This window comes from Triturus cristatus, chromosome 4_1, assembly GCF_964204655.1.
Source record: "Triturus cristatus chromosome 4_1, aTriCri1.1, whole genome shotgun sequence".
Classification (NCBI taxonomy): Eukaryota; Metazoa; Chordata; class Amphibia; order Caudata; family Salamandridae; genus Triturus; species Triturus cristatus.
This window is the reverse complement of record NC_140585.1, coordinates 164571974-164644062: the sequence shown is the minus strand read 5'-3', so window position 1 is coordinate 164644062 and position 72089 is coordinate 164571974.

Here is a 72089-nt window from a genome sequence, read left to right as displayed (position 1 = left end):
AAAAAAAAGAGCAGTAAGTGTGCTTTCAAATTGGCAAAGAAATTTCGTTTTGTGACTAATGTGAAAACATGCCTCTGTGTGCAAATAGGAATTACAGGCAGAGATTTATTGCGTATTGCTCTGGTGATTTCACAGTTGCATTAGATGGAAAGGGGGAGCCATTTTTTGGTGCAGAAGCAGACTCTTAACACACAGCCAGCTGCTTACCATGTGGAATCATGCACAGTATTCACAAGCGAGTGGGGTTTGAGGTTTCAGTCAGTAATGCAAACACATTCAGCATCACTAAGGCTGTTTGCCCTTGCTGGAGTGTAGGCAGTCACCCAGGTTACAAATGGTGCTGGTCTGAAAAAGCAGTTTGGACATGTGCTTTTTAAAAAATCTGAAAAGTGGATTCATAATGTGTCAGTCTGTAAAAGTGTTTATCACTTGCCAAAAAAAAGAGCAGTAAGTGTGCTTTCAAATTGGCAAAGAAATTTCGTTTAAGGGCCTAATGTGAAAACATGACTCTGTGTGCAAATAGGAATTACAGGCAGAGATTTATTGCGTATTGCTCTGGTGATTTCACAGTTGCATTAGATGGAAAGGGGGAGCCATTTTTTGGTGCAGAAGCAGACTCTTAGCACACACCCAGGTGCTTACCATGTGGAATCATGGACAGTATTCACAAGCGAGTGGGGTTTGAGGTTTCAGTCAGTAATGCAAATACATTCAGCATCACTAAGGCTGGTTGCCCTTGCTGGAGTGTAGGCAGTCAGCCAGGTTACAAATGGTGCTGGTCTGAAAAAGCAGTTTGGACATGTGCTTTTTAAAAAATCTGAAAAGTGGATTCATAATGTGTCAGTCTGTAAAAGTGTTTATCACTTGCCAAAAAAAAGAGCAGTAAGTGTGCTTTTAAATTGGCAAAGAAATTTCGTTTAAGGGCCTAATGTGAAAACGTGACTCTGTGTGCAAAGAGGAATTATAGGCAGAGATTTATTGCGTATTGCTCTGGTGATTTCACAGTTGCATTAGATGGAAAGGGGGAGCCATTTTTTGGTGCAGAAGCAGACTCTTAGCACACAGCCAGCTGCTTACCATGTGGAATCATGCACAGTATTCACAAGCGAGTGGGGTTTGAGGTTTCAGTCAGTAATTCAAATACATTCAGCATCACTAAGGCTGGTTGCCCTTGCTGGAGTGTAGGCAGTCACCCAGGTTACAAATGGTGCTGGTCTGAAAAAGCAGTTTGGACATGTGCTTTTTAAAAAATCTGAAAAGTGGATTCATAATGTGTCAGTCTGTAAAATTGTTTATCACTTGCCAAAAAAAGAGCAGTAAGTGTGCTTTCAAATTGGCAAAGAAATTTCTTTTTGTGACTAATGTGAAAACATGACTCTGTGTGCAAATAGGAATTACAGGCAGAGATTTATTGCGTATTGCTCTGGTGATTTCACAGTTGCATAAGATGGAAAGGGGGAGCCATTTTTTGGTGCAGAAGCAGACTCTTAGCACACAGCCAGATGCTTACCATGTGGAATCATGCACAGTATTCACAAGCGAGTGGGGTTTGAGGTTTCAGTCAGTAATGCAAATACATTCAGCATCACTAAGGCTGGTTGCCCTTGCTGGAGTGTAGGCAGTCACCCAGGTTACAAATGGTGCTGGTCTGAAAAAGCAGTTTGGACATGTGCTTTTTAAAAAATCTGAAAAGTGGATTCATAATGTGTCAGTCTGTAAAAGTGATTATCACTTGCCAAAAAAAAGAGCAGTAAGTGTGCTTTCAAATTGGCAAAGAAATTTCGTTTTGTGACTAATGTGAAAACATGACTCTGTGTGCAAATAGGAATTACAGGCAGAGATTTATTGCGTATTGCTCTGGTGATTTCACAGTTGCATTAGAAGGAAAGGGGGAGCAATTTTTTGGTGCAGAAGCAGACTCTTAGCACACACCCAGCTGCTTACCATGTGGAATCATGCACAGTATTCACAAGCGAGTGGGGTTTGAGGTTTCAGTCAGTAATGCAAATACATTCAGCATCACTGAGGCTGGTTGCCCTTGCTGGAGTGTAGGCAGTCACCCAGGTTACAAATGGTGCTGGTCTGAAAAAGCAGTTTGGACATGTGCTTTTTAAAAAATCTGAAAAGTGGATTCATAATGTGTCAGTCTGTAAAAGTGATTATCACTTGCCAAAAAAAAGAGCAGTAAGTGTGCTTTCAAATTGGCAAAGAAATTTCGTTTTGTGACTAATGTGAAAACAAATGTAGTAATATATTTAAATAAAATAAAGGAATTTTTTTTTAGTTTTTTTCAGGTATTGCTGAAGAGCAGTGAACAAAATTTAAGATGCCTACAAAATCCAGAGTAAAAAAAGACCACAAAAAAAACCTATATTTGAAGACAACTGGAGGACCTAAGTTAGTTGAAGATGCTCATGTTGGGAAAAAGAAAAAATCTTCTGGTAAGCAGACAAAAAGTTTTCTAAAAAACATATTCAAAAAAAGGAAAAATGTACAAAATGTCTGTACTGGAAAGAATGATTTCAATCGAAAAGCACGGGAAAAAATTGAGAATTTAGTTAATGCAAATATACCTTCTGCAACTAAAAAGATTAACTTAAACAGAAAAACAGCGTTTAAAGAGATACGTAGAAAAATGTTTCAGAGAAGAGTTATGTCCAATTTGATAAAGGATGTGAAGAAATATAAGCAAAAGGCTAAGTTTTATAAGAGAAAAAAAGAAATTGAAACCATTGCAGCAAAGGCATTAGAATTAAAAAGGAAACTATTCATTTTAATTTTGAATAGGATGCGTACATTAGACAAAATGGTTAATGTACTGAAATCACATAGCAAAAGGAAAAGAGTAGTGAACAGAACAAACTTTTCTAAAGTGTTTTTAGGAAAATGGATGCATAGTTCAAGTAGTGAACCTTTTTTTAATGAAGAGAGTTATTTTCAAAGTAATAGTTTGCTGCATGCAGTTGACACCAGAGGTCGTGCTCATGAAGTGAAAAATGGTTGCATATTGGAGAAGGAGATAATGGTTCCAAGAGATGAGGTACAAGTGATGGCGGATGAGGCTATGGGGAGATGTCCTAAAGCCCCAGTGTACACTTGGAATTGTAGTAGTATTTGCACTGTGCGTCAGGAATCTATTGATAAATTTCGTGAGTTTCAAAGAGAATATAGCAAAAAAAGTGTAAAACAGAAGATTAAGGTGCTTCAAAGTTTGGATCCATGCAGAGTGAGAGAGAATACTGGTTTGCAGGGTCATTCTCTGGCTTGTCTATCTAGAAAAGTGTGTAATAGTGTTTTCCATCATTTTAGGATGCTGGCTGTTCATCATACTGAAATGAGAAAGTTTGTGAGACGGTTGTATTTTGCTAAAAGTCCAGCAATAAAGTTAGATGAATTGAATAGGGCTCTGTTCCGTGGAACGGTATCAGATGTAGAGAAGGTTGTTGATGAAATTCAGTTTTGTTACTTTGGTCCTGAACAAAACAGTGCAGAGAAGGACACAGTAAATGAGGAAGAAGTGGAAGAGAATGTAGAACCCTTTGTAAGTAAGACATTTAATGATCACATAACAAAATTTGCAATAATCTCTAATGAAAGACCAAATATCACTTGTATTTGTTGCCGCAGAACTCATTATAGAAAACAAACCAGGTATGTTGATCTCTGCAGAAAGAGTGAAAATGAAGATAATTATAAGTGGAAGGATTTTGCCACATATATATTTCTTGAAAATTGTTTTGAATTGGGTGAAGTTCAGCGTATTTGTAAATACTGTTACAACAAGTTAGAGGAAAATAGAATGCCGACCAGAGCTGTACATAATAATTTAGAATTGGATGCTATTCCTGCTGAACTTTCTGAATTAAATACATATGAGTCTATACTCATTCAATGTGTTCATCCGTTCCAGACCATAGTACGTATGGAGCCCAAAACTGGTAAATTACCTCCTTCAGATTTACTGAGAGGTTTAAAAGGTAGAGTGGTGTATTTGCCCTTGGATTTGAAAAAAAATATGGAAACGATTGATGCGGATACTTTGGAAACTGAACCATTAATTATTCTGGTTAATGGTGTACCTACAAAGAATAAGAAGATTTGGCAGGAGCTGGTAGATGTACGGAAAGTACAAAGAGCAAATTTGTATTTGAAAAGGAATAACAAATGGTATGAATCAATTTATATAGAAGAAGAAGATTTACAAGAAGACACAGAAACACCAACTGGACAAATTGAAAAAGTGGACAAGTCAGAGGAAGAAGAAATTTATGAACATTTTAGCATACATCCTCTTCATTCAAAAGAAGTTATGTCAGACAATATTGATCTATTTCAGATGAAGAAAGCAAAAGGAACTCCCGTGAGTGTATGGGAGGAGAGCTTGGAAGCTCGATGTTTTCCCCAGCTGTTTCCTAAAGGAAAAGGAGGACGATACGATGAACGTCCGGAACAGATTCCAGCTTCTGAGTATCGGACTACAAGACTATATGCTGAAGATCCCAGATTTCGACAAAGTATTCCTTATTTGTTCCATCTTTTATTTGAAAGCGACTTGTCTGCATTGTCTTATGCAGTAAATCACATTTTAAAAAGTGGAGTACATTTGCAAAATGTGTCTGCTAAGGATTTTATGGAGAAAGTGCAGCACCGAGATGATCATTTGGAAACACAACTGATCAATCTGATGGCTTGTCAGCGTGGGACAAATGAATATTGGTACCGACGCCATGGTGAATTAAAATGCATGTTACGGAATTTAGGAACACCAACACGGTTCGTTACCCTAAGCTGTGCGGAGTACGCTTGGGATGATTTACTGGATTTTCTACGAGAGGCAAATTCAAACATTAAAAACATCGAATACAAGACAGCAGGAGAACTGTGCTCATTGGATCCGGTTAATGTTTTTAGATATTTCAATCATAGATTTGAGGCTATGATGTCCTTCATCTGCAATAAAAAAAATCCACCTCTAGGAGAAGTAGTGGATTTCTTTTGGAGAAAAGAGTACCAGGCAAGAGATGCTCCTCATATTCATATGCTGTTGTGGATCAAGGATGCCTCAAAGTTTGGAACAGATACTGATGAAGCAGTGTTATCTTACATTGAAGAATATGCAACATGTGCTATACCAAAAAGCACAGAAGAGAAAAAGTTAAAGGAGCAAGTTTTACGTTTCCAAAGTCATCGGTGTGGAAAATACTGTCGACGGAAATACAAGAGCAAAGATAAATACTACACTAAATGTCGATTTGGATTTCCTAGACCTGTTCTTTCAAATGGAAGAGTTAACAGTTTTATGTCATCTGTGAGACATACTATCACAAGAAAATCACCTAAGAATACCTACAACCTTAAAAGAAAAGAAGAATCAAAAAATATAAATGACTACAACCCAGTGATTTTATCCATGTGGAACGCTAACATGGATATACAGTATGTAGCTGACAATTCCATTGCTGTTGCTCGATATGTAACGTCTTACATTACGAAATCAGAAAAAACAGAATTGAAGGAAATGTGGGAAGAGATTTCTCACGAGAAAACTGTCAGTAAGAAGTTGTACAGTTTCAGTTTGAAGATGTTATCGCATCGAGAAATTGGATCCTACGAATGTTCAGATAGGTTATCTTCTGCAAGTCTCTACTCGAAATCAAGAAGAATAATTTGGGCAAGTTTAGGCCTTGCAGCAATGAGAAATCGGGTACTGAAATCTGTTGGAGAAATTGAATATTTGGCCGAGAATGACCCAGAAAGTACAGATATTTTGAAATCAAACATGTTGGACACATATTTTCCCAAGAGAAGTCATCATCTGGAGAACATGTGTCTCTATGAAGTGCTGCAGAACTACATTTATTCACGGAAAGCCGCAGAAGACATCAACAATGGAAAATATAAAGTCATTGGTGAGGAAGGATGTTTGGTGAAGCAAAGAAAAGGAAGTTTGATAAATCACCGGAAGCTGAGTTGCGACACTACTGACCAAAAGGAATTTTACTACTTGGCACTTTTACAGCTGTTTAAACCATGGCGTACAGAGGATGAACTACTGGGAGAATTTCAAAGCTATGAAGATTCTTTTAATGCTTGCAAAGACAGCATACAATGCAATACATTCACAACTTATCTGCAAATGTTAAATGAAGAAATTGAACAGGAAACTACAATTGCAGCAGAAATAGCTAGAGACAGTTCTCAGGACAGCCAAAGTTCAGGAACACTCAGTCAAGATCCCCTAGGACAACCAATCGTTGAAAATGAAGCATCAATAGCCATGAATGAAGTGGAAACGGCTATGAATCAAGCTCAAGGAGAATTTATAGACTTATAAAATTTGGAAAGACAACTGAACGAAGAGCAGCAACAAATTTATGAAGAGATCAGAAAAAAAATTGATCACGGATTTCTACATGAAAAAAAAGAGTGCTCATGCACATCATTTCATCCAATCAGGATGTATGTAAGCGGACAAGCTGGAACTGGAAAAAGTTTCCTAATAAAAGTCATCAGAAGCTACCTACCGCAAAAAACGGATTCTACTTTGTCTTGTGTGGTTACTGCTCCAACTGGGTTAGCAGCATATAACATAAAAGGAATCACTTTACATCGTTTGCTAATGTTACCAGTGGAGCATGAGAACAAAATACAATACAACAAGCTAACTGGAGAAGCATGCTTGGAAGTTTCAAGAGTATTGAAGAAGATGCAAGTTCTCATTATTGATGAGGTGAGCATGGTATCGAACTTAATGCTTGCCTTTGTGCATTTAAGAATGCAGCAAATTCTGAAGACAGACTATGACGTGTTATTTGGAGGAAAACACGTCATAGTTTTTGGAGATCTTTTGCAACTTACTCCAGTTAAAGGACAACCAGTGTTTAATACTGTGACACATGAAGACACGAAGAAGTCATTGGGAAGCATCGGTAATACAAATATTTGGTCCTTCTTTGAGTACAAGGAACTTACAACTAATATGAGGCAAGCAAACGATGAAGAATATGGAAGTATTCTGAAAGATATCAGGATTGGACTACTCACAGAAGCTGGCAAAAAAGCATTACAGAGTCGGCTGCTACATAATTTATTTCCAAAGGAAGAAATAGTTGCAGAGAAGATATACAAGAACATTGCAGAAAACAAAAGTGTCATCTGCTTAATGCCAACTCTACGTGAATGCTCAATATTCAATGAGGAGCTTTTGAAATTGGAAAAGGAAGATATCAGGAAATTGGAAGCAGTGGACAAAATTGAGGATGGAAGAATTACTGTCACATTAACAGGCACACTGAAAAATAAATTGGATTCACTAGAGAAAAACATTTCCAAAACAGCTGGATTAGAAAAAAATCTATATGTTTGCATGAACTGTAGAGTATTTTTAAGGAGAAATTTGGATGTTGAAAAAGGTTTAGTTAATGGAGCTATGGGAAGAGTTGTGGGTTTAATTAATTATCAGAAAAAAGATGGAATTGAATGTTTAAAAATAAAATTTGATCAGATAGAAGAAGTTAAAGACATTTGTCGTTGTTCAATTCGTTTCATGCTTGTGAAAGACTTATATGTACGTAGGAAGCAGTTTCCGTTTTCGCTAGCATATGCTGTAACTATTCACAAGTCTCAAGGATTGACTGTAGATTGTGCATTTGTGAACATTGGTTCAACTGTGTTCAAAGAAGGTATGGCATATGTTGCTTTGTCACGAGTGAAAACATTATCAGGTTTATTCATGATAGACTTTGATGATTCAAAAGTTAGTGCTGATACTAATTGTGTAAAGGAGTATAATAGATTAAGAAGAAGATATGCTCCTCATTTAGGTCAGTATCCTGTGTTGGAGAAACGTGTAGTTTCTCGTAAAAGGAGAAATGAGAATATCTGTAATGAAGATGTAGAGAGGAGGAAAAAAAAGAGGAGTGATGTAATTGCAAGCAAAAAGAATAAGGAAAATGAAGAACAGGTTGTAGGATGTTATTTTGAAAATAGCTCTGGTGTCAACTGCTACGCTAATGTAGTGCTGAATGTTGCATTTTATCTGGAAAGTTTGCAAGAGCAGATAATAGTAAATCAGGGAAAAAGATTCTGTTCTGTGCTGAGTCTCCTTTTTGAAAAGCTGAGTAATGATAAAACTCAAATAGAAAGTGCTACTGAAATTAGAAAAGTTTTAGATGTATGTTCAGGACGAACACAGTTTTCTCAAAATGTACAGCAAGACGCACAGGAATTCTTGATTTATTTTCTTCAGGTACTAGAAGAAGAAGGGGTTCCCATTGAAAATGTATTTGGTCTCTCTTATAAATGGGAACATAGTTGTGAAAACTGTTATAATATATGTGGCTCTAATGTTGATTCTGAAAGGTTTATTTATTTAACATTGCCAGAGAGTAAAACAGTCACTTTTGCTAAATTAGTTAAAGATGCTAATCATAGCATGCAATGCGGTGAGTGTAAATCTGACATGTTTTCAACATTAATTTTAAAGGAATACAGACAGTATGTAATTTTAATGATGCAACGATGTAGAGCTGATGGTTCAAAATTGGATACTTTAATAAAGAAGATTACAGGACAGCAATTATCAATTTCAGGAAAAACTTTTGTAACAGTTGCAATAATTTTCCATGATGGACCTACTGTAACTTCTGGTCATTACACAGTTTATCTTAAATGTGAAAAAGGCTGGACACTGTGTAATGATTCCCAATTGATTTTTAAGCAACGTTTGCCTTTTGATTTAGCAAATTCCTATCTAATCTTCCTGAAACCTAAATTTTAGAGAGATTTGGCAAGATCTGGACAAAACAATTTTACCATTTTATTGGATTACCATTTGGAATTTACAAATAAAAAGATTTAACAAATTATCATTTGGCCTAATGGAAAGGTAACCAATTGTAATGTGGAATTTTTCAATTTTTTAAGGAAACTTTGGAAAACCAAAAATTTAGAAAAAATCGGTAACATCTGCACAATTTAAATTTTGGAATGTTATTGGATTGCCATTGGAAATTTTTTCAAAAAAGATTTTTAAAATTACTATTTGGCCATGCGGAAAAGTAAACAATTCTATTGTGGACTTATTTAATTATTAATTAATCTTTCGGAAACCAAAATGTTACAGAGAATCGGTGACATCTGTACAATTTAAACTTTTGTTTTTTATTGGATTACCATTGGAAATTTAACAAAAAAAGAATTTTAAAATTACTATTTGGCCTAAAGGAAATGGAACCAGATGTATTGTGGAGTTATTTGACATATATTATTGTGATTATACTTCTGAAACAAAAATATCAGACGGTATTTTAAAGAAATAAGTATTGATATTAGATGATATTTTTTAAGAATATTATGCATTTCTGTAAAGTTATGTTTATGCAAAAAGAGATTGTGGGCTTTTTTAAAAACAATCTTTGAGATTGTTAATTTTTTTTTTGCCTGCTGTTAAATGATGAATGCAATTGCTTTCACAATTTATAGTGAAATGCAATATTTTCTGAAAACAGCAAAAAAAAGGCAAAAATATTTTTTGAAAAATATGTAAATATGTGTACTGTATTATTAAATGTTTTATTAAATATTAATACTTTTTTCTTTTTTTTCAGATTGAGATAGAAAATTTTCGAAAACTAGAACCATTTTTAAAGCAATTAAAAAAAAATTTAAATGAATAAATATTTTTTTGAGTGGGTATGGTAAGTCAATAGTATCATGGTCCCTTTTTTCCACTTCTCTACAATCACATTTTCAGTTTTTAATTGTAGTCTCTCAAGGACCTTGTAATGTGATAATTGATTTTTAGTGTTTTTAAAAAAAAAAAAAAAAAAATACGCGTACCGTATGCGTACGGTAAAAAAAAAAAAAAAAAGTTTTTAAAAACATATATAAAAAAAAGATGAAAGGTAAGGTTGGCTCTTAAAAGAGCCGTTGTGTTCATGCAGGGACAGAGGAGAGAAAGATTGGGAATATTAGACGGTACGACAAGTGTGCTGATCTATTTTATTGTTCACTAGGGAAATACTGGTCTCCCTATAAGTAATTAGATCATGACAATTGGCGCACCGTACTTCAACCCTCGCAAACCGAGGGTTAATTTCCAGAGGACCAGAAAAAGGAGATGCTCCCCCCACAGATGAAGGGCTCACCTGACCTGCAGAAGAAGGACTCGGCCCTGCAGATGATGGTCCAGGCTGAGCTGCTGTGGATGTGCTTGGTTGATTTACTGAAGGGTTACCTTCAGTAAGTCGAGCATGTGTCCTTCTGTGTACATCCTTAAGGTGTCTCATCATGGTGTGATTCCCAAAGGAATACTTCCTGTCAGGATTACCTCTTGAAAGTACACGCTTACACAGCTTGCAAGTCACTAAGGGTGCATTTACCTTTTGCTGGCCTTCTGGAAAAGTAAAATACTCCCATACGTAAGAGGTCTTTTGTTTCCTCGCTCTCTGCCTCAAGGTAGTGCTGCTAGCCTCACTCTCAGAAGAGCTCTGCTGTTCTGCCATCGTATCACAAAGACAACCCAGCTCCTTCTCCTAAGGGATCACAAGCAGAAATGAGGGGAATGGGTGTGGTGTAGGAGAGTTCTAGAACTGAAAGTAGTTTCAACCAATCAAAAGTTGTGTTTCATGATCACATGACCTACCGTACGCTTACGGTACGCTTACGGCAAAAGTACGCATGCACGTAAAAAAGACACGCGCTTGCGCGCATGCGCATAACAGTCACTCCCCGACACTTCCGCGTAACGTGCGCGTGTAGCGTACACGCGTACGCGCCCCACGCGGAGTACGCGCGGCTACGCTAATATACGCAAACAGCGTAGATAAATTACGGACATTGCGTAAACCGTACGCTTACCGTAAGCTTACCGTACGCGCACTAAAAAAAAATAAAAAAAAAAGGAAAAAATGTATTGCTAATAAATTTTACCTGTTTATTTTATAAAAAATGTTTAAAAAAAACATATTGTAGAATTTTAAAAATTTAACCATAGTCTTTAAAAAAGGATAGAAAATTAAAATAAAAATATGTAAAAAAAAAAAGAAGAAAAAAAAAAAATTAGCATTTAAAAAACCTTGCAAATTCACTGAAAAAACCATGGGTTTCACACACATTATAGTTAGGAATTAGCATTTAAAAAACCTTTGAAATTCACTGAAAAAACCATGGGTTTCACACACGTTATAGTTAGAAATTAGCATTTAAAAAACCTTAGAAATTCAATGAAAAAACCAAAGGTTTCACGCATGTTATAGTTAGCTGGACATTTCACTCGTAAAAAACCAATGAAATTCCCCCGTTATAGTTAGTTCAGCTAACTATAACTCGCGCGCCCGCAATGCACTACTGATGACGTCACATATTACATCACTCATGACATGGTCAGTGACATCACTCATGACATCACTGATGACATCTCAAATGACATCACTGATGACATCATCCAGTGAATGTGTGTTTTTCTGACAATTAAATATGTTTTATATATGTATATCTCAAGGTCGATGGAAGAATAAATGAGTATATAAGTGTCTAAATTGATGATTTGTTTCTGAAAAATTGATTGTATAACTGACTGATTAAGTGTATCTGATTGAAAGAGTTCCTGTATGAATAAGTATGTGTTTCTATAAGTGATTGTTTAAAAGACAAAGTATGTGTAAGTTCCCGTAGAAGTAAGTGTGGTGGTGTGTGTATAACTGTATATGCAAGTAAATGTATGTTTGTTTCTTTATTTTCATGAGTGACTATGTGTGTCAGTAACTCTGTGGATGAGAGGCATTGTATAACAGGATGTATAGGTGTATGAGTACATATGATGAGTGAGTACATGTATGAGTGACTGTACAGGACTGTTGGTGAATGAGTGGATGTGTATGTGGATCTTAGAATTACTGAAGAGGTTGTTGTAACTGGTATTGGTATGTCCATTGTTTTGAAAATTTTAGTCTCTATTTTTGAATGTGTGTTTCAAAGGTTATATTAGGGTGAGAGGAGGTCTGCCACTCTATCACAAGGATGATGTCATCAGTGATGTCATCAGTGATGTCATTTGAGATGTCATCAGTGATGTCATGAGTGATGTCACTGACCATGTCATGAGTGATGTAATATGTGACGTCATCAGCAGTGCATTGTGGGCGCGCGAGTTATAGTTAGCTGAACTAACTATAACGGGGGAATTTCATTGGTTTTGTATGAGAGAAATGTCCAGCTAACTATAACATGTGTTCAAACAAATTGCCCCAGCATTTTGAAAAGGTCACTCAACAGCGCCCCATACCAACGGTATTGTCATGCCTCGCTGCAGCTTGCCTTAAACCAGCCATTCGTTCTCCTCATGTTGCCGACGCGTTTCGAGGCTCACACGCCTCTTCTTCCTGGGCTTTGAGAAAACAGGCATCACGCATTTACTTCATACAGGTGTGATTTTTATTAGACTTCCTGAGTGGGTTGGGCTTAGTGCCATCGTCAGTTCCTGTGCATTATGGGACTTGCGGTCCTATGAAGTAAATAAAATAATTATCCTTTAGTAGGTTGATGTCCTGTTCATTATTAAAAGCATATTTTATCCTTAGTAGGTAGGCAGGTTCAAGGCGGGCTTTATCTGCAAAGAGACGCTGTGCCTGGTAGAAAGAGACAGTTCCTCCCCACAGCCTTTCACTTGATACAAGAAATGGTGCTCCTTTTCCCACGGCGGGCCGCCGCGTAAGTAAGTGTTCAAACAAATTGCCCCAGCATTTTGAAAAGGTCACTCAACAGCGCCCCATACCAACGGTATTGTCATGCCTCGCTGCAGCTTGCCTTGAACCAGCCATTCGTTCTCCTCATGTTGCCGACGCGTTTCGAGGCTCACACGCCTCTTCTTCCTGGGCTTTGAGAAAACAGGCATCACGCATTTACTTCATACAGGTGTGATTTTTATTAGACTTCCTGAGTAGGTTGGGCTTAGTGCCATCGTCAGTTCCTGTGCATTATGGGACTTGCGGTCCTATGAAGTAAATAAAATAATTATCCTTTAGTAGGTTGATGTCCTGTTCATTATTAAAAGCATATTTTATCCTTAGTAGGTAGGCAGGTTCAAGGCGGGCTTTATCTGCAAAGAGACGCTGTGCCTGGTAGAAAGAGACAGTTCCTCCCCACAGCCTTTCACTTGATACAAGAAATGGTGCTCCTTTTCCCACGGCGTGCCGCCGCGTAAGTAAGTGTTCAAACAAATTGCCCCAGCATTTTGAAAAGGTCACTCAACAGCGCCCCATACCAACGGTATTGTCATGCCTCGCTGCAGCTTGCCTTGAACCAGCCATTCGTTCTCCTCATGTTGCCGACCCACTCAGGAAGTCTAATAAAAATCACACCTGTATGAAGTAAATGCGTGATGCCTGTTTTCTCAAAGCCCAGGAAGAAGAGGCGTGTGAGCCTCGAAACGCGTCGGCAACATGAGGAGAACGAATATATATATATATATATATATATATATATATATATATATATATTACCTACTGGCGGTCGCCAGTAGGTAGTTATAGTTAGGACCACGTTTCCATAGGAAATCCGCAACATTCTATTTTGAATAACTTTGGCGCCGGTCGACGAATCCTCGCGAATTTCTCAAAATAGGTGGGGCGCTACGCTCCGCTCCTACCCTGAAAGTCTCGGGGGGATCCGTCAAGCGGGGGCTGAGATAAAAGGGGGGTCCCAAAACGCGTTTTTCCCATGCATTTTTCCATAGGACCTTTAGAACGAGCTACAGCCCGAACGGCTGAACAGAATTACTCAAAATTTGGCAGAGAGGTAGTCCCTAGGTCAAGGAAGTGCCTTTTGTAGGTTTGGTGTAAATCTGTTCAGTAGATTCTGAGAAAATAGCCTTTAAATCAATATATATATCTGAGCCCGCTTACGGTACGCTTACCGTACGCTTACGGTAAGCGTACGGTGGCGAGCGCGATTCTGATTGGCTCTTAGATCTTAGTAAACATTCGAATCGGCCGAAACCAGGAAGCGGCGGCCGCCATTTTGTGTATTTCACTCTGAAAAAAAAGAGTGAAAACAAGGAAAGGGGGCAATGAGGAGAGTTACAGACCCCCTAACAATTGTAAGGGGGTCAAAGAAGGACAGAAAAGTACAAAAAAAACATTTATTGATTTTAAAAAAAATCACGGGGTACGCGTACGGTAAGCTTACGGTAAGCGTACGGTAAAAAAAATAAAAATAAATAAATGAAAAGCAGATTTAAGAGTTTAGAAATTAGGGAGCTCTAAAAAGAGCTGTTGTGTTTATGGAGTCATTTTTTTAGTGGTACCTACAAGTAAGTACCGATGCAGAGTCTAAGGTTCAAGAGGAAGACTCTGTTCCCTTCATCATTGAAGTGCACACCATCTCCTCTATAAATGTCTTGCATGTCGTAACGCAAGTTGTTGTGGTAAATGGCACCCATACCATAGTCACGGAGGAAAGCAGAAACAGATTTGTTGACGTGCTTTCTTGCTTTGTCAATCTGTGGACAGAAATGATTGGACCAGTTCCATTTTTGCCTTTGGCATATGTTGGAAAACACAAAGGCAGTTTTAGGGAAAAGTGTAAACAGTTGTGCAAAGGTGTCCTTCATAAGCATTTCCAGACCTACCCCAGTCAAAGTGCCTAGGTCATTGCCACCACAGTGCACTATTATGAGGTCAGGGTGTTGGATTTGAATGAAGGATTTCACCAATGGCATCAATTGGTGCCACTTTAACCCTCTCTGACCAATCCATTTAATGTCTACATTTGGCAAAGCAAGGTCTCTCACCATATCTGTTTTCTCTGCAAACTTTTCACTCCAGAAGACATAGCTGTGCCCTACAATCCACACTGTGAACATCTTCAAAGGAGAACTGGATGCACTCAGGAGGTGTCTTTCAGTAGAATGGCAATATGAAAAGAAAGACAGTTTGGAAATGGAGGCATACATATTTTTTACAAAACAAAAAGAACTGATTGGCTGTTTCATACCATTCTAGAAAAAAAACTAGGCTGTATGTGAAAATTAATAGAAGCATGTTTTGTATTGGTACAAAAAAATGTGTAACCAAAGAACAGTACTATGGATTTGCTGTTAGGTTTGAAAAGTCAAGCACTCTTGCTCTGTGGAATTGAAACATTGTGTGTCGAACTTCTGACCTAACTGCACACAGCAGTGTTCCATGAGCTGTTGCTATGGTAGCAGGCAGAAGTCAAGTTGGGGGAAGGGTACTAGGCAGAAGTCAAGTTGGGGGAAGGGTACTTTTGGAAAAGGGTTGGTTTTCAACCAATAGAAATGTGTCATTACATTTGAAAAAAAGGGGGAAGCACTGAGATTTGAAACTTACATGTATATGTGTGGAAAAATAGAGGGAAAGTTTGCCATTATCTGGTTCTGCTGAGAGGAGAGAGGTGAACACAACAGAGATCCTGGCTCTGATAATCTGCTGTTTGAGTGTCACATTTCTTTCACAACTACCTAATTTTAAAGGTGAGTTTACAGTTTGAGAGGGGATGTATGTGGTAACTTAAGAAATGAATAATAGAAATGGGAATTGTTTTTGTTGTAGGTACACATGGTGGTTTCATAATGTGTCAGTCTGTAAAAGTGATTTTCACTTGGCCCGAAAAAAAAAGAGCAGTAAGTGTGCTTTCAAATTGGCAAAGAAATTTCGTTTTGGCACTAATGTGAAAACATGACTCTGTGTGCATAGAAGAATTATAGGCAGAGATTTATTGCGTCTTGCTCTGGTGATTTCACAGTTGCAGTAGATGGAAAAGAGGAGCGAATTTTTGGGGGAAGAAGCAGAGGCTTAGCACACACCCATGTGCTTGCCATGTATAGTCATGCACAGTAATTAGAAGCGAGTGGGGTTTTCAGGTTTAAGTCTGTAATGCAAATACATTCAGCATCACTAAGGCTGGTTGCCCCTGCTGGAGTGTAGGCAGTCACAGAGAATACACACGGTGGTGGTCTGAAAAAAAAACAGCTTGGACATGTGCATTTAAATAAATTTAAAAAAAAGGTTTCAGAATGTGTCAGTCTGTAAAAGTGATTTCAAATTGTAAAAAGAGATTTTCACTTGGCCCGAAAAAAAAAGAGCAGTAAGTGTGCTTTCAAATTGGCAAAGAAATTTCGTTTTGGCACTAATGTGAAAACATGACTCTGTGTGCATAGAAGAATTATAGGCAGAGATTTATTGCGTCTTGCTCTGGTGATTTCACAGTTGCAGTAGATGGAAAGGGGGAGCGAATTTTTGGGGGAAGAAGCAGAGGCTTAGCACACACCCATGTGCTTGCCATGTATAGTCATGCACAGTAATTAGAAGCGAGTGGGGTTTTCAGGTTTAAGTCTGTAATGCAAATACATTCAGCATCACTAAGGCTGGTTGCCCCTGCTGGAGTGTAGGCAGTCACAGAGAATACACACGGTGGTGGTCTGAAAAAAAAACAGCTTGGACATGTGCATTTAAATAAAATTAAAAAAAAGGTTTCAGAATGTGTCAGTCTGTAAAAGTGATTTCAAATTGTAAAAAGAGATTTTCACTTGGCCCGAAAAAAAAAGAGCAGTAAGTGTGCTTTCAAATTGGCAAAGAAATTTCGTTTTGGCACTAATGTGAAAACATGACTCTGTGTGCATGGAAGAATTATAGGCAGAGATTTATTGCGTCTTGCTCTGGTGATTTCACAGTTGCAGTAGATGGAAAGGGGGAGCGAATTTTTGGGGGAAGAAGCAGAGGCTTAGCACACACCCATGTGCTTGCCATGTATAGTCATGCACAGTAATTAGAAGCGAGTGGGGTTTTCAGGTTTAAGTCTGTAATGCAAATACATTCAGCATCACTAAGGCTGGTTGCCCCTGCTGGAGTGTAGGCAGTCACAGAGAATACACACGGTGGTGGTCTGAAAAAAAAACAACTTGGACATGTGCATTTAAATAAATGTAAAAAAAAGGTTTCAGAATGTGTCAGTCTGTAAAAGTGATTTCAAATTGTAAAAAGAGATTTTCACTTGGCCCGAAAAAAAAAGAGCAGTAAGTGTGCTTTCAAATTGGCAAAGAAATTTCGTTTTGGCACTAATGTGAAAACATGACTCTGTGTGCATAGAAGAATTATAGGCAGAGATTTATTGCGTCTTGCTCTGGTGATTTCACAGTTGCAGTAGATGGAAAAGAGGAGCGAATTTTTGAGGGAAGAAGCAGAGGCTTAGCACACACCCATGTGCTTGCCATGTATAGTCATGCACAGTAATTAGAAGCGAGTGGGGTTTTCAGGTTTAAGTCTGTAATGCAAATACATTCAGCATCACTAAGGCTGGTTGCCCCTGCTGGAGTGTAGGCAGTCACAGAGAATACACACGGTGGTGGTCTGAAAAAAAAACAGCTTGGACATGTGCATTTAAATAAATTTATAAAAAAGGTTTCAGAATGTGTCAGTCTGTAAAAGTGATTTCAAATTGTAAAAAGAGATTTTCACTTGGCCCGAAAAAAAAAGAGCAGTAAGTGTGCTTTCAAATTGGCAAAGAAATTTCGTTTTGGCACTAATGTGAAAACATGACTCTGTGTGCATAGAAGAATTATAGGCAGAGATTTATTGCGTCTTGCTCTGGTGATTTCACAGTTGCAGTAGATGGAAAAGAGGAGCGAATTTTTGGGGGAAGAAGCAGAGGCTTAGCACACACCCATGTGCTTGCCATGTATAGTCATGCACAGTAATTAGAAGCGAGTGGGGTTTTCAGGTTTAAGTCTGTAATGCAAATACATTCAGCATCACTAAGGCTGGTTGCCCCTGCTGGAGTGTAGGCAGTCACAGAGAATACACACGGTGGTGGTCTGAAAAAAAAACAGCTTGGACATGTGCATTTATTTAAAAAAAAGGTTTCAGAATGTGTCAGTCTGTAAAAGTGATTTCAAATTGTAAAAAGAGATTTTCACTTGGCCCGAAAAAAAAAGAGCAGTAAGTGTGCTTTCAAATTGGCAAAGAAATTTCGTTTTGGCACTAATGTGAAAACATGACTCTGTGTGCATAGAAGAATTATAGGCAGAGATTTATTGCGTCTTGCTCTGGTGATTTCACAGTTGCAGTAGATGGAAAGGGGGAGCGAATTTTTGGGGGAAGAAGCAGAGGCTTAGCACACACCCATGTGCTTGCCATGTATAGTCATGCACAGTAATTAGAAGCGAGTGGGGTTTTCAGGTTTAAGTCTGTAATGCAAATACATTCAGCATCACTAAGGCTGGTTGCCCCTGCTGGAGTGTAGGCAGTCACAGAGAATACACACGGTGGTGGTCTGAAAAAAAAACAGCTTGGACATGTGCATTTAAATAAATTTAAAAAAAAGGTTTCAGAATGTGTCAGTCTGTAAAAGTGATTTCAAATTGTAAAAAGAGATTTTCACTTGGCCCGAAAAAAAAAGAGCAGTAAGTGTGCTTTCAAATTGGCAAAGAAATTTCGTTTTGGCACTAATGTGAAAACATGACTCTGTGTGCATAGAAGAATTATAGGCAGAGATTTATTGCGTCTTGCTCTGGTGATTTCACAGTTGCAGTAGATGGAAAAGAGGAGCGAATTTTTGGGGGAAGAAGCAGAGGCTTAGCACACACCCATGTGCTTGCCATGTATAGTCATGCACAGTAATTAGAAGCGAGTGGGGTTTTCAGGTTTAAGTCTGTAATGCAAATACATTCAGCATCACTAAGGCTGGTTGCCCCTGCTGGAGTGTAGGCAGTCACAGAGAATACACACGGTGGTGGTCTGAAAAAAAAACAGCTTGGACATGTGCATTTAAATAAATTTAAAAAAAAGGTTTCAGAATGTGTCAGTCTGTAAAAGTGATTTCAAATTGTAAAAAGAGATTTTCACTTGGCCCGAAAAAAAAAGAGCAGTAAGTGTGCTTTCAAATTGGCAAAGAAATTTCGTTTTGGCACTAATGTGAAAACATGACTCTGTGTGCATAGAAGAATTATAGGCAGAGATTTATTGCGTCTTGCTTTGGTGATTTCACAGTTGCAGTAGATGGAAAGGGGGAGCGAATTTTTGGGGGAAGAAGCAGAGGCTTAGCACACACCCATGTGCTTGCCATGTATAGTCATGCACAGTAATTAGAAGCGAGTGGGGTTTTCAGGTTTAAGTCTGTAATGCAAATACATTCAGCATCACTAAGGCTGGTTGCCCCTGCTGGAGTGTAGGCAGTCACAGAGAATACACATGGTGGTGGTCTGAAAAAACAGCTTGGTTTCATAATGTGACAGTTTGTAAAAGAGATTTCCACTTGCCCAAAAAAAAGAGCAGTTTGTGTGCATTCAAATTGGCAAAGAAATTTCGTTTTGTGACTATTGTGAAAAGAAATGTAGTAATATATTTAAATACAATAAAGGATTTTTTTTTTAGTTTTTTTCAGGTATTACTGAAGAACAGTGAACAAAATTTAAGATGCCTACAAAATCTCGAGTTCAAAAAACGCTAAAAAAAAAACTATATTTGAAGACAACTGGAGGACCAAAGTTAGTAGAAGATGCTGATGTTGGGAAAAAGAAAAAATCTTCTGGTAAGCAAAAAAAACAATTTCTAAACAAAATATTCAAAACAAAGAAAAATGTACAAAATGTCTGTTCTCGGAAAAATGTAACAAAACATAGAGAACAGCAAAAAAATGAGAATTTAGTTAATGCAAATATACCTTCTGCAATTGAAAAGTTTAACATAAACAGAAAAACAGCATTTAAAGAGATACGTAGAAAAATGTTTCAGAGAAGAGTTATGTCCAATTTGATAAAGGATATAAAGAAATATAAGCAAAAGGCTAAATATTACAAGAGAAAAAAAGAAATTGAAGCCATTGCAGCAAAAGCATTAGAATTAAAAAGGAAACTATTCATATTAATTTTGAATAGGATGCGTACATTAGATAAAATGGTTAATGTACTGAAATCACAAAGCAAAAGCAAAAGAGTAGTGAACAGAACAAACTTTTGTAAAGTGTTTTTAGGAAAGTGGATGCATAGTTCAAGTAGTGAACCTTTTTTTAATGAAGAGAGCTATTTTCAAAGTAATAGTTTGCTGCATGCAGTTGACACCAGAGGTCGTTCATACGAAGTAAAAAATGGTTGCATAATGGAGAAGGAGATAATGGTTCCAAGAGATGAGGTACAAGTGATGGCAGATGAGGCAATGGGGAGACGTCCTAAAGCCCCAGTGTACACTTGGAATTGTAGTAGTATTTGCACTCTGCGTCAGGAATCTATTGACAGATTTCGAGAGTTTCTAAGAGAATATAGTAAAAAAAGTGTAAAACAAAAGATTAAGGTGCTTCAAAGTCTGGATCCATGCAGAGTGAGAGAGAATACTGGTTTGCAGGGTCATTCTCTTGCTTGTCTATCTAGAAAAGTGTGCAATAGTGTTTTCCATCATTTTAGGATGCTGGCTGTTCATCATACTGAAATGAGAAAGTTTGTGAGACGGTTGTATTTTGCCAAAAGTCCAGCAATAAAGTTAAATGAATTGAATAGGGCTCTGTTCCGAGGAACGGTATCAGATGTAGAGAAGGTTGTTGATGAAATTCAGTTTTGTTACTTTGGTCCTGAACAAAACAGTGCAGAGAAGGACACAGTAAATGAGGCAGAAGTGGAAGAGAATGTAGAACCTTGTGTAAGTAAGACATTTAATGATCACATAACAAAATTTGCAATAATCTCTAATGAAAGACCAAATGTTACTTGTATTTGTTGCCGCAGAACTCAATATAGAAAACAAACTAGGAATGTTGATCTCTACAGAAAGAGTGAAAATGAAGATAATTATAAGTGGATGGATTTTGCCACATATATATTTCTTGAAAATTGTTTTGAATTGGGTGAAGATCAGCGTATTTGTAAATACTGCTACAACAAGTTAGAGGAAAATAGAATGCCGACCAGAGCTGTACATAATAATTTAGAATTGGATGCTATTCCTGCTGAACTTTCTGAATTAAATACATATGAGTCTATACTCATTCAATGTGTTCATCCGTTCCAGACCATAGTACGTATGGAGCCCAAAACTGGTAAATTACCTCCTTCAGATTTACTGAGAGGTTTAAAAGGTAGAGTGGTGTATTTGCCCTTGGATTTGAAAAAAAATATGGAAACTATTGATGCGGATACTTTGGAAACTGAACCATTAATTATTCTGGTTAATGGTGTACCTACAAAGAATAAGAAGATTTGGCAGGAGCTGGTAGATGTGCGGAAAGTACAAAGAGCAAATTTGTATTTGAAAAAAAATAACAAATGGTATGAATCAATTTATATAGAAGAAGAAGAAGAAGAAGAAGATTTACAAGGAGACACAGAAACACCAACTGGACAAATTGAAAAAGTGGACAAGTCAAAGGAAGAAGAAATTTATGAACATTTTAGCATACATCCTCTCCATTCGAAAGAAGTTATGGGAGACAATATTGATCTCTTTCAGATGAAGAAAGCAAAAGGAAATCCCGTGAGTGTATGGGAGGAGAGCTTGGAAGCTCGATGTTTTCCCCAGCTGTTTCCTAAAGGAAAAGGAGGACGATACGATGAACGTCCAGAACAGATTCCAGCTTCAGAGTATCGAACTACAAGACTATATGCTGAAGATCCCAGATTTCGACAAAGTATTCCTTATTTGTTCCATCTTTTATTTGAAAGCGACTTGTCTGCACTGTCTTATGCAGTAAATCACATTTTAAAAAGTGGAGTACATTTACAAAATGTGTCTGCTAAGGATTTTATGGAGAAAGTGCAGCACCGAGATGATCATTTGGAAACACAACTGATCAATCTGATGGCTTGTCAGCGTGGGACAAATGAATATTGGTACCGACGCCATGGTGAACTAAAATGCATGTTACGCAATTTAGGAACACCAACATGGTTCCTTACCCTAAGCTGTGCCGAGTACGCATGGGATGATTTACTGGATTTTCTACGAGAGGCCAATTCAAACATTAAAAACATCGAATACAAGACAGCAGGAGAACTGTGCTCATTGGATCCGGTTAATGTTTGCAGATATTTCAATCATAGATTTGAGGCTATGATATCCTTCATCTGCAATAAAAAAAATCCACCCCTTGGAGAAGTAGTGGATTTCTTTTGGAGAAAAGAGTACCAGGCAAGAGGTGCTCCTCATATTCATATGCTGCTGTGGATCAAGGATGCCCCAAAGTTTGGAACAGATACTGATGAAGCAGTGTTATCTTACATTGAAGAATATGCAACATGTGCTATACCTAAAAGCACAGAAGAGAACAAGTTAAAGGAGCAAGTTCTACGTTTCCAAAGTCATCGGTGTGGAAAATACTGTCGACGGAAATACAAGAGCAAAGAAAAATACTACACTAAATGTCGATTTGGATTTCCTAGACCTGTTCTTACAAATGGAAGAGTCAACAGTTTTATGTCAGCTGTGAGACATACTATCACAAGAAAATCACCTAAGAATACCTACAACCTTAAAAGAAAAGAAGAATCAAAAAATATAAATGACTACAACCCAGTCATTTTATCCATGTGGAACGCTAACATGGATATACAGTATGTTGCTGACAATTCCATTGCTGTTGCTCGATATGTAACGTCTTACATTACGAAATCAGAAAAAACAGAATTGAAGGAAATGTGGGAAGAGATTTCTCACGAGAAGACTGTCAGTAAGAAGCTGTACAGTTTCAGTTTGAAGATATTATCGCATCGAGAAATTGGATCCTACGAATGTTCAGATAGGTTATCTTCTGCAAGTCTCTACTCGAAGTCAAGAAGAATAATTTGGGCAAGTTTAGGCCTTGCAGCAATGAGAAATCGGGTACTGAAATCTGTTGGAGAAATTGAATATTTGGCTGAGAATGACCCAGAAAGTACAGACATATTGAAAACAAACATGTTGGACACATATTATCCCAAGAGAAGTCATCATCTGGAGAACATGTGTCTCTATGAAGTGTTACAGAACTACATTTATTCACGGAAAGCTGCAGAAGACATCAACAGTGGAAAATATAAAGTTGTTGGTGAAGAAGGATGTTTGGTGAAGCAAACCAAAGGAAGTTTGATAAATCACCGGAAGCTGAGTTGCGACACTACCGACAAGAAAGAATTTTACTACTTGGCTCTTTTACAGTTGTTTAAACCATGGCGTACAGAGGATGAACTACTGGGAGAATTCCAGAGCTATGAAGATTCTTTTAATGCTTGCAAAGACAGCATACAATGCAGTACATTCTCAACTTATCTGCAAATGTTAAATGAAGAAATTGAACAGGAAACTACAATTGCAGCAGAAATAGCTAGAGACAGTTCTCAGGACAGCCAAAGTTCAGGAACACACAGTCAAGATCCCCTAGGACAACCAATCGTTGAAAATGAAGCATCAATAGCCATGAATGAAGTGGAAACGGCTATGAATCAAGCTCAAGAAGAATTTATAGACTTAGAAAATTTGGAAAGACAACTGAATCAAGAGCAGCAACAAATTTATGAAGAGATCAAAAACAAAATTGATCACGGATTTCTACATATCAAAAAAGAGTGCTCATGCACATCATTTCATCCAATCAGGATGTATGTAAGCGGACAAGCTGGCACTGGAAAAAGTTTCCTAATTAAAGTCATCAGAAGCTACCTAAAGCAAAAAACGGATTCTACTTTGTCTTGTGTGGTTACTGCTCCAACTGGGTTAGCAGCATATAACATAAAAGGAATCACCTTACATCGTTTGCTAATGTTACCAGTGGAGCATGAGAACAAAATACAATTCAACAAGCTAACTGGAGAAGCATCCTTGGAAGTTTCACGAGTATTGAAGAAGATGCAAGTTCTCATTATTGATGAGGTGAGCATGGTATCAAACTTAATGCTTGCCTTTGTGCATTTAAGAATGCAGCAAATTTTGAAGACAGACTATGACGTGTTATTTGGTGGAAAACACGTCATAGTTTTTGGGGATCTTTTGCAACTTACTCCAGTTAAAGGACAACCAGTGTTTAATACTGTGACACATGAAGACACGAAGAAGTCATTGGGAAGCATTGGAAATACAAATATTTGGTCCTTCTTTGAGTACAAGGAACTTACAACTAATATGAGGCAAGCAAACGATGAAGAATATGGAAGTATTCTGAAAGATATCAGGATTGGACTACTCACAGAAGTTGGGAAAAAAGCATTACAGAGTCGGCTGCTACATAATTTATTTCCAAAGGAAGAAATAGTTGCAGAGAAAATATACAAGAATATTGCAGAAAACAAAAGTGTCATCTGCTTAATGCCAACTCTACGTGAATGCTCAATATTTAATGAGGAGCTTTTGAAATTGGAAAAGGAAGACATCAGGAAATTGGAAGCAGTGGACAAAATTGAGGATGGAAGAATTACTGTCACAGTAACAGGCAAACTGAAAAATAAATTGGACTCACTAGAGAAGAACATCTCCAAAACAGCAGGATTAGAAAAAAATCTATATGTTTGCATGAACTGTAGAGTGTTTTTAAGGAGAAATTTGGATGTTGAGAAAGGCTTAGTGAATGGAGCGATGGGAAGAGTTGTGGGTTTTATTAATTATCAGAAAAAAGATGGAATTGAATGTTTAAAAATAAAATTTGATCAGATAGAGGAAGTTAAAGACATTTGTCGTTGTTCAGTTCGTTTCATGCTTGTGAAAGACTTATATGTACGTAGGAAGCAGTTTCCGTTTTCACTAGCATATGCTGTAACTATCCACAAGTCTCAAGGATTGACTGTAGATTGTGCATTTGTGAACATTGGTTCAACTGTGTTCAAAGAAGGTATGGCATATGTAGCTTTGTCACGAGTCAAAACATTATCAGGTTTATTCATGATAGACTTTGATGACTCAAAAGTTAGTGCTGATACAAACTGTGTAAAGGAGTATAATAGATTAAGAAGAAGCTATGCTCCTCATTTAGGTCAGTATCCTGTGTTGGAGAAACGTGTAGTTTCTCGTAAAAGGAGAAATGAGAATATCTGTAATGAAGATATAGAGAAGAGGAAAAAAAAGAGGAGTGATGTAATTGCAAACAAAAAGAAAAAGGACAATGAAGAACAGGTTGTAGGATGTCATTTTGAAAATAGCTCTGGTGTCAACTGCTACGCTAATGTAGTGCTGAATGTTGCATTTTATCTGGAAAGTTTGCAAGAGCAGATAATAGTAAATCAGGGAAAAAGATTCTGTTCAGAGCTCAGTCTCCTTTTTCAAAAGCTGAGTAAAGATAAAACTCAAATAGAAAGTGCTACTGATATTAGAAAACTTTTAGATGTATGTTCAGGACGAACACAGTTTTCTCAAAATGAACAGCAAGATGCACACGAATTTTTGATGTATTTTCTTCAGGTAGTGGAAGAAGAAGGAGTTCCCATTGACATTTTTTTTGGTCTCTCTTATAAATGGGAACATAGTTGTGATAATTGTTATAATATATGTGGCTCTATTGTTGATAATGAAAGGTTTATTTATTTGACATTGCCAGAGAGTAAAACAGTCACTTTTGCAAAATTAGTTAAAGATGCTAATCATAGCATGAAATGTGGTGAGTGTAATTCTGACATGTTATCAACATTAATTTTAAGGGAATACGGACAGTATGTAATTTTAATGATGCAACGATGTAGAGCTGATGGATCAAAATTTGATACTTTAATAAAGAAGTTTACAGGACAGCAATTATCAATTTCAGGAAAAACTTTTGTAACTGTTGCAATAATTTTCCATGATGGACCTACTGTTACTTCTGGACATTACACAGTTTATCTAAAATGTGAAAAAGGCTGGACACTGTGTAATGATTCCCAATTGATTTTCAAACAACGTTTGCCTTTTGATTTAGCAAATTCCTATCTAATCTTCCTGAAACCTAAATTTTAGAGAGATTTGGCAAGATCTGGACAAAATAATTTTACCATTTTACTGGATTACCATTGCAATTTTGTAGAAAAAAGATTTTTAAAATTATCATTTGGCCTAAAGGAAAGATAACCAATTGTAATGTGGACTTTTTTTAATTTTTAATGCAATTTTGAAAAACCAATAATTTAGAGATAATCGGTAACTTCTGCACATTTTAAATTTTGGAATGCTATTGGACTGCCATTGGAAATTTTTTCAAAAATGATTTAAAAAATTACTATTTGGCCATGTGGAAAAGTAAGCAATTCTATTGTGGACTAAATAAATTATTCAAAAAATTTTCGTGAACCAAAATGTTACAGAGAATTGGTGAGATCTGGACAGATTAAACTTTAGAATTTTAATGGTTTTCCCTTGGAAATTTATTCCAGGAAAAAAAAAAAAATACTATTTGGCCTAAAGGAAATAAAATCAGATGTATTTTGGAGTTATTTGAGATATAATTTTGTGATTATACTTCTGAAACAAACATATCAGACGGTATTTTAAAGAAAAAAGTATTGTTTTTAGATGATATTTTTTTAGAATAATATGCATTTCTGTAATGATAAGTTTAAGTGAGAAGAGATTCTGGGCTTTTTTAATACAATCTTTGAGATTGTTATTTTTTTTTGCCCGCTGTAAAATGATGAATGCAATTGCTTTCACAATTTATAGTGAAATGCAATATATTCTGAAAACAGCAAAAATAAGGCAAAAATATTTTTTGGTAAAAAATGTAAATATGTGTACTGTATTATAAAATGGTTTAAAAATATTAATACTTTTTTCTTTTTTTTCAGATCGATATAGAAAATTTTCGGAAACTACAACCATTTTAAAAACTATTTTTTAAAAAAACAAATGAATAAATATTTTTTTGAGTGAGTATGGTAAGTCAATAATAATAATTGTAGTCTCTCAAGGACCTTCTAATGTGATAAATGATTTTTAGTGTTTTTTTTAAAAAATAAAAAAAAAGGTACGCTTACCGTACGCGTACGGTAAAAAAAAATAAAAAAAAGTTTTTAAAAACATATGTAAAAAAAAGATGAAAGATAAGGTTGGCTCTTAAAAGAACCGTTGTGTTCATGCAGGGACAGAGGAAAGAAAGATTGGGAATATTAGACGGTACGACAAGTGTGCTGATCTATTTTACTGTTCACCAGGGAAACACTGGTCTCCCTATAAGTAATTAGATCGTGACAAGTGGCGCACCGTACTTCAACCCTCGCAAACCGAGGGTTAATTTCCAGAGGGCCAGCAAAAGGAGATTCTCCCCCCACAGATGAAGGGCTCACCTGACCTGCAGGAGAAGGAGTCTGCCCTGCAGGTGATGGTCCAGGCTGAGCTGCTGTGGATGTACTGGCTCGTCTTTCTGAAGAGTTACCTCCAAAAAGATGACCATGTGTCCTTCTGTGTACATCCTGGAGGTGTCTCTTCATGGTGTGATTCCCAAAGGAATACTTCCTGTTAGGATTACCTCTAGAAAGTACACGCTTACACAGCTTGCAAGTAACTAAGGGTGCATTCACCTTTTGCTGGCCTTCTGGAAAAGTAAAATAATCCCAAACATAAGAAGGCTTTACTTTCCTCGCTCTCTGCCTCAAGACAGTGCTGCTGGTGCTAGCCTCACTCTCAGAAGAGCTCTGCTGTTCTGCCATCGTATCCCAAAGACAAACCAGCTCCTTCTCCCAAGGGATCACAAGCAGAAATGAGGGGAATGGGTGTGGTGTAGGAGAGTTCTAGAACTGAAAGTAGTTTCAACCAATCAAAAGTTGTGTTTCATGATCACATGACCAACCGTACGCTTACGGTACGCTTACGGCAAAAAGTACGCGTGCGCGTAAAAAAGACACGCGCTTGCGCGCATGCGCATAACAGTCACTCCCCGGCACTTCCGCGTAACGTGCGCGTGTTGCGTAAGCGCGCACGCGTCCCACGCGCAGTACGCGCGGCTACGCAAAGTACGTAACTATACGCAAGCAGCGTAGATAGATTACGGACGTTGCGTAAACCGTACGCTTACCGTGAGCTTACGGTACGCGTACTATAAAAAAAAAAAAAAAAAAAAAAAAAAAAATCTGGAAATAAATTTTACATGTTTATTTTAAAAAATATATATAAAAAAAATATTTAAGGATTTTAAAAATTTAAGCATAGTCTTTATAAAAGATAAGAAAATTAAATTAAAAATATGTTTGAAAAAAATGAAGAATAAAAAAAAAAAATAGCATTTAAAAAACCTTGCAAATTCACTGAAAAAACCATGGGTTTCACACACGTTATAGTTAGGAATTAGCATTTAAAAAACCTTGCAAATTCACTGAAAAAACCATGGGTTTCACACACGTTATAGTTAGGAATTAGCATTTAAAAAACCTTAGAAATTCACTGAAAAAACCATAGGTTTCACACACGTTATAGTTAGGAATTAGCATTTAAAAAACCTTAGAAATTCAGTGAAAAAACCATAGGTTTCACACATGTTATAGTTAGCTGGACATTTTACTCGTAAAAAACCAATGAAATTGCCCCGTTATAGTTAGTTCAGCTAACTATAACTCGCGCGCCCGCAATGCACTGCTGATGACGTCACATATTACATCACTCATGACATGGTCAGTGACATCACTCATGACATCACTGATGACATCTCAAATGACATCACTGATGACATCACTGATGACATCATCCTTGTGATAGAGTGGCAGACCTCCTCTCACCTTAATATAAGCTTTGATACACACATTCAAAAATAGAGACTAAAAATTTCAAAACAATGGACATACCAATACCAGTTACAACAACCTCTTCAGTAATTCTAAGATCCACATACACATCCACTCATTCACCAACAGTCCTATACAGTCACTCATACATGTACTCACTCATCATATGTACTCATACATCTATACATCCTGTTACACAATGCCACTCATCCATAGAGTTACTCACACACATAGTCACTCATGCTAATAAAGAATAAAACATACATTTACTTGCATATACAGTAATACACACACCACCATACTTACTTCTACGGAAACTTACACATACTTAGTCTTTTAAACAATCACTTATAGAAACACATACTTATTCATACAGGAACTCTTTCAATCTCTCCCTCTCACATATACTCACATATATACACCAATAGTCACATATACTAGTTTAAAACATATGTAGTTACTCCTGAAGACACTATTGAGACAGTCATTCACTCACTAACACACCCATACACACACTCATCCACCCATACAGTCCTGCACACATGCTGTCTTCAACACATACAAACAGTGAGTCACTCATTCATGCATCTATGCACTACGTAATACCCCCCACCGTACCATACAGACACTCAGACTGATACTCAAAAAAACAACTAATAACCTATATAGACACCCATGTAGCTACTCACCAACCCATGCAGCCACTTATACACAAAGTGAGAGATACACTTAATCAGTCAGTTACACAATCAATTTTTCAAAAACAAATCATCCATTTAGACACTTATATACCCATTTATTCTTCCATCGACCTTGAGATATACATATATAAAACATATTTAATTTTCAGAAAAACACACATTCACTGGATGATGTCATCAGTGATGTCATCAGTGATGTCATTTGAGATGTCATCAGTGATGTCATGAGTGATGTCACTGACCATGTCATGAGTGATGTAATATGTGACGTCATCAGCAGTGCATTGCGGGCGCGCGAGTTATAGTTAGCTGAACTAACTATAACGGGGCAATTTCATTGGTTTTTTACGAGTAAAATGTCCAGCTAACTATAACATGTGTGAAACCTATGGTTTTTTCACTGAATATATATATATATATATATATATATATATATATATATATATATATATTTGATATTATGCACTTTTGATAACAAAATCTGTAATTTTTTATTAATATTTATTTTTGTCCCAACACAAAAACACTTGATGTATGGCAAACTACTTTAGAAATTAACTAATGGATTCCTTTTAATTATTACAGGGCATCTGATTGAAAATGAGTCCTGTGGACAACTGTGCATATATTATAACAGTTACCCTAGTCCCTGGGCGACTATTGGGTTGTTCTTATTTTTGTTTATACTTTTAGGAAGTTGTCATTTGTCTACCTTAACCAAATGTGCCTTTCTGCCAGTGTCCAGGGTCACATGATCATGAATAGTTCTCATGTGGTGTCTTGTGTATTCCCTCCAGATGTGGGTACAAAAAGGCCTTGGGTGTGGTACATGATGCTACTCTCCTAAACAGTTTGTCTTGGGAATTGTATAGAACCCATGATGAGCTTCATAGGTTGGACCTATTGCTCTGCCCACCACCTTCCTGACTTTTGAGGGCTACTTGCCCTGCCACTGACAAATGCAGCTGACACCTACACCTGCCTGCCTTTGTCCTCTAGATAGATTAGAGCCGAACACAGAAAAGGAGCAAGGTTAGAAAAAGGGGGCATCTCCGGCCCACAGGCTGCCACTTGGTAACAAATAGTACTTTAGCTTCTCATCGTGACACTCCTGGACCTATGAAAGATTCAGAAGAAGGACTGCCCTGCTCTTTGAAGAAGGGAGAGTATACCAGCTTTCCTTGAACACAGGCTTCGAAGAAGTGATTTTCAGGGCAGTTGGCTGATCTCCTGTTTGAGCTAGATTGACACAAGATTCCCTAGGGCTCACTTCAACTGTCCAGCAGATCAGCACCAGTTGGACCTACCTGGATCTGCCTGAGCACTGTTGCTGGCCTCTGCTGGGAGGACTCCTGAGCCCCAAGAGGTGTGCTTTACATAAAATCATAACTCCTGCCTGTTTATTGGATTTTTGTAATTTTGGGGTCATTCTATTTTTTACTATTAACTTAAATTTACACTATTAATTTGGGAATCTTCTCATTGTTTTCATTTTTTCACTGCTGCTGCATAAATACTTTAACTAACAACAAAGAGAGAGCAAGTTAAGGTAAGGGGAACGTCCTTCTCCCTAGATTAAATCAATAAACAACAACAAGACAGACCCATTGGGGAATCTAAATACAAGGATGATACACTGTCATACATAGGAATGAAAAAAAACAGTTGTTTATTTAGGAGAACCCTCACCCACCAACCTAGTTGGTGGACTGCTTCATCATTTGGTTCCCAGCTGGACTGCCGAGTGCAACCCAGCTGTGCTGCGACCCCTGAACTACAGTGGAGCGAGTTTGTTTTGGGGATTTTGAGTGAAAAAGGGGGTTTAAAAGTACCTGTAGAGTACACAATAATTGCCTTTATTCTTGAGGTTCGAGAGCGCAGTTAAAAACATACCAGGGATACTGTGAAGATAGAATTGGACTTCCTTATCCCACTTTAAGTGGTCGACATGTTTCAACCTCGTCAAGGGTGCAGACCGAATCAAGTGACAAAGTGTGAAAATCAGCACACACGCTAAGGTATGCTGTGGTGCAGTGATGTTACCATACTTACGGATCCCACTGTTGGGAAAAATTATCTGCAACAACAAATTGAACATGAAAAAGACAAACCATACATGAAATTAAAATGGGTGTAATGGCGAAGGTGCAGGCACTCGCTATGGATTGTGATGTTATGTTGGTGGTCATCGTTCGATTGCAACCATCCATATCAAGGTAGGGATCCATATTACACACCTTCACACACGGGCATGCATAAATACACTTTGAGTGCACTAGAGCATGTCACATAGTGAAGAGACACACACACGTGATGGCAGCTGCCCCAAGTATGAGCTAGGCCAACAAATACATGTAACAACCTATTGTTACATGTGTCATGGTGCAGTAGGGAAAAATGAGCTGGGCCTAATAAACCCTAAACTGGAGGTTGAGGCAATCGTTTAGTAAATTTAATTAAGTAAGGCCCAAATAGGCACTCAAGTATGAAAATCAATAAATGGCAAGAGAAAATATGGCTTACAAGGGCTATAAAGTTTATGCAGCTCAAAGTGATCCTGGAGGGGGCGGACTCCTGTAGTCACAAACTGCGGGCGAGAAAGTTATGAAAAGAATGAGCCCTCCTGTCACAGAATCGGCTGGAGAAATGTAGAGAGCTCAGAGGAAGCACTTACTTCATCAAGGATGTCCACCTGCCTTCGATACCTACTGCGGTCCTGCTCGGGATCCTGATGATGTCGAAGTGCAGTGGCATACTGGTGTTAAGAGCTTCAATGCCGGTGGTAGGGGGGGTGGCCACACTCCACACGTATCAATACGTGACCTGCGTACAGACGTGCATCATTGCGGTGCTGGAGCCTCCTTCCTCATTGATAGTGGTGGTGTTGTCCGTCAACTCCAGAGTGCCCTGTGTTGCTGTGCTTACGGTGTTGGCTCAGGCTGGTGTACCCATGAGGGTAGTGGTCAGCTGTGTGTTGGCTGCTGAACCGAGATGGGTCGCAGAGGATTCAGGTGTTACTACTGCTGGTGCTGTGGTCTGAGCCAGGCAGTTAATCATCCTCCGAAGGATGTGGAGGGACCTCAACACTGGAGAGAGCAAGGTTGACCAGAGTCTAGGACTAGCTGTCCTGGTTTGTTGAGGAGGTGTTCCCAGCTTGCCCTGTGGATACCTGAGAGACACAATGATCATTGTGAATGTCCACGGCCCCTCAGATCATTACCATAACATTGTCTACTGAAGTGATGGATGACTTGGTTTCCAGAGTTTGACCTTTCCCATCAAGGTTGAGGAGTCTTGTCAATGGCCAAATCTCCAGTCCTGCTCTGTCCTCCACATGTCTTCCCAGCCTGCCCAGACAGCACACCTTGGATCATGCAATCCCAGGTGTTGAGTGGAAAAGTACTGTCAAGATGTCTGACTCTGTGAACTGGTGTGGGGAGCACAGGGCCTTAGTGGGAGTTGTGGCAAATAGCAAAAATCAAGTCCCAGTGTCAGCCAACTTGCCAGCACATTTCCATTCAGTCTCAGGGACAACAGAGTCCCAGGTGTGCTGTTTGGGCTAGGTCAGAGGAGTGTGTGTGGAACAGGGCCTGCTGGTAGATTCAGTCAGGGCTAATACTTCTCCTCCCACCGAGATAAAATAGGCCACCATGACTAATGCTTCTCTGACTGTGAGTACAAATTTACATTCAAGATGTCTGACAGTGGTGCCTGCTGTATGTTTTGACCACAACTCCGAAAAGGACCTTGTGCTCCCTACACCTGGTTCCAGTGTCAGACATCGTGCAAGTACTTTTCCACTCACTGTGAGGTAAGCACAGGTACCTGTTGTTTACTTCTGACCACAACTCGCAACAAGGGCTTGTGCTCCCTACACAAGTCCCCAGTGTCAGCCAACTTGCCAGTACATTTCCATTCAGTCTCTGGGACAGCATAGTTGCAGGTGTGCTGTTAGGGCTGGGTTGGAGGAGGCGTGTGTGTGGAACAGGGCATTATGGGAGTTTTAGTTAGTGCAAATACTCCTCCTCCTTCATGGCCTAACAAGGCCACCTTGAACTGTGCTTACCTCACAGTGAGTGTAAAAGTACTGGCAAGATGGCAGACACTTGGCCTGCTGTTTGATTTGCACACAGCTCCCATCAGGGCTTGGTGCTCGCCACACCAGTCCCAAGTGTCAGCCATCCTGCTGGTACTTTTCCACTCACTGTGAGGAAAGCATACTTCCAGGTGGGGTTCTTGGGCTATGAGGGAGGAAGGTTGTTATCTGTGATTAACACTCCCATGAGGCCTGTGTCCACACACACCTTTCAAGCAATCCCAACCTTCCTTCTTATGACTCAGCTTCCCTGTGAGTGAGTGAAACTGTGCTTGCAAGATGGCTGATCCTGGTGACTGTTGTTTGGAGCACAACGCCTTGCTGTTAATTTCTTTTAGAAGTTTGTACATGTTATGAAATAGTTAAATTTACTCTGACACTGCAGGTATTTTGTTTGTCAAACTGGTATACACATCACATGCTCCATATTGTTATGGCTTTGCTTACAGTGACTTGTATCACTTGACAGTGATGTGTGTGGATGTGTAATTGATAACATTAGTGGGCAGTTGAGTAGGTACACACCAGGCTCAGGTGCTCCTGGTATTCCATAGGCGCCCTCCGGCGAAAGGATGACACGCACTTTCTCCTCCCAGGAAATGAAGTGCACGGGTGATGCAGGAGGGCCACTGCCAGTCCACTGACTTAAGGTATGTTCTCTTGCAATCAGCCTATTGACCCTCCTTCGCACATCTTAGTACCTGTTCCTGATATCGTCCATTTTGTGTAGGCAAGGTGCTTGAGCGTTCACCTTGTCAATTATCCTCTTCCACATCATAGTACTTTGGGAAAGGGGGGTCTGTTGGACTTTGTTCCCAAATAACTGCGGCTCTACTCTGAGTATTTAATCTACAAGAACTTCCAACTCCTTATCTGTGAAATGTGCCTGCTTTGGGGGCATGGTGAGTGTGAATGTAAAGGTGTGGGTGAGTGTGACTAGATAAAGGACTGTTGTTGCAAAGGATCATGGTCCTCTGTTTTGCCCTTTAAATAGGTGGATTGGTGGGTGTGGCTAAAGATTTAGAATTGTTTTTACTTGTAACTTGGCTAATGCATATTTATCCTAAGATTTGACATTTCCCAATTGCATTCTCTGTCACAAACTAACACGTGTGAAAGAACGCATTGTACATATCATCATGTGTTCGTGGGTTGAACCGGGCCTGATTCATGCCCACAATGCTATGTTTCAGCATTCCCAAACGATTTGGTTGCATTTTCTGTCACAAGACCGCATTGTACGCATCGTCATGTGTTTGCGGGGTTAAACCGTGTCTGATTCATGCCTGCAAAGCTATGTTTCAGTGTTCCCAAATGATTTGGTCGGATCGAGCTTGCTTCTGGAAGAATTGGTCAGACGAATCAGAGTCTGAACGTGTCAGTTGGAGTTTACATCCGTTACATTGTACTCCGTCGTTCAGACAGCTCGTGTTCGAAAAGTTTAGAAAGCATTCCGGAACAGAGTCAGTAGGAATGAGATTGGTATCGGGTCCTAAGTCACAAACTTACATGTGTGAGAGTGGCCCCATTAAAAGATAGTAGAAGTGGAGTTGGAGATACACACATAGGTTTGTGAATAGCATTTTGTGGTACTTTAGAAGTACAAAATGTTTATTGAATAGGCCCCTTGGTATTGTGGTCCTTCAAATAAAAGAGACAGTAAGAATGGAGGCATAAAGAATAAAAGCATAAGCTATAGTGTGAAACACCTAAAGCAGTTAGTAATTGGTTGCAAAAACATATTAGAACAATCACAATTTCAGTCAGATTTATTTTTGAAATCCTGTATCTTGGAATGAGTTGTTACCTACTGAGAGAGTCTTTCTTTCCTGTAATGGACTATAGTGTCTATACAGAAACATATTAACATAAATATTTCCTCTTTGCTGATCACAGTTCATTTTAGAAAGAGAGATCATAGGACAGAAACCGTAAGTTCTGATTTTGATTGTTCAAACTGCAGCTGTAATAATGCTCTGTGACCTCACTTTCATGCCACAGTCTTAAAAGTACACAATTGGCTATCACACAACCACCTCAAACTCAACCAAGAAAAAAATGAAATTCCAAGAATGGATAAAGAATTTGGATGCCCTGAACTGCAAGCTAACTCTAGCGGATCTCTGGGGATCTCTCTGGACTCAATATTAAACATGATCTTAAACATAAGATCTTTGCAAAGGGCAGTTTTTATAGCCTAAAAATCCCCAACAAATTCAAGATTTTCTTCCCCGCCTAATGACCTAAAAACTGCAACTCAAGCACTGGTCCTATCCAGACTAGACTATGGCGATGCAACACTCACAGGAGCAGCTAAAACTCATGTTGACCCCATGAGAGCTGCAATAAATGCAGCAGCAACAATGGTCACCAAAGCAAAGAAACATGGTCAAACCAGATTAACTTGCAGCCACTCTCACAAAAGCAGGCCCATTGAGAAACCTAAGAAGTTACAACAAACTTCCTCCCAACCCCGCCAAAAGACACAAACAAAAAGCCCTCTCCTGCTCATTCTCAGGCAACGCCCTCAAAATCTGCAACTCTCTCCCAGGCCACATCAGAACCAACACTTCCTTCACTAGCTTCAAGAGACCACTAAAAGATATTTCTCCTAAGGTAGAACCTTTATCCCTCCAGGAAATAATCTATTCAATTGCACCATGGAAACTCCACCTAGCTATGTTACCCCTTCTGAAAACTCTACACAATGACTTGACGCTCACCTCCTCAAAAATGACACATGTTTACTGAATAAGGATGACTAGCTCTCGGAATTGTTATCTTTTTATTGCTCTGAGATTGACTGACAATTTGCCTAGACTCTCGGAATTGCAATTTTATTGTACCTTGTTTATCTAATAATGGCTGTATTGTTGCTGTGAAGCGCTCTGATACACCTCGAGTCTTGCCAGTGCTTTTCAAAATTCCTAAAATGAAATAAAAACAATTGAACACATGCGCTGTTTTAGTAGTAAAAATATAAGCATGGAATTTAAGTCAAAGCTGATTAAGGATGTTTCACAATCTGATTTTTTTCTATCACTTATCTACCCTTCCCTGTGGATCATTAGCTGTTAGTAGCTAATGATACAAGTGTGTCACTGTCTCTGAATTATTAGTCCTGAATCCCTCCCAGGACATTTTTGACAGCTGATAGTCCCTCCAGACCCAAGTCCCCTCAGTAAGCACATGGAATATATTGTGCCAGATAGATAGATATTGCTACATTTGGTCATTGGTTTGTGGTGATGACAGAGGCAAAGGAGTGAAGCTCAGAAATAGAATACGCAGGACTGTTCAAAGGCAAGGTAACAATCTGTCACTTGTCCATGTATATGCAATGAATATTTTCAAAAAATCTTCATAATCTTTGGTATTTTTGATAATGTTGAGATGAAAACAAAAAAGCTGTAATTGTCACTAGGAGTGTCTAATGCTTTCTCCAAGTTCTGTGTGTATTCTTGCATAGGCCCTACAATTTTCTGATGTCATCACTGCAATTTAAAAATCCTGGCACTCTCATAGTACTTGGAAATTTCCAGGCTGGCATCCTTCCCTTAATGCGCGGTTCAGAAAATCAAGGAACATTTTAAATTATTATGACTGAAAGGTAAGGAAATAGAAAAAAACATTGCGTCTGATTCCTTGAGACAGGAGAATCATTTTACATGCACAGCAGACAGTGCTTAATTTGTAAAATATGAAGTCCAGGTGCTCAAAATTATATATAGCACAAGCACGTTCATATGAAAAAGATATGCTCCATTCCAAAGCTAGTACCTGAATATAATATAATTTGAAAATGTGTGCTCCTCCTTCATTGCCATTTTCAGGATATTTATTGTGATCTGCCACACTCCTTAAGGTAGCTACTTCCAGTAATAATATCCCTGTGCAATTCACATAACAATGAATTGCAAATGTATCCATGGTACCAGTGGGAGTTGGATTTGTGGTAATGTTGAATAGCTGTTCACTAGAGAGGGATTGGCAGGTGTGTACTAGAAGCCATTAATCTTACAGGTTTACATTTCAGTTGTGAAAATGCTCAATAACATTCACAGCAACTAATAAAAACATAAATAAAATGTTAGTTTCTTTATTAGTTTTTTTTAAACATACATTGATGAAGAAATATGCCCTCCTTTAAGTGATTTGAATACTATTACGCCAGGTTGCATTTTACCATTATTGTCCTAGTCACCTGCGGCATGGTGCAAATATGGCTTACATGAATACGTGTGTGCATGCTGGTGTTTTATCAGTACATGGGGAGTATTTTACTGGACTGATAGGGCTTTACCAACTCCTGACACGTGCAAAAAATTGGAAGTTTTTATTGTCAATCTGATTGGCTAGAGGATCACACACAGAAAGATGTTTCAAGTGTTAGGTATATTTTTTTAATACATAGTTACTAAAAACCATTGCACTGTAGTAAGCTATCAAGATAAAAAGTTGTAGTTCACCAGTAAAATCATTGATACACATGATAAAAATGTGGTGCTTACATATGAATATAAAAAAAGTTAATAAAACCATTCGATGAGTGCCATTGAAATGTGACAGTTAAAACAGGAGCCCTAAAAATTTGCAATACAGTACACGTAGCTGTATGATAATAGTAAATGTAGCCTACGGTGTACATCATTTGTATGTGCCAACAGAGCCAGACAGACACATGGCGAAGTGCAAGAAGTGAATAGATATCGGAACTATTCGCCAGCATCATGGTTTAATGTAATTTTGAAAATTGTACATTGTTTTTAACCCCTTCCATGCTGCGCAAATTCCGCCGCTGTGCTGACGGTTTCTTGCGCGGGCGTGGTCATGACGGAACGGTTCCGTCATGAGCACAGCTCAACCGTGGCTCATGACGGAACCGTTCCGTCATGAGCACCGAAGGGGTTAAAAATAGTATTTATATTTATGATATTGTTAGGATGTAAACATGCTTTTATGACATGCTGTCGAATAAAGCTTTGAAATTTGAATTTGAATAGATATCAGGAGGAGGCTCCTAATGGACGTAAGGAAAAGTAGGATTTTTCCCATCTTAGGGGGCTCCTTTTTAAGATCTAGAAATTAAATTTTAAAAAACAGCGTCTGGTTGGCATGTCAAGTTCTTCATTATCCGCATATTGCTAGAGTAATTTGTGCACTCTTTTTTTGGCCTGCCAGTGTGAGGAATTTGACCACTCTGCAATTCAGATGTATGGCCCGTGGATCAAAGCATGCCAGCACCGCTTGCCTCCTGGTGCGGGTTCCTATCTACTTTAGCGTATTTTTTTAGCAGCTGTATCCTCTCTTGCTTCATCGCTGTGCATGTACAAATTGGATGCAAAATGTCTCCTTGTCCTGTGTCACACAAACTGCAAGAACATGGTGTACATGCCCTTTGCTATGGTGGAAGATTCTTGGCAAACAGAAGAATGCCCAGGCAGTGCTTTAGAAACTTTATTTTCAGAGTTTTAGAGTAACCCTGATTGAAATATTTTTAAGGTGCAGATGATTTATAAGCGTTCAGGGTCATTCAGGCATGTAATCTGACCGAAAACAGAGCCTTGTCCTCCAGCAATGAGATTTGTTTTACAGACTTCCAGACCGATTTTTTTAACAGAAGATGTTTTTCACACCACAACTCCACCATGGCTGTCAACCATAAGGTAATAATTTATTTTTCAAAGACTACTGAGATCTCTTTGAGACTGCCCTCTTTTATAGTCTGAGGGCAGAAGTGGACCCCATAGTTGATTGTCATCATTAGCATGATGTTCAAAATATATGCTGCCACAAAGGTTTGGCTGCCCTTTGAGTTAAGTCATGGAGAGCACAACCACATATTCGTAGAAGATAGGTGTTTCTGCTTCTCATCCTTGTGATTACTTCAACAACTTTTGGGTAGCTGTCATGGTGTTTAATAGTGATGGATTTAGCACACTGTTTGTGACGTACCTTCATATATTTACTGATTTATCTATTTAGCTGTACAAATATTAATTTAGCTGCATGTGTACTTTACACACATATTGGCATACATTAAGAGTTTGCTTGAGTAAATAATTCACACATTATTATCAATAAAGCCAGTCTTGCATAATTTTGTGTTGTTATAGAAATGGAAAAGATAAATGACACTTGATTGTGAAGACCAGAGGTGACTAGCACTAACTGATCCACCAATCCAGATGTAATCTTAAGTAGGTTTTACTCTAGTATAACCAGAACTTTCGGCAATTTTGGATCAGGTCCCAGTTTTCCGGTTAGTTTGATTGCAAACAGTGGAGGCACATTTGTATGTGTTACAGAGCAGTACTAACTAGCAGCTGTTATTGTAAAGCTATTTAAATAACATATATGATACGGGTTTAAAAACTGACTTTGTATTAATTCCCTTAGTGCCTCATTTGTGTTTCTGTTTTGATGAACGCTGTCATTCTGTGCCGCTCGGATTATGTTGAATTAGTCTTTCTTCTCCTTGGTTGCATCCCTACTTCTGTCTCCTAACAGACATGAAGAAGTCGGGGCAGAATCTTGCTAGATGGCGGCACCACCTTCCTTCATCAGAGTTCATCAAGTATGGATACGCTTCATAATCATTAAGAGTCACTCTGATCCCAAGTATACTGGAGATTGCAGTTAACTGATTCCTTTACACATAAAACTGCAACTTTTTGTGAAAACCACAGTTCATTTAAATCTATATCCGGTTTATATTTGGTCAGATTGTAACTGATGAACAGGTTTTGTATAAAATAGGGAGTTTGTAAACTTATAAAATCAAATAATGAAATATATGTGTAATGCTTCCTAATGGCCCGACTATTCGCCTGATTACAAATTTGGTAGATGGGTACTTCCATCACAAGGGTGACGAATATACTGCCCGCCATATTAGGAGTTCCAGTATGTTCCTTTGGATATTCAAGAGCTCATAATACAGCAGACGGGATATCCGTCATGATTGCGATGGAGTAACCTGTCCACCAAACTCGTAATTAGGCGCTTGTTGCTTAAGTAGTGGAGTGTGTGCATACCACAGGACCCCCTATTAGGGTTACAAGACTCCTCGTGTCAGAATTGGCACATACTTGCGGAAAGCTCCGCTCCACCAGCAGAGTTACGGAGCTTTTGCCATTCCGTGCTCTGTTTGGAATGCGGAGTTATGCGCGAGCCCATCGCACAATTACTGAGTGTACGGCGGCCGAGAAGAATCCTGTGTCCTGCGTCTCCCAGACAACAAAACTGAAGATGAGAACAGCAGCCAATAGGATCTCCTGGGAAGCATGCACCACCATGCGTGCATGTCCTCATGTGATATAGTCGTAGTCTTGACTCTTTGCAGAATGTGAGCAACAAGCAGGGGGCAAAGTGTATAATTTGCTGATGACAGAGAGCTGCAGTGGCCAAGTTTTGTGCAGGAAAAAAGGAGCTGCCCCTCAGTCTATCCCACCTTTAGTCATTCACCGATCACCCAAGAAGGAGCTGTAACAGAGCAGAAACGGGGGCAGCACAGCGGCGAACAACAACAGCAAAATGGGTAAGTGCAGCCGCCTGCCCGATTTCACTTTGCAACTTTTCACTGTGTTTTTCTGCTTGTGGTTGTCACTGCTGGGATCATATTCCGGTGTCGGGTGGGCTTGGGCTGCAAAGGAAGTGTTGACTGTGGAGTCGACAAGGATTAACAGGGCTGTGTGTGAGGGGATTTGAAAGGAGTAGCAAGATGTTTGTGGTAGTTAAATATGCTGGGAAAGGGATGCTAAATTATTTTTAAAAATTGTGTTGCTTGCTGCTCGTGATGGTGTTGGGATACTTGGATACATCGCCCATGCATGCCATTCACATTGTGTTGAATCGGCGGTAGCTGTGGCCAAGCACTTCTCTGCCCGCTTGCGGAACTCCGCTTAGCGCGGCAGAGTTTTTGGGGCACTTTGCGAAGTTCCGAGTAGTGGAACTCCGCAAACTCTGCCCAGGTTTATTTTTCGGATCATTACTAGAGGGTGAGTCAGGTAGAGGACAGCAAACCCCTACAATATGTTATCAGGATTTTACAAATCACTGAAAAATTCTATCACCATGTGGAGAAACAACATCAGAGAATATCGAGCTCTATTATGACATCACACAGCTCTGCTGTGACTTCAGTATGATTAAGAGGTACCCAAAGGGTATTTTAATATAAGGCCACACAATACATCTTTCCCCAAATCATACCTTAAATGCTTATTCTTTTCTTATTCCAATGAGAGAAAAACTATAGTCTAAAATAATGTAAAATCTGCTCTGTTAAGATAAATACTACATGCAGCTTAAAGCTGATGGTAAAACCCTATTAAGCACTTTAATTCAGGGATTATTATTATTATTATTATTTGGAGTTTTATATCGCGCACGGTTACCCTAGAGCATCCCAGCGCTATCCATAGACCGACCGAAGCTAACACGTGACCCACTAGTCTGGAAAAAGATGGGTTTTTAGTAGTTTGCGGAAACGCCGAGTACTGGTCTCTGCCCGCAGAGCCAGAGGAAGCGAGTTCCAAGCGGAGGCCGTGTTCACTGAGAACCTTCTCCCTCCAGTACGGGCTCGTCTGACTCTAGGAGACTGAAGGAAGAATTTATGATCCGAACGGAGGGCCCTTGCTGCTTTATACGGTTGGATCATATTTCTTAGGATCGCAGGACCCTTCCCCTGCAGGCTCTTCTGAGCCATGCAGAGTGCTTTGAAGGTTACTCTTTCCCGTACCGGAAGCCAGTGAAGCGCCTTTAGTGCCGGTTTGGCGGACTGCCTTCTGGGGACATTTGTCAGCAGTCTGGCCGCGGCATTTTGCACCTGCTGCAATTTCTTGAACGTGGATTCCGGCGCTCCCAGGAAGAGTGCATTGCTGTAATCCAGCCTCGAAATGACAAGCCCCTGTATAAGCAATTTACGGGAGGTGTCAGGGAGGAGTGACAGAATCTTGCGGGCTGACCGGAGCATACCGAAACATACACCCGCGGTCTTTTTGGCGTGTGTTTTAAATGTCAGATCCTGCTCCAGCCACACCCCCAGGCTCTTGATCTCCTTCTTCGGGCTGGGAGGGACTCCCATGCAATCAGGCCAGCTACTGGGAGACAGAGCAAAAGACGTTTGGCCTAAGATCATAAGCTCAGTTTTTGAGCCATTGAGTTTAAGGGATGAAATCGACATCCACCTAAATACTTCCTCCAAGCAGGAATGAAGTACCGCAGGTTGCTTCTCTAATTGAGAGAGCCCAACAACCAACTGCGTGTCATCCGTGTAGCTAATGATATTAAAGCCGAACGGAGACACCACATCCTCCAGGGGGGCCATATAAACGTTGAATAAAGTAGGGCTCAGCGACGAGCCCTGAGGGACCCCACACTGGAGGGCAAAGGGGGGAGATTTCTTATTTCCTTCCCACACTTCGAATGACCGTCCTCCTAAAAAGGAGGCAAGCCATCTCAGAGCCATCCCTGTGACACCCAGCCCCTCCAACCGTTGGAGTAATACCTGGTGGTTCACGGTATCAAAAGCCGCACTCAGGTCCAGGAGGATCACTGCCACTGACCCTCCTGAATCCAGAATGCACTTGGCTTCCTCCACCACGGCCAGAAGAGCGGTGTCGGTACCCTGTCCAGGGCGGAATCCCGTCTGGGAATCCCGTAGCCGGCCATTGGTCTCCAAGAAATTAGATAGTTGGTGGTTAACTAGTCTTTCCGCAATCTTGCTTACACCCGGGAGCAAAGAAATCGGCCTAAAATTAGCCAGATCAGAGGGGTCAAGGCTCGCTTCTTCAGGAGGGCCTTGACGACCGCTCCTTTCCATCCAGGGATTGCAAGCTTCTACATTTTCCATATTCATTTATACGTACAGAGATTTTTACACATCAATGGAATTTAAAGACAGAGGGCCTTATTATGAGCTTGGCTGCCAAACACATGTGAGCAATGCACGCCAAATAATGACTTTTTTCCTCACTGCCACACTTTTCATGGGGGACTCACCATTGTGACAAGTGAGGTGGGGAGGAAACTCACAATACGAGCATATTGCGGCTTCAAGACTGCTGCAAGACTGGCAGGAAACACATATCTGTGGTGGCAGCAGTGGTCACATGGTGGTCCGACTGCCATACTTGTAATAGGAGCCACCATGAGATTGGAGGTCCATCGGACCGCAATAATAATACGACCCATGGTCTGAAGGAAATGCTAACTTTTCCAAAAATGGCAAGCTAAGTAATTACAATAAGTTACAATAATTATAAATTGATGAAACATTGAAGACAGGTGTAGACATGTTAGTTTGGATTGTAGTTTTACCAATGACGTGGAGCAGAATTACATATGTTAACGCTACGTAAATGTTAACGTTGTTTAACAAATTATGATTACAAGATGTTTTAATTGTGACACTGTGAGATGACTATATGTCAAAGAAATCAAACTTTATTATTTCCAATCAAAAAATTAGATACACAATCAAGAAAGCAACACAAGGCTTTTCCTTGCTATTTGTTTTTCACATAAATCACCTACTGTCCTTTATTAGTTAATGTTACACCAGTTTCAGGTTCATTTATTTTTGGAGTTTATAGAAGGCTTTATCACATACAGGCCAAGGTAACTGAGTGCCACTGACCCTACAAAGGCAAAAAAGATGTATCTGATAGAACATTGCTCTGCAAGTGTTATCTAACAACATAGTAAAACTAAGTGGGAATGCACAAATGTTTTTGGTTGTCGATTTTTTGGATTCATCAGGGTCATACTGGTTATCTGACCACATTAGCATTTTCTTGGTGTCCTGTGGGCTATGGGGCTGGTTTGAGAGCTAGTCGGGATATTAACACACAAACCTGACCCTAAATGGCCCAATATTAAGCAGTGTTGAACATTTTGCTTTTCAGTCTAACTCTTGTGCATGACAGTAACTCACAGTGAGGCTGAAAAGTCAGAATGATGTATACATTGATTGACATTGCTTATTGGTGGATAATAAGAGGTAACCGGTGTTAAAGAATAAAACAAAGGAAACAGATGTGCCAATGGAAGGCAAATTCCAGCTATCAGTTAATGTGGTCACATAGATAGACAACATGATAGATAGATGTAAAAAGTACCTGTGAGCCCAGTGTGAACTTAAGAAAACAGACCTCTCTTGTAGGTTGTTGTTGTGGAGTTTTATATAGTGCAAACTAGTCCCAAAGTTATCAGAGCACTTTACATGAGCACCAGTTATGTTTCAGACAGACACATTCATTTATGTTAGGCACGGGGAGAATAAGTGGTTTTCCCAGAATCACAGAATTGTGAGCGTTCCTACCGAGATGCTAACCTGGTTCCCCAGCTCCGAGGTTTGTCCGCCCTAGCCGGTAGGCCACATTCTCTCCCCATTGAAGATTAAGGATCCTGTAGGTGTGGTGGCATCAAGAGAGAGAGGGCAATGAGGAGCATATGACAGTAGAACATCTGGAGAACAAAAAAACATCTGTGATGAAGGACCTCATAAAGCCTGAGGTACGTACTGTCTATTGGAGATCATAATCCATCGGAAGCCGATCGGAGGCGGACCACTTACGTGAGTCTCCCGATACTCTACTCGCAAAAATGAATTTTAATCTAAAATTGTGCTTTTAAAACTGTGTTGATTTATAATTGCTTTTATTATTGCACACTGGGCGGAACAGAGCTGTGTTCAATGCTCTGAAGCGCGCCTCTTTTCTCTACACTTCCGCTTTGCTGAGCGCCAGGTCAGCGTTCTAGTAGCTGCCCCAAGGCGTCTCCCTCCCTCCCACTTTGCTTCAAAAGCGCGTTATGACGCGACCGTGCTAGATTGATCACGATCGGAGGCGGACCACTTACGTGAGTCTCCCGATACTCTACTCGCAAAAACGAATTTTAATCTAAAATTGTGCTTTTAAAACTGTGTTGATTTATAACTGATTTTATTATTGCACACTGGGGGGAACAGAGCTGTGTTCAATGCTCTGAAGCGCGCCTCTTTTCTCTACACTTCCGCTTTGCTGAGCGCCAGGTCAGCGTTCTAGTAGCTGCCCCAAGGCGTCTCCCTCCCTCCCACTATGCTTCAAAAGCGCGTGATGACGCGACCGCGCTAGATTGATCACGATCGGAGGCGGACCACTTACATGAGTCTCCCAATACTCTACTCGCAAAAACAAATTTTAATCTAAAATTGTGCTTTTAAAACTGTGTTGATTTATAACTGATTTTATTATTGCACACTGGGGGGAACAGAGCTGTGTTCAATGCTCTGAAGCGCGCCTCTTTTCTCTACACTTCCGCTTTGCTGAGCGCCAGGTCAGCGTTCTAGTAGCTGCCCCAAGGCGTCTCCCTCCCTCCCACTTTCCTTCAAAAGCGCGTGATGACGCGACCGTGCAGCGGACGCGCGCAGCGGGCGCGCCGCTGGCGCTACGAAGGCATGCCTAAGGCAAGCCCGTCTGCGCCCGTCCGTGCCCAACAGGGCCCTGGGGCCGGCACCCCTGCATCCTCCCCTTCATGGCATCACCACTACTCATCTTACCAGCTTAGACAGTTTAATAAAATCCCTGACACCCTCTGTATGCATTCCATTGCTCCCGAAGAATTCCATGGACAGTGTCTACATTGCCACCACACTCTTACAACTGTCCGCTCTGAACCCCCCACTCGCCCTGACCACTTCAGAATTCTCTTACTAAATTGTAAATCCCTCCCTAAACACTCTAGAGAGATCTGGATGCTCCTGACAGACTTAGATCCAGATGCTCTATTTCTGACAGAAACTTGGCTGAACACTAGTTCAGAACCTTATATCATTCAAACCCTCCCCCAATGATTTGCCATCCAAAGAGCAGACCGTTTAATAGGCAGGGGTGGAGGGATAGCAGTTATCCATAAAGATAATAACACCTGCCGGCTGCTCGGTAGTCCAGTCTCTGACTGTGAAAATGCCCATTTTATTATAGAATTTTCCCCCCTCATATAATTTTCTGGTATCCTTGTCTATCGTCCCCCTGGTCTGTTAGGTTCCTTTCACCAATCTATTATAGAGGTCACATCCAATTTAGCAAGATCTGCAGCCAACTTGACCATTCTCGGTGATTTCAATCTACACTTTGACGCAAAATCCTCCGCTAATGCAACCAAGCTCACCAAGGACCTCATAATGCTCCAACTCATCCCTAGAATTACACTTACCACCCACATTAAAGGCCACCTTCTTGACCAGGTGTTCTCTAGTCTAGGAAACCTTCAAGGGTCAGATCCTTCTCCTCTCCCGTGGACAGACCACTCATTGATTGACCTCTCCTGGTCACCGCAAAATACTAAAACTCCTAAACTTTCCTCCTGGACACTTGGTCGCCGTTGGTCTAAGCTTCCCTTGGAGGAATGGATCCAATTGCTGGAACAAACTAAACCCAGACCCAATCCCTGTCCTATTACAGCAAATGACGATTTTCATAAATGGATAGACCAATCTTTGGACTTAGCCCTTCCCAAAACTAAACTCCAAAAGATAGAGGGACCCCACACCTCTCCCTGGTTCACCCCTAACCTTCGTGCCCTAAAACAACATTGCAAAATCAAGGAAAGACAATGGAGGAAAGATTTCCTCCCGTCAAATAAAACTGAATATAGATCAGCTATCCACAAATATAAAGCTGAGATTAAAATCGCTCAATCATCGTATTAAGGTTTCTAAAAGCTCAGAACTCACCTAGGGAAACCTTCGCCATAATTAATAAACTTCTTAAACTTCCTGCTCCTCGTGTAACACCAGACTCCACTGGGCGACGCTGCAATAAATTTGCGCAATTTTTCAGTGATAAGGTCGAAGCAATTGTTCAATCTCTTCTGCAGAGGAACTCTGCCCCAGAGCTTCCTACTAGGTCCGTTCCATCTAACATTGTGCCCACTCTTGAATCCTTCCCCCCCTTGTCCATGGAAACTCTTATGTCCCTGTTGGTCTCCATAAAGAGTGGATCTCCCAGGGATGAAGCCCCTCTGAATATTCTGAAACAGGCAATTTCCACCTGAAGGACTGGGTTATTCTTAAGACCCAGCGGTGCCAGGGAACAACACCTGAAACCTTCGTGGGTTACCTGTTCTGGCGTACCAAACACAGAGACACGGGACACTTCCAGCGACGTCAGAGATCAGCGTTTATTTACTGCAGGGATACAGAGGTCACAAGAAGTACACAACGTGTAGGTTCTCGGAGACTGCTTCAAATTCGTAGAAGTGGATCGCTCCTTTTATACAAGCTTTTGCCATAGCACAGTATGGCGAACAAAGGTTACAACTCAGTCCCCACAATAAACTTCAAAAGGGTCGCGTTCATGTTTCAGGAGGCCGGAACATAATTACAACAGTCTTGCCGGTTCCCAACTGTAAAAACATATTCCCTCCGCAACAAACACATTCCATCCTAACCATAAACACATTAAGAGGAAGGACGAAAAACAGATGCAAGGAAAGGACAAGAATACACAACAGGTTAGAAAAGAGTGTCAGGGGCAATAAAGGAAACTCGATAGAAGGGTCAAAGACCTCGTGTCTAATGTATGCGTGGCTGAAACAATAGACCGGAGCGGCAAGATGAGCCTTGAGCGGGGCCATCTGCCTTACTCGTGTCATTTCCCTCATCGTAAAAGTCACCTCAAAGAAACACGTGTCCTTCGTGCAAGCTTGAAAGTCCCAGGGTCACGAAGCGGACAAAAAAACCCGTTCGCTGGCTACCTGAGGGCAAGAAACAAAATGGATGCTGTATCTAAAATGGAACCCGAGGGTTCGGATGAACAAACCCAAAAATGAAACGAACCATACGTGGCTGCATAGCGAAACTGCGTACACCCACTATACTCGTCATTTGCGGTTCGTGGATACCAAACTCATCCATATTCGTCACCACTCAAAAAGTGCCGTCCCGTCTCATACGGAACCTCAGACGCTCCTTTTGCCCTCATGTAGGCAAGCACTAGTCAAGATCGGAATCTATATCAATATTCATCAGATCGTTCAGCTGCTGCTGGAACATCATCCTATTCATCAACGTCTCCTTGGTAACAGATGGCCGCCTTATACACGTCGCAGCACATAAGCCACATAAGGCAGGACCACACTGTACACAAAGACAACACGTGAACAGAAACGTTACAACAGCCCCTACGATCATTAGAATCTTCCAACCCCAGGTTGACATCAGGCCCCAAAACCATCCCAGGAGCGTCCAATTACCTTCGTCCACGTGTATGGACTCGGAAATCTTGTGCAACTTCGAGATGGCTTGGTAAACAGTTGGAGCATTGTCAGGAATAAAAATGCAACAACTCGAGTGGATAATTTTACACACACCCCCTCTATCTGCAAGAACAACGTCTAGAACCATACGGTTCTGCAACGTCATGAGTCTATCCGCCTGTAGTTCAGCTGTTAGATTACCAAGGGCATTTGCAGTAATATTAGCAGTCGACTCTACCACACGGGTCAACTGTCTTAGGTTCCTACTATTAACCATAGGTCCCCAAAACGGCAAGAAACCCTTAAAGAAGTCTCCTGCTTCTTGACCAGCAGTGTCCTCTTTGCTAATAACGCCTCTCACGACTCTAGTTTTGTGGTAGTCCGAAGCAACTGTGAAAGTCGGAGGTAAAAGATTCGCAATATAACAGGTACCCGAAAAGTCGCGGGGTAACCATGTATACGCGCGTTCATAACATACAAAATAGGTGCCCTTAGCAGTCAGAAAAACAGGGGAGGAGAGCATCGGTAGGACATACGTATCAGTGCAAGCACTGTTCCCAAGTTGTGCTCTTGGATTTCGACCCAAACCTTTCAAGCAGAAATTACCAAGATGCGGTACAATCCATATTGGGGACGAGCTCTTAAGCTGTCTATCACCCACTGACGTACTATACTCAGTCTCACTCAGATCCTTATAGGCCTGCACTTCTTCATCTGGAATGAGTGATGCATCAAAAATATCTCTATCCAGATCTGCTATGGCTATCGCCAAAGGCTTGTGGTACGGCCCAGGACCAAAATTGACAGACCGTGGCTCTCGACTGGGGTAGGAATCTAGTGCACTACGGAACATAGTTTGGAATGCTCGAGCTGAACCCTGGGAGCTGTATGGAAGGACCAAATACGGAATACCCCTATCCATGGTGTGTGGCATTAACCCACATACCCAACAATTGGTAGTATTCACCACCAACTGATGCTGATGTAGAAGTTGAACAAAGGAATTATTCATGAATTCCGCACGCCTAACCTGCTCATGTTGAGGCAAAGGATGAAAGGAATGTGGGGAGACAGTGGTGAGGGAACTTAGGTTAGGAGAAAAGGTAGGTGAAACAGAAGGCAAGAACAACGGCACTCCGAAATACACTCCACCCACCAATAACATAGATAAGGCCAGAAACAGTAGAAACACCTGAAACAAAAAACATTTTGTTCGTACAACCCTCCATAACTCTGATCTCTGTGCCAACACCCTTTCTTCTTCCAACAGTTTAGAGAATGCCATCCTCTACAAACCGTCCGTGACGTACTTGACGCACTTCGTTCTGAGTAGCGATTATCAATCCCCAGGAGTTCCCAGAGATCGACAAAAGTAACCAACCTAGCGTCAGAAACCTGCTAAACAGAAAGGAGTACCCGCACGGCCCTACGGTGACCCGGATGACGAGGTTTCCACGAAACGTTCAAATTTATTACAAGTCTCTTAGCAGTGGAAAAGCACAAACAACTCAAAAAGAAAGGATGTAATTGTCCATAATATTTGTAACGTCAAAAACCACTGTACTGTTACTTTTTATTAGTCCTTGAACGAAGAAAGTATCGACTTCTTCCAGGTCGAGTTTGCTCTACAAACAATTGTTCAGCTGACGCAACAGTGTTCGATGAAGTGGACAACGAGTCAGACCTTGGGTTCCCTACTACTGATGACTCCACATGTGGATCTGGCAGTGACGAATCCTCCTCCACAAGTTGAGCGTCGCTAAATGGCACAAAGTGCAAAGGAGTCTCAGTTTCTGTGGCCGAAATCCCAGTCCTCACCCAACCGTCAGTTGGTAAGGGGATCGGTACCTTCTTTGTGTGGCTGGCATGCACCCAGTTTTTCCGACCCTCCAGTCGAACCGCTGTCCTCGTCGTCAATAAGACTTGAAAAGGTCCAACGAATCTTGGCTCCAAGTTACGCTTTCGACCAAAATTTCGGGTAACCACCCAGTCTCCTGGCCGGAGCTGGTGTCCAGGACCCTCTGTCTGCGCCGGTAGAGCTTCAAGGACCTGTTGATGGATTAACCGTAGTTTAGTGGTCAAATCATGTAAGTAATCAACTAACATTGGATACTCAAGACTATCAAAAGCCCTAGGCCTCGGGACTCCCCAAATATTCGCAGGGCGACCGAACACAATCTCATATGGGCTAAGCCCTACTCGAGAGTGTACGGTTGCTCTGGTCGATAGGAGAGCCAGAGGCAAGGCATCAGGCCATGACAGACCAGTCGTAGCTTGAACCTTAGCGAGTTTCAGCTTCAGGGTACCATTGTACCCTTCAACCAAACCCGCTGCCTGAGGATGATTAGCACTGTGGAATTTCTGTCGAATTCCCAGGCCCTTACACACACTCTGCATTACACTTCCCACAAACTCGCTTCCATTATCCGACCACACAATCCGTGGCATTCCGTACCTAGGAAAGTACTCCTTCAGCAAGATTTTTGCTGTGGACAGGGCAGTATTATCCTTAAGAGGATAGGCCTCAATCCATCTGGAGAACGCGCAAACCACCACCAAAACATACTTCAGGTTATTGCATCCCCACCAACCTGCCGGGCATCTGCCGCTGTAAGGGCAGCCCAGTCACCGCCTAGCTCGGCTACGTGATTCTCGTGACGAATTTTCGCCCAAATCGGCTGAGGCACCACATTGCCAAACAACATGTCAATATCGGCTAGGTTCATAACAGTAGCATCCACCAATTGGGACAGCTCCTTGTAATAACCCGCAGGATTCTTACGGGGATCAGGCAAGGATTGCTTCACTTGTAAAACTTCCGATCGTTTCCAAGGGAGGTGTATCCACACTCTTTGAAATGGCCTGGGACAGGAGGGTTAGCAGCAGGATCACCTGGCATCCATACCGGGGGAACTTCCCGCATGGGATATTGACCAGGTTGTGCCATCCATTCCGCAGTCTCGTCCTTAAACAACGCACGAGGTTGCACCGTACATCGAAGCGATAACAAGCGTTCTAGGGCCTCTCGAACTTTGTCACCCACGATTACACCCGTGGCAAACCGAAGCTGTAGCTCGGAAACCTCAGGTGGTATATCATCAGCTATATCATCGTCCCACTCCTCTTTCAATGACTTACACAATTCTTCGAACACAAATCGCTGCGTGGGCACATTAAACTGAGAAAACGTTTCAAACACTACACGCGGGGTGTATTTAACAGGGTTACGAATCCATCTACGTGCCGTTTTTACCAACGATTCACGTTCTCTACCATCAGGAAGCTGACTGCGTCTTTGAGCAACATCTGAAAGAGTCGAGCCAAGTATCGGCCCAAAAAGCGGAGAATAAAGAGAAGCAACAGCAGTCAAGAGACGACTACGAACAGAAGGAGAAGAGGAAGAAGATGCAGGCGTAGCAACAATAGGGGTGGAAACAGTAGAAGTAGACGCAGCAGCAGGAACAACGGGAATGACAGGCTGAGGAGGGACTTGGAAAGGCGCAGTAGGGAGAGAAGCCGGAACAAGAGGATGTACGATCTGTGGCCCAAGGGGATTCGGGAGTACAGGAGGAACGGCGGGCTGACCAGCAGCCGCCAAAACAGCGGGTTGAGGAAGAGGTGGACGAACGGGACCCATAACATCGGGAGCATAGGGAGGTGGCGATTTCATCAGATAAGACAAGAGCGAATCCTCCACCGCTTCTTCTCCTGTCTTGTCAATATTAGAAGGTAGCACCGGATAACATTTATCCACTGCCATATGGTGAAGCCGAGCACTAACTTCCTGCTCTTTCTCATCTTTGTCTAACTGATATTGTTCTGCATTGCGCATCACCGTGATAACACCTTCTCTTTTATTTTTCTTATTCTGTTTGATTTCTTTCTGCTTGGCCTCTTTCCGCCATAACCGGAAGGAATCAAACATGGCCGGCCTAGCTTTCTTTTTAAATAATTTAGCTTCCAAGTTATCTAAAACGGTAGTCTCGAAACTACCATGAGATGGCCAACTAAGGACGCCATCATTTTTAGTGTAGCGGACCCAATATTCATTATATACGATAGGACCCATGCCATGACGACTATAGAGCTCGTAAATTGGAGTTCCAACCGGAGGTATCGGACATGAATCCTCCAGCCGGGAATCCATGCTGCAACATTTGAGAAACCCAAACAAAGTACTACGGCCAGGCATCGTGCACACTAACCGAGTATACAAACTTCAAGGGCTATCGAATTACGATGTCCTCGCAAAAAATGCAAGACCCTCGGTTTTTGGCAATTGCAATCGTCAAATAAAACCCAACAACTAAGAACCACGAATGCTATGGAACCATGCAAACGACAAAGCAACACTGGGAGCGACCCACAAATACTTAACTGAGAGAACAATGGCGTCACCAGGAAGGCCCGTTGAGCGTCTCGCCGTTCAAAGGACTACGCCAGGCGCCAAAACAGGTCGACAGTCAGGGCATCGGTCCGTCGCAGCCGTCAGGAGGCGGGGATCTTCGCGGGAAGAGGCGTCGGGCCACTTATTTCGACAACTGGATCGATGAAGCGGGGTGCACCTTCCCTCGGCGATTTCACACGAAGTTCCTCACGATCGTCGGGCTTTGGACCGGTACCATTGATGTCGCCCCACGTTGGGCGCCAACTGAAGGACTGGGTTATTCTTAAGACCCAGCGGTGCCAGGGAACAACACCTGAAACCTTCGTGGGTTACCTGTTCTGGCGTACCAAACACAGAGACACGGGACACTTCCAGCGACGTCAGAGATCAGCGTTTATTTACTGCAGGGATACAGAGGTCACAAGAAGTACACAACGTGTAGGTTCTCGGAGACTGCTTCAAATTCGTAGAAGTGGATCGCTCCTTTTATACAAGCTTTTGCCATAGCACAGTATGGCGAACAAAGGTTACAACTCAGTTCCCACAATAAACTTCAAAAGGGTCGCGTTCATGTTTCAGGAGGCCGGAACATAATTACAACAGTCTTGCCGGTTCCCAACTGTAAAAACATATTCCCTCCGCAACAAACACATTCCATCCTAACCATAAACACATTAAGAGGAAGGACGAAAAACAGATGCAAGGAAAGGACAAGAATACACAACAGGTTAGAAAAGAGTGTCAGGGGCAATAAAGGAAACTCGATAGAAGGGTCAAAGACCTCGTGTCTAATGTATGCGTGGCTGAAACAATAGACCGGAGCGGCAAGATGAGCCTTGAGCGGGGCCATCTGCCTTACTCGTGTCATTTCCCTCATCGTAAAAGTCACCTCAAAGAAACACGTGTCCTTCGTGCAAGCTTGAAAGTCCCAGGGTCACGAAGCGGACAAAAAAATCCGTTCGCTGGCTACCTGAGGGCAAGAAACAAAATGGATGCTGTATCTAAAATGGAACCCGAGGGTTCGGATGAACAAACCCAAAAATGAAACGAACCATACGTGGCTGCATAGCGAAACTGCGTACACCCACTATACTCGTCATTTGCGGTTCGTGGATACCAAACTCATCCATATTCGTCACCACTCAAAAAGTGCCGTCCCGTCTCATACGGAACCTCACACCCTTGCCCCCAACATGCTCCAACTGATCAATACGTCACTTAGTTCCAGAATAGTTCCCCCGAACTGGAAAAAAGCTATGGTCAGGGCCCTTCTAAAAAAACCTAGCCTTGATCCTACCGACCTGAGCAACTACCGCCCAATTTCACTCCTCCCTGGAATGAGCAAAGTAACAGAAAAATTTGTCAATCTTACTCTATCTAACTTTCTCGAATCACCCAATCTCCTTCACCCTTCGCAAACTGGATTCCGCCCCCGCCAGTGCACTGAATCGGCCCGACTAGCAGTCACAGAGGAATGTAAAAAAATCCTTGACTCGGGAGGATCCACAGCAATTATCCTTCTCGATCTAAGTGCGGCTTTCAACACCGTAATCCACTCAACTCTTATCCATCGCCTGAGGAATGTTGGTGTTACGGGCACCGCTCTTCAATGGCTCTGCTCCTTCCTGGAAGGAAGAACTTTCCAGGTCTTCGAGGAAAATACTCTGTCTCATCCTGTGCCATTACCTAGCGGGGTCCCACAGGGCTCCTAGCTTAGCCCGACACTTTTCAATGTATACATGTCCCCCCTGGCGGACATTGTAGCCCATTCAGGAATCCGCATAGTGACCTATGCGGATGACACACAACTAGTGGTGGCCCTCAATCTCTTGGATCCCAACACTAATAAACTCCATTCTTGACTGGAAGAAATCTCCAAATGGATGGACCTATCCCAGCTCAAACTAAATGGGGGAAAAACGGAGATTATGGTATTAGGGAACCCACGCTGCTTCCAGCCGCACCTCATGTGGCCTCCCTCCAAGGGCCCTCCTCCCTCCCCCAAAACTGAGATCAAGAGTCTGGGTATTTGGTTGGATCAGGACCTGAGCTTTAGGACTCAGGCCAGGAAGACTGCAGCTACCTGCTTTGGGTTGCTCAGAATGGCACGTAAAATTCTCCCCCTCCTGCCCCCACCAGCAAAAAAGGTCATGGTACAATCCATCATTCTTTCAAGGCTGGACTACGGGAACGCTCTTTATCTGGGCGCCCCCGTATCTGTCATTTCCAAACTTCAATTAGTCCAGAACTGTGCAGCCAGATTACTTACAGGATCCTCGAGTAGACATTCGGCCAAGCCCTCAATCCAATCCCTCCATTGGCTCCCAGTGTCAGAACGCATCAAGTTCAAATCTCTGTGCATTGCGCACAAAACGCTGCTCGGAACAGGCCCCCCCATTAATTCATCCCTCATCAGTCTCTATAAATCTAATAGAGGACTTAGATCAGACAATCTACTTCTTGCAAAAGTCCCAAGAATAAAAAGGTCTAGAAGTGGTGGGTGGCTCTTCTCTTACAACGCTTCCAAACTCTGGAATTCCCTCCCACTCCCACTTCGCACAAATCCTAATCACACGTCCTTCCGCAAACAACTAAAGACTCTGTTATTTCCTTAGTCCGCTCCTGCCCTTGATCAAATCTATAGCGCTGGGACACTCTCGGGTAGCCATGCTCTCTACAAATGCCTTTTCATTCATTCATTCATTCATAATTTAGGCAGAGATGAGTAAATTACAGGTAAGAGTTTCCGGTAGGAATCTTTGGCCAATCAGGCACATCATTTATCAATAATCTGATTGCTAAAGAGTTTGATCAATGTCAGTCAAGTGAAGACAGAGCTGCCTGGACTAGAGGGCCTCTTTGTGACAAACACCCTCTCCAAGCCTTAATTAGGCTCAGGGCCACATCTTCCAGGGCTAATTAATTAAATTAGGAGGGGGCATGCAACCTCCATCCCGGAGCATTAATTAGGCCCTTATGACCCCGTCCTCCATTGCTGCTATGATTAAAATTGGAAGGGCACATGTGGCCCTCCTCTATGAGCATTAATTATGCTCCTTAAACCCCATCCTCGGGTACCAAGTCCAAAATCTGAATTTTGGGAGAGGATGTGGGGTTCCCCTCCTTGACCCAATCACCAGCTCCTGGGATCCCACGTCGTAGGGCCCAACATGAGCAGTGTCCCGGGGACCCCAATCCCGTGATACTGAAGTTCTCTGCTCCAGAGAGTCTAGGCATTCCCTGCCCACACTCTCCTGGGCAGGAAACACAACTTTGGTCCCACCCAGGAAGGAGCCCAGTAAAATGCTGCCTGGGCGGGAGCAAAGTAAAAGAGCCAGCTCTTACCAGCACCACAGTGGGTGCAGGACTCGGAGCTGGCAGGGTTATTGCCCTAGGTGGGCTCCTGGGCATCCATTTTGAAAAAATAACCAAACTCTGGCCGGTGTGCCCTGGAAGCAGTGTCCTGGTTCCTGGCAGGGGCTGTAGGGGTCTCAAGCCTCCCTCCATGAACCCCAACAAAAAAATTACAAGGGTGCCTTGGGTGGATACTGGGGCACCCGCAGAAAAAAAGCAACTGCTGGCTCTTGCTGGCACCACAGTGGGTGGTGGCTGTGGGGCAAGCAGAGGCCGCAGTGGCCCTAAATCTCCTTTTCCAGTCCTCATATAAAATATACAAATGTGCCAATGCTCCTGCATGGCGCACCCCATATTGCCTTGCAAGGGCATTTTAAAATTGTATTTGTCCTCCTGGTCATGCCCGTAGGATAGGTAGGTGTACAACAAACCATTTTCTGATTTTGTGGAGGGTTGCAGGGAGCACAGCAGCCCCCAGCAACCTTAAAAATGTCTCCTGGATCATTGAATCCATGACCCTTGGAAAGCTTACCATATCTTTTTAAAGTACTCCGAGCTGGAGCTGAATGCCCTCCAACTGGAGTAGAGTGCACCCTTGTGGTTGGTACTATGGCAGCAATTTGTAGCCTACAAAATGGTTAAAAAGACTTATATGCATGTTTAATGATTTTTTAATTTTTTTTATTGAAAAACCTTGAGACAATCTGTAGTATTAAAAATTTGTGAATTTTTAAAATAAACACTTGTTTAAAGGTATTGGTAAATTGATAGACAAAACATTAGGTCTGCATTATATATATTAATGTGTAAACTCATTGATAAGGCCAATAAGCCCGGCCACTTGTTTTTTTTGGTATTGTGACCATTCGACAAAACCAGTAGATCTGCCTTACTTAAAATGATACATTTTATATTGTTATATGACATAGGTAGCCATTCATGACAGGTGAAATGGGCACCCAATATTGGATGCAGGGCCTTGCCTCAACCCCTCATCATGCATGGTGATGTAATGCTACTTTACGATTAAAACAAACATAGAAAGTTACTGAAATAAACACAGGCTAGAGCACGCTGGCCATGCAAAGTGTTGTCATCAATAATGTAATTTCAGATGTTGCAGTATTGCTATCACTGATGACATAGAATGTCATGAGTGATGTAGATGTGAGTGAATTAGCAGTGGATGGTGAGCTATAGTTACTTTAATGCATGAGTTATACTTACTTGGCATAATAATAACTGGTGGATTTGAGTGGTTTTGTTTGTTTAAAACTGTACATTTTAACTGATATTTTCACTTAGCTATAATATCATTTTAACCACTGGTATTGTGAGTGAATTTCTAAGTATTTTTTTCAACGTAAGTCAACATGCTATTACAATTTCTATCTATAACGTGACTTTAACCTATGTTTTACTCAGAGAATTTCGACTTTTTTTTAACATAATGTCCATCACAATGTGTGGGGTCGGGTGCAGGGCCCAGTCTCATGCCCAAATCCCCCTGCTGGCACCCAACCCCCCTCATCGACTAACCCATGGCATTTCAGTGTTACTGCTTTATCACATCCAGTCACAATAGGTGGTGAGTGCTATACTCCCTGCCACCCTCCCACAATGTTGCACTGTTGCAAAAATGCTTGAAAATAACTAAAAAGTTCTTGCAGAGCATTATTTGGTGCACCATTCCATAGCAGTGAATAAAAATGAGCTGCTCCTGCTGTACATTTATTATTCTTTTTTTTCATTCTTGATAGTTTGTGGGTGTCTTGTGAGGGGAATGGGGCAAAACATTCCATTAAAGGTCTCATGTACCTCAGATCCTTCCTGGAAAGTTTCGGGACAATATGTTAGGACAGAGGTCTTCAAACTTTTTTACTCTGAGCCCCTCCTAAGCAAAATGTTTTGAGGTCGGGCCCCCCTCTAAAACTTTATGGCAAGGATTGGGGGAGCGGAGGGACATGGCTGCGTGCAGGGAGCGGGGCTTATGAGATGATTTCAGGAATACTTTTTCCATAGCTTATGAACCGCACCAAATGAGATTTATTAAACAGCAAATGAATCAAACAAAAACAGATATCCCAAACAAACTGCTCCCCATAATTGGGGTGTTGTGAGCCCCTCACACTCTTTGACCACAATGCAACTATACCTGATGCACTAATAATAACTGCAGTCCAGAGTAGCAGGCTATCTCCTCTGCCTCTTTTACCTCTTCCCCACCAAGACGGATCAACACCTCTGTCCTAATGCTTGAAAGGACAGTAAGCTCTGATGCCCCTTTTTTTAAAGGTAGACAGTCATAATTGTGATGCAGTGGGCTCCAGTCCTGCTGCATCTGCTCCTTTATGATAACCAGCAGTGCCCACTTACACTCTTGGCAGCAGTACCAGCTTCACTAATGAATGTCTCTTTAAAAAAAGACAAAAACACTTATATTGTCCCCTTCTTTGGGGTATCTCTCTGAAGAAGCTGTCTCTGGCCATTTGTAAACATAAAAATGAGTCCGCATACAGTGCTCCCTATTCTGGGCCTTCTCTTTGACAATATCTATGAATCACGCTCCTTTCCTCTTACTCCTGGATCATTACTGTGAGGCCCCAGGGATCGAGAAGATTAGGGCTATGCATCTGAATGCAACCCTGCTGGCCTTCTACCTGCCACCCCATGAACTCAGCTTTCACAAAAAAACTGCCCCCGAATGGTTAATCCTGACTTTGAGATGCCTTTGCCTGAAATTGAAGTGTGTGGTGGTAGTGCAGAAAGTTAAAAAAGAAACCAGCCTTCTTACCAGCCATTAATTGATTGAATCACTTAAAGCCAGGGCCACTGGAATTATGAGTTTCGGCAGCAGCTGCGTTTTCCACATAATTATCAGTTTATTGCATTTTCTACATAATCTGCAGATTTCAACAAAAAATACTTGATTCTAGCTCAAACTGAACAAAAGTTACTTAAAGCGTGAAAGAGTTCCGGAGCAGTGGTAGGCCCTTTGCAAAGATTGACTGGTAATCTTGTAGTTGCTTACTGCTGTATTTGGGTGTTAAACTGGTACTAATGAGGTGAAATATTTCCCCTGACAGCGTTATCGTGAGTTAAAATGACAAACAAATGAACTAATGCTAACCACAAAATGTGGCGCATTGTGCCGCATAATTTACCTTTTCTGGCTGCATAATTTAGTCAAACGTGCCGCATAATGTTGTACTCTTCTGCTGAATAATTCCAGTGGATCTGCTTAAAGCTTTATGGTGGCAAAGATCTATTCTTTTTAAGATGTAATGAAAAGGCGTTATCAGCAGGAATCTGGAATAGTGGAGACACTTTAAAAAATGTATTTATTAGATACAGTTTGATTACTTATTACTAAAAAGTATATTTTGTAAGAACTTGTTTTATCTCAATCACTGCATCATTTTGCAGCAGACTAGCTTAGAATATGTGAATACTGATTTAAAATAATGACTTACATATTCACAGTGCTTTCTGCCACAGGCTGGGACCTCACAGCACTATAAACAGGGCCATTGGAATTATGCGGCAGGAGAAGGCCAAATTATGCAGCATGGTTGACTAAATTCTGCAGCAAGCAAAGGCAAATTATGCTGCATTTTTTGTGATAGCATTACTGTGCTATTTTGCTATTTTTACTCTTGTTCACATTGTCCTGGCCTTTATTGCCCCTCATAAGTACCACATTAACACCCACATATAGCAACAAGCAACAGAAAGGTGACCAGTCAACCTTTAGAAAGGACCTTCCACTGTGAGGTAACATGTGTTGCTGCATTTTATAATCTGCAAATTATGCAGCAGACAATGGATTATGTGGCAAATGCGGAAAAACCATAACTATGCGCTGCGAGTGCAGGGTGAGTGTGAAAGTTAAGGGTGAGAATGAGGAGTGAGTTGTCTGAATGCAGGGTGAATTCCCAGACACTTGAAGTTAATCAGCATGTTATTGACGGGGCGTAGGGTTTCAGATATAAGTGAAACTATTGCTATTACGGAATTAATCAGGGAATCGAGGGTGAAGGAAATAAATAGTGTGCTGATCCTGCAACAAACTTCCAGTCTTATGATTAGGGATGCCAGCCCATTATTTTGATGTCCCAGAGGGTACAAAAATAAACAGTACCTAAAGCCCTATTTTCAGCACTTATCTGTGCATACTTCAAAAAGCAAATGCACTTTTAAATGTGTTCTAGGGCTGCCTGAATGATTCATGACTGAAAATAAAAGGAACAGACAGAAAGTTGCATTACAAATGAATACATACGTTTTTATTTAAGACCCTATTTAGTGTCAAAGCAAGGTCTTTGCAGACTCTCTAAACATACATGTCTGGCATTTTTTCTATTGGCAATCCTTTTTTATATTCCTTTTCATGAAAAGCATTCTCACACTACATCAGTAAATTTAAAATACAATGAAAAAATAGGCAGAGTGGGGGCCCAGGGGGTACTGGAAACAGAAAAAAACCTAAACCTCGGTAACCAGTTTCCAAAGGTATGTAAATGTGCCAATGGTCTTTGAAGACCTGTGAAAACTCAGGCGTGCTGGAGTCTTAATAAGACTCCAGACACTGCCCAGCGAGCCCCCAACAGCAGACCCACTGACCTCTGGCCCCACAGCACTCTGAGGACTTCAGAGTAAATGAAGACAGCCTGGAAATGCAGCAAATAAACATCGCTGCACTTCCAAGCGTCTTCATTTACATGTGTTTGCAGAGGCCTTTGTGCCCCCCTGGGAACCCATCCACGCCCCCCAGGGGGGAGCGCCCCACAGTTTGAAGACCTGTGTGTTAGGCAGTTGCTGAGAAAAAGGGATCCCAAAATGTGTTTCTCCATGTAATTTTCCATAGGGAATTTGAGCAGCAATACAGAAAAAAACTGTTGAATGTAATGGCATCAAATTGGGACAGAGAGCTAGAGCATTAGACAGAAAGTCTTCCTTTTGTGATATGGTGAAAATCTCTTCACCCATTTTTGAGACATCCAACTTCAAAATCCAGTGATATCTGGATGGCAGGTCCTGCAAGACTGTGGTACTCCAGTGGTACTGCAAATAAAAAATAGAGCGCACTGATTGATCAACAAGTCTTTTTTTCTGTTGGTCCTTTTCGTACTCCAACACTCTATTTAGCAGGCTGCAACATCAGCAGAATTGTTCCAGCTGCCATTTTCGGACTCCAAACAGTGATCACCATGTCTTATGTTTAAAAAAGAAAAATCTAAGCTATAAACTAAGGGGCCAGACAGATGCCCAAACCTGGGGCAAGAAAGAATCATGGTGGGGGTCATATGGTACTCGGTGGGTTCCATCAAGACCTCTTTTGAGGATCCACAGGGTTACCTCAGTACACAGTTCTGACTCCTTGAGATCTTCTGCATAATACTGTGCAGTACTGCTGTACCATTCAAGCATTAAAAAGTGAAACTTGCACTGTCATCACTATTGTGATCTGCTGCTTTGTGAGAGAACTATAGGAGTACTATGGTAGCATTAGATATGCATGGGGAATTGCTTGACTGCTAGCGGTTTACCAACAACGGGGGGAATCCATCATCTGCGAGGGATGGGGCGCAGAGCATGGCCACATGCCAGCCCTTGTATCGAACCACCTGCCTCAGTCTTCGGCACTCATGCTCTACTGCTAATCCATGCTGTGCAATGCTGAAAGCTTTGACTGTGCTCGATAGGGCTTGTATGCCTATGCAGGGTTGGCTGCAAGGCCATGACCATATGGTCTGACAGAAGGTGTCCTTACAGTGAAAAATGCTTGCCTCTTGCCTTAAAATGGCACATCTTGTGAAGCATGGGCTGTCACATTAAAGTGAATAGAATATTGCCTAGAGTTGCAGCATGTTGACTTACTTCAAGTTCACAAACCCTATGGATATTGTGACAATGATTGTTTGATCTCATCAATGATGCCATTTCTAATGTAATGAGTTTTTTCATAGAGTTTCTAGTTTTTTTCATGTAAACCAAAACCTTAGTACCTCACCTAACTATAGCGTCACTTTAACTATTGTTTGTTTCTGTGAATTTTAGAATTTTTAAATACAAAATTAGATATTACCATAACTAAGTATATATAGAATGTCACTTCAACTGTGAATATCTAGGGTTTTTTAATGTAATGTAAAATCTTACAACCATACCTATTATAACATCCCTTTAACCTTTGTTTTTTTCAGTGAATTGAGAACGTGGGTTAATAGTTGGGATGCATGGTAGCCCCCAGCATAAATAATGTCACTAGTCTTGATAGGTCTAGTAAAGGTTTCAGTAACTTAAACTTGAGCTTAACCCCTGGCAGCTATGGCACAGACCAGACAGGCTTAACTTAGGAAAATGTTAAAAACATTTAGAAATACCAAAACAGTTAAAGTCAAAAAACCAATATAATTAAATCCAAATTCAATTTAGAAAAACAGTGCCTATGTTAATTATTACAATGGCAGGAGATATCCATTTTGTAAGTTTTAAATAAAAATAGTGCTAAAAATCACAGAACTCCAACCTCGAGCAACTGTTTTCGCTAGACTGGGACAAGTGTACGTTTTAAGGATGTCAGCAATGGAGAGATGGTCGGATATGATGACCAGGTTTGTCCTGGTGGTAAAGTTACCTCCCAACATTGACAGCCTTAGCTGAAAGCGGGCAGGGGCAGGTGATGAGAGAAGGGCGATTAATGCCAAAAGAGTCTGGTGCCAAGATGGAGCGTTGGTAAAACCATTAATTTAGGGTGGAGAGTAAATTAAGCTGGAGAGAGAATTTCAAGTTGTTATGCTGCAGTGATCTCATATATTGATTGGGTTTCCTTAGAAAGTGATGAAGCTGCAGCTGTGAACTCAGGAGGTCTACACTATTGATAGATACTAGCATTGAGAGAAGAACATAGCGGGAGCTACGGTGTAGTCATGTCCACAGGAGATACACTCTCGGCAGCTCACTTGGCAGGTTGGTCTCTGTCATTTGAAACTGCACCGGCAAAAAGTCACTACAAGGTTTTAAGACCTCAGTCTTTAAGGTTAAGCAGGACATCTGGAACAGTAATTTTGACATGTTTTAGGTGACAGTGCACTTGTAACATTGCCTGTTTAGCAGAGTCTCAATGCACAGAGCATCAACAGTCCAAGAAAATGGGGGTGATAATGCAAAAAGAGGAATTTTTCTAGATTCCTTCACTCCAGATAAAAGGTGAGTAGAAATTCAGCCATTTCATTGGCAGTTCTCATCTGCTAAGCGAAAGAACCCGTAAGGCCATCTGCATTAGCATGGTCATTCCCATGTCTGTGTTCTACGTTAAAGTCTATAGACTTTAGGGAGATTGACAACCTCAACAGTTTAGGGTTTTCCCCCTCATCTGCAGGAACCATGTGAGAGGCCATGGTATGTTGGAATCACAAAGTCAGTCTGAACTAATGGAATAATTATGATTTAATTCGGAAAGCATTCTGACTGTCTGAGTTTTGGAATGGTTTCCGACCGACTCGAGAGCGAGCTTTCCAAATGACATATTACAATGCATTGCATGTAAAACTCCTATCGAGTTGGTCGGAAAGCATTCTGCATGACCGAATCATCCGGTAACAAACTCGATCCAACTGACTCATTCAGAACCACAGACGAATAGGCATTCCGGTTACGAATCAGACTAGGTTTACCCGACAACCAAATTACGATGTATCCTACGGAGTTTTGGAACCATGTACGTTTGTCTTTCTGAAGGCAAATGGACACTGATAAAACAGTAACAACAAGCATTAACACCACTAAATAAAAAAAAAACTATTAGCCACTCCCACAATCCACCTATATAAAGGGCCAAAAACATGACCATGATCCTTTGCTCTAAAACAACTGCTGCCATGTCTCAGGAGTCTGTCCACATTCCCTGCTCTCTGTCTCACACTTCACCAACCACACAACTTTCACAGATTTAATTTGAAAAAATTCTTACAAACACATACTCTTTTTTTATACCCTCACCTTCACAGTCACCCTCACCTTCGACTTAACTCTCACCATGCCCCAGAGGAAGCAGCCACGTTTTACAGAGGTGTTGGAAGTGCTTGCAGATTAAATAGTCAGAGTAGAGCCACAGTTATTTGGGAAACTGGTCCAATAGACCCCCCTTTCACAGGGAAATAGGATGTGGGACAGGAGAGTTAACAAGGTGAACGCTGAAGCACCTGTCCTGTGCACAATGGATGATATCTGGAGTAGGTATTATGATGTGAGAAGAAGGGTAAAAAAACTGCTAGCCAAAGAACATGCTGAAAGCCAGAGTACTGGTGTTGGCCCTCTTGCACCACCTGTGCACTTCACTTCCTGGGAGGAGAAGGTGCGTGCCATCCTTTCACCGGAGAGCATCTATGGAGTACTAGAAGCACCAGAGTTTGGTAAGTACTTCCTCCACATTCCAATAAAGTTACCAATTACATCTCTATAGACATCACTGTAAGTGATACAGTTATACAAATGACTGGTTTTGAATTTTAAAAAAACTAGAATCAAGGAGCATATGATGTGTATGTCGTATTGATAAATAACATACCTAAAATCAAAATGAAAAAGCAAATGTATTACCATGTACATACTTCTCACAAATTCACAGCAAGGCTTTGTGCTCTGAACACCAGTCACCAGTGTCAGTCATCATGCAAACACATTTTCAATCACTCTCAGGAGAACAGAGTCACAGGTAGGCTGTTTGGGAAGGCTGGGAAGGTGGGTGTGGGCACAGGCCTGATGGGAGTTGTAGTGACAGCAAACACGCCTCCTCCCACACAGCCCAACAAGCCCACCTGGATCTATGCTTTCCTGACAGTAAGTGGAAATGTACTTGCAAGATTGCTGTTACTGCTGCATGGTTTCTGGAGCAGAAGGCTTTGATGGGTGTTGCATTCAAGTAAAACAACAGGCACCAGTGCCAGACATCTTGAATGTACACTTTCTTCATTGTCAGGACATCACTCCTCCTGGTGGTCTGGTTGGGCTGCCTGGGAGGAGGAGTGTTTGCACTGACCAAATCTCCCATCCGGCTCTGTCTTACACACACTTTCCCACCAAGCTCAAACAGCACACTTGGGACTATGCTGTCCCTGATGGTGAGTGTATGTACTGGCAAGATGGCTGACACTGAGGACTGTTGTTTGGACCACAAGGCCATGATAGGAATTGTGGTCCTCTCTGACCCCAGGCACCAGTGTCAGACATCTTGATAGTACAATACCCCTCATTGTCTGAACACCACTCTATCTGGTGTGCTGTTTGAGCTATGTGGGAAGGTATGTGTGGGACCAGGCCTGGTGGGAGTTGTAGTGACAGCAAACACTCCTCACACCCATTCTGGACCTATGGCTACCTGACAGAATGTGGAAGTGTACTTGCAAGGGGACTGTCACTGCTACATGGTCTTGAACTTGAAGCCCTTTTCCACTATGGCCCTGTCCTCCAAACACCATTCCCCGGTGACAGCCATCTTACCAGCACATTTCCATTGACTATCAGGGACTGCATAGTTCCAGGTGTGCTGTTTGGGCTGGCTGGAAAGGTCTGTGTAGGACAGGGTCTGATGAGAGATGTAGTCGATGCAAACACTCCTCATTACAGTCAATGGGAATGTACTGGCAAGATGTCTGACACTGCTCCCAGCGGGGATCTTTCGATTAGCCCCAGAGGGGTGGGCTGCGTTACTGACCCCGTTATTTCACATCTCTCAGAAATTGGGCAAAACACCTGAATCTTGGATAGCCTCAATATTATGCCTGATTTACAAAAAAGGTGACCTCCTTAATCCAAGTAACTACTGGTTATTTGCATTGTTAGATCTGGAAGCAAAACCTTACGCCCAAATTCTACTGAAAAACCTAGAAACTTGGCCAGAAGAAAATAAGGTGCTCCCCTTTCTTTAAACAGGCTTTTGTGAATGAGCTGCTACAACTGACAACGTAATAGGTATTTCTGTCCTGTGTCATCAAGCCACCCAGTTGAATCAAACCTCACTGTTTTGTTGCTTTGTCGAATTAACTACAGCTTTTGATAAGGTCGACAGACAAATTCTCTGGAAGAAACTATCAAACTGTGGCATTCCATCTCCGCTCCTAACGGCCATAATTTCCCTCTACTCGGAAACCTAGGTATGAGTGAAAACAGGGCCATCATCCCTTTCAGCTAAAATCAGTACGACCGGTGGTTGAAAGCAAGGCTGTGTACTCGCCCCCCTACTTTTCAACCTGTACACAGCGGACCTGAGAAAAGGTCTCTCTAACAGCTGTCTGGTGCCTGTCCGTCTAGGCCACCCCCCTATACACATCCTCCAATACGGGGATGACATTGTCATTATGGATCACTCCAAAGTGGGATTGCTAGGCGCCCTGACCAGCCTCCCCAAGTACTGAATAATGAATTACCTCATCACCAACCCAGACAAGACCATGATCCTCATACATGGAAGGCAAAAGAAGAAAAGTCCTGGGGGTCTGGTTCACTGTATCTGCTCAACCCTCTGCCCCAAAAAAGATCTGATTAGGAAATCGAAAGCCATACTTACGGTATATCAAAACTCAACAACAAATTAAAAAGTCTGTCAGCGCAGGGTATAAGGAAATTCATCCAAGCTTCCCTCTTCCCAGCTCTCTCATATGAACATCAAGCATATCCGGGCGCCTGCTCGTAAATATTGGAAGGGTGACAGTGTGTGTCAGATCTATCAACTTCCAAAACATCTCTCCTGGGCAAGATTGAGGCTCGTGTTCGGATGGTCAAACAAACACTAACCCTTGATGCTGACCTACTAAAATTTTATATTCAAATTCTGAAATCCCCGGAGCAATCCCTAAAGTGATGCCTCTAAGACATATTTGATAAATCTGGTTCCCCATTGAACATGCAACTTGAGAGAGCTGTGGCCGACATAGAATTAAATAAACCAGCACTCGCTCTGCCTTTCATCTCAAATGCAATCTTGAAAAATTGCATCATTAAGCAAGTTCAATTATCTTTGTTTCTGCAAGACCGGGCAACTCTAAAAACATCATCTTTCTTGGCCTCAGCAAATACCTCATATTTGGTATTCAAACCCCCAGCCATTTGCTCCTCCTCGTTGAATCCAAAAACTAGAAGAAACATCATGTGCATGCGCCTGTTGGCATTGACAATAGCCGAATTTATCCAAACAACAGTTTGATGTACATTGCCATAAATTCGCAAAGCACAAGCACGTTATAAGAGAAGTAGATACAATGATAGGAACCAGTGGTGCTCAAGGAGAATTGAAAGGAAGGAAAACAAGGTCAATCGATGAGCCAGACAGGACTCTCCTTCAGGGCTGATCGCGGACGTACAACTAAAGTTACAAAGCACAAGCACTTTATGAGAAAACAGGTACTAAGGTTAGAACACAAGGTGCCCAGGGAGAACAGAAAGGAAGGAAATCTGGGAAAACGATGAGCGAGCCGAGTGACCCTCTCTATCAGGGCTGGTTGCTGAGTAATGGACAAACGTAATTACAAAAATACGCCCCCAGACATAAAGGCAAATAACACCTGCACTTTATCATAACTTTTAAACCTCACAAGCAATGCTTTCAATTGTTTTTTTAAGTGGTATTTTATTGTGATGTAATGGTTTTAATTAACTTATGCAAATAAATAAACCTTACTTACACTAAGCCTAACTTACAGTCAATGGGAATATACTGCTAAGATATCTGACACTGCAGACTTGTGTTTGGAGCTCAATGCACTGTTGGGAGTTGTGGACAAATCAGACATCAGTCCCCAGTGTCACCCATCTTGGCAGCACTTTGCCACTCACTGTCAGGAAATCAGATTCCCAGGTAAGATTGTTGGGATGGGTAGGAAGGTTTGTGGCAGACAGAGCCTGATGGGAGATGTAATCAGGGCAAGCACTCCTCCTCCCAACCAGCACAAACAGCTTATTTGGGCCTACGGCTGCCTGACAGTGAATGAAAGTGTACTAACAAGATGGCTGACACTGTTGCATGGTGTTTGAAGTACAGAGATGATGGAAGTTGGCTTCAAGTTCAACACCAAACACCAGTGTCAGCCACCTTGCAACTACACTTCCCCTCACTGTGAGTTAAGCAGAGGCACGCAGGAATTTACCTGGGAATGTACTTGCAAGATGTCTGACACAGATGATTGGTGTCTATTTGTCCTCACCTCCTAACAGGACCAGATACCAGTCCCCAGTGTCAGACATTTTGTTAGTACACTCCCACTCACTGTCAGGGAAACAGAGTTCCAGGTAGGCTTTTGGTCTTAGGTGGGAAGGTGTGTGTAGGACAAGGCCCGATATGAGTTGTAGCCATTGCAAATACTCTTACTTCTACCCAGCCCAGATAACTTCTCTGGGCCTAAGCCTCCCTCACAGTTAGGGCAAGTGGACTAGCAAGATGACTGACACTGATACATGGTGTTGAACTTTAAACCAACTTCAAATCAAGGCCTTATGCTTCCAAAACCAGTTACCAGTGTCAGACACCTTGACAGTACATTCCCAATCACTGTCAGGGAAACACAGTTCTGGGTGGGCTTATGGGCTGGATATGAGGAGGAGTGTTTGCTGTCACTATAACTCTCATCCGGCCTGGGGCCACACACACCTTACCACACAGCTCAAACAGCCCACACAGGAAAGTGGTGTCCTGACAATGAGAGAAAGTGTACTGGCAGGATATCTGACAGTGATGCCTGTTGTCTGAGTTTACTACAACTCCCTTCAGTCTTGTGCTTTGAACAGCAGGCCCCAGTGTCAGTTATCTTAGCAGTACATTGCCACTCACTGTGAGGTATAAATGGTTCCAGGTGGAGAGTTTGGGCTGGCTGGGAAGGTGTGTGTGTAGGATAGGGCCCTATGAGGGATGTAGTCATTGTAAACACTACTCGTTCCAAAGAGCACAACAAGCCCCACAGGAACTATGCTTATCTGACAGTGAGGGGACGTGTACTCCCAAGATGTCTGACAGTGATGCCTGTTGTCTGAGATGAAAACAACTCCCATCATGGCCCTGTGCTTTGAACAGCAGTCCCCAGTGTCAGCTATCTTGCTAGTACATCCCCACCAACTGTGAGGAAAGCATGGTTCCTGGTGGGCATTTGGGCTGGGTGGAAGAAGGAGTGTTTACTCTGAGTCCAATTCACAGCAGGCCCTGTCCTCCACACACCTTCCAACCCAGCCCAACCAGCCTACCTGGTTCTCTGTTTTCCTGACGTGTGGAAAAGTGCAGGCAAGATTTCTGACACTGGTGACTGTTGTCTGAGTTGACAGCATCTCCCATCATGGCCTTGTGTTGTGAACACCAACCCCCAGTGTCAGCCATCTTGCCAGCACATTTCACCTGAATGTCAGAGTCGCAGGCAGTCTGTTTGTGCTTGTTGGGAAGGTGTGTTTAGGACATGGCCTGATGGGAGATGGAGTCAGTGCAAACACTCATCCCCCAACCAGCACATCTACTTCATCGGGTCTTATGGCTACCTGACAGTGAATGAAAGTGTACTAGCAAGATGGCTGTGAGAAGATGGCCTGATATGTAGTGCTCACTATTCTAGTGATCACTGTGTATCATTCCAAACAACCCTTATTGATGATTGGTTGTAAGTCAACCTTATAGACCAGCTATCCTAGTAGCGTGGATACGAGCAGTCTTAGGCTAAACTCTAGAGGGCGTGTTAAGCCAGCTGTTTACCATCACATATACCCCTTGAACACCAAGTGAAAGGACACCACACAAGTTGTTATGAAAATAAAGGATATTTATTTATAACAAGACTACCCTGGCTCTTTACGAGTCAGGGAGCTAAGCACGATACAAAACTCTTAGGAAAATACTTCTGGTTGCACAATTTACACAAATGCCCGGGGGCACGAAACCATTACACTGCAAGTGGAAGGGGAGAGTTAGAACATCTAAAGTTACTGATTCCGGAGTGATCCGATCAGTGGGACTAAACGAAAAAGGAACTGGACACTTGCAAAGCGAACCTGCGATGGAGCACCGAAATGCTCGAGTTACCTAGCCCAGAGGCTGCGGCGGTGGAAGGTTCGGCAAGATGTCAGAAGTCCTCGTTGTAGTCTCAGGAGCCTGAAAGAAGAGTTGCTGGCAGGCGACCAGTGTCGATGTTCAGCGAGATCCAAGCCTGGATCGGTGTTGAAGGAAACCTGAAAGCAGAGGGGACTCAGTTCTCAACCGCTAGCCTGCGATCGTGTGGGCACCAGGAGGGTACCGGCTGAAGTCACCTCGACCAGGTGAGTGGATGACGTCGGACTCGGCCGTTCCTCGGACCAGGAGGCGCGGCGGCGACCAGGATGGAGGGCGAGCTGTCCCACGTAGGTGTCTGCTGTCAATGATGCTGGGCCCAGGAATGGGGCAGCGGATCTTGGCAGTGGCGAACCCACGCGGTGGAGTCAAGATGGCGTCTGGAGTGGACCAGGAGGGTCCGGGGTACTCCTCTGTTGAAGGGGAGCAAGAGCCAGTCTGGAGCAACCAGACTAGTAATGAAACAATCGTGGTGCGTCGTGAAGAGGGCCACAAGCCGGTCGGCAAGTGGTCGAACGACGCGGTGAACAGCAAGGAGCGGAAGGGCTCCCACGCAGATCTCGGGGATGCTGGGGAGGCAGACTTCGGTGCTGGAGCTGCTCAGTGTTAGGGCTTCTCAAACCCTAGGTGCACTCACTCGAGGGTCCCTCGGTGGGCGTGCTAGATAAGCGTCGTGCAGGTTCTGAAGATGGCCGGTCCCGCAAGTCTCGTCACACCTACGGCTCTCAGCTGGGCTGATGAGGTAGATAAAAGGTCAGAGATGGCCGGGAACTCGGGTCTCGTCGAGCTGGGCAGTCTTGATCCGTGGGAGAGACTTACAGCAAACCGCAAGCGCTTAGGTGGTGCCTGCTGGTGCAGGGTGGCTACTCCTTAGCCACAAGGGAGAGTCTTCAGAAATAGTCAAGAGTTCCTTTCGTGCAAAGTAGTTCAAGATTCAGAATTATCCAATTTGGGAAGGGGACTCGCTCCTACCTTTATTCTAAGAAAAGGGGCTGGCCCGTGACTTGGTTCTACCTATGGGTGGAGCCAGGAGGGGGGTGGTTACACCCCTCTCCTTTGTCTGGCTTCGCCCCAGCTCAGGGGCTGGTGTGCCCCCGAAACTGGTTTGAGCCGGGCTATGCACAGTGAGCACCGGGGTGCCACTGGCAATCACCTTCCTTTCAGCCCTGCCTACCTGGGATACACAAACCCTGTCTGGGATGGTGCTAACACCGCCCTCGACAGGAAACCCTTTGTCCAAGCTCCCCTCGCTGGAAGGTCTCCCAGCAGCAGGAGGTCAGACTTGTGTCTGGTGGCAGCATCCATTTTGTGATGCTGAGGCTTGAGTCAACTTTAACCGGGGTTCAAGGTTACTTCCATGTCGTGCCCCTCTAAAAGGGGGGAACGCTAACCCCGTCGCCAGAACTGGCGAGGGGTTCGTATTCCAATTCGTATGACACCTTACTCGACATGTGTAGGTGATGCGATGCCAAAGTTAGCAAATAACCGCAAGGATTATAATGCATTTAAAGGTAGTTGGCCCGCGTCACCATGGAACGGCTATTAGGACTTGGTTCCGCAAGCCGTCGACGGGCTCA